This window comes from Setaria viridis, chromosome 5 (genome assembly GCF_005286985.2).
Source record: "Setaria viridis chromosome 5, Setaria_viridis_v4.0, whole genome shotgun sequence".
In the NCBI taxonomy this organism is placed as follows: domain Eukaryota; kingdom Viridiplantae; phylum Streptophyta; class Magnoliopsida; order Poales; family Poaceae; genus Setaria; species Setaria viridis.
Window position 1 is genome coordinate 8,174,236 of NC_048267.2, and position 71,536 is coordinate 8,245,771.

The 71,536-nt window shown below is 46.1% G+C and overlaps 3 protein-coding genes and 4 pseudogenes across 3 annotated transcripts; 5 read left to right on the top strand and 2 right to left on the bottom strand.

Annotated features, from left to right (window-relative positions):
• Positions 1-788: 788 nt before the first annotated feature.
• On the bottom strand, positions 789-1,083 carry LOC117858654 (NADH dehydrogenase [ubiquinone] 1 beta subcomplex subunit 7-like; annotated as a pseudogene).
• Positions 1,084-1,964: 881 nt separating this feature from the next.
• On the top strand, positions 1,965-7,508 carry LOC117858651 (probable LRR receptor-like serine/threonine-protein kinase At3g47570). Its single transcript, XM_034741757.2, has 3 exons — positions 1,965-2,039; positions 5,468-6,590; positions 6,734-7,508. The coding sequence occupies exons 1-3, from the start codon at positions 1,965-1,967 to the stop codon at positions 7,153-7,155; spliced, it is 1,620 nt and encodes a 539-aa protein (XP_034597648.2). The 3' UTR covers positions 7,156-7,508.
• A 27,859-nt stretch (positions 7,509-35,367) lies between these two features.
• Positions 35,368-39,116, top strand: LOC117854572 (uncharacterized). Its single transcript, XM_034736800.2, has 2 exons — positions 35,368-38,212; positions 38,357-39,116. Exons 1-2 carry the CDS (start codon positions 35,368-35,370, stop codon positions 38,776-38,778), a joined length of 3,267 nt encoding a protein of 1,088 aa, XP_034592691.2. The 3' UTR covers positions 38,779-39,116.
• A 6,681-nt stretch (positions 39,117-45,797) lies between these two features.
• Positions 45,798-46,092, bottom strand: LOC117854573 (NADH dehydrogenase [ubiquinone] 1 beta subcomplex subunit 7-like; annotated as a pseudogene).
• Positions 46,093-54,240: 8,148 nt separating this feature from the next.
• On the top strand, positions 54,241-58,265 carry LOC117857524 (uncharacterized). The gene is made up of 2 exons (XM_034740232.2): positions 54,241-57,085; positions 57,229-58,265. Exons 1-2 carry the CDS (start codon positions 54,328-54,330, stop codon positions 57,648-57,650), a joined length of 3,180 nt encoding a protein of 1,059 aa, XP_034596123.1. The 5' UTR covers positions 54,241-54,327; the 3' UTR covers positions 57,651-58,265.
• A 242-nt stretch (positions 58,266-58,507) lies between these two features.
• On the top strand, positions 58,508-59,375 carry LOC140222769 (uncharacterized; annotated as a pseudogene).
• A 5,253-nt stretch (positions 59,376-64,628) lies between these two features.
• On the top strand, positions 64,629-66,836 carry LOC117856191 (probable LRR receptor-like serine/threonine-protein kinase At3g47570; annotated as a pseudogene).
• The last annotated feature ends 4,700 nt before the right edge of the window (positions 66,837-71,536 follow it).

A 71,536-nucleotide genomic window follows, 5' to 3' on the forward strand; every position in this document is an offset into this window, starting at 1 on the left:
CGGAGGTCGGGACCTCACATCCCCCGCTCAATGATGTCCATCCCCTTCAGATCCAGAACTAAAGCCTCCACATCTAGCAATTGGGGGCTCGATTTTGCACTTGATTGGAACGATTTGGAGTGGATTATAGAAGGGAAGTGGATGGAAACGAGAAGAAGAGGAAAACACATTCCTGCTCATGGTGGCCAGAGGCGCGGTGGCCTAGCGCTCGAAGCAGGAATGAGGCTAGGCACGGGAAGGACGAACGTTTGCCTGGGCGACGGTGAGGATGGCAAGATGCGTAGCGCCTGGACGATGGCGAAGATAGGGCACGATGCGGGTGGCGCCGACGGACGAAGTGGCATCGACTAGCTAGATGACGATGAGTACGGGGGAAATCGAATGAATGGATAGAGCGGAGGTTGAGTGGTGATTTTTTTTATTTCCATGTGTGGGTCCCATGTAATAAACAGATGGCATCAAACCACCCACAAATATCTTCTACTACTGTACTAGGATAACGCATCAACATATGGTGAAGTGAAATCAACATATTAGGAACAAGCGAATAATAAAGTGAGAGTAAGTAAGGACTTGAGCAACGTACATGTATTTCTGCTAGTAAGGAAAAAAATTGTTAGCTGCCGTAGTAAGCACCAAGCAACGTAGGAGATCTACTGGATGGAATAGATTAAATAATAAAGGGAAGGGAGAATTGTTCCTTCTTTTTGGCAGATCCGACGTGTCTGCATGCAACAAGTTAAGGTCAACGTGTTGTGCTAAATCAACCGGATCAGACCGGGGCCGGATCAGGCGAGCTTGGCTGTGGCCGGGATGAGGCCAATAAGGGCGTCGCCCTTGACCTTGGCCTCCTGCGCCTCGCGGATCTTCTACATCTGGAGCATCTGCTCCATGATGAGCTCGTACTGGCACTTCTTGTAGGCGTGGCGCTCGGGCTCGCACTTCCAGCGGAGGTAGAACTCGGAGGTGCACGCACTGGTCGTGGTAGGCGAGCGGCACCCAGGCCTCCGCCATCTCCACCTGCGTGACGATCTGGGGCTTCGAGGAGCCGAACTGAATGCCGGCCATTGCCGCCGCCTCCATTTGTCACTTTGTTGCCCTCTCTCTTGCCGGCGAGGTCGTTCCGTTGATAGATGGGTGCTGCGGGTTTGGTGCGGCGTGGGTGGGTGGGGTGCATCAAGGACGTGAGGAACCCTCTCGGAGAGAGAGATTGCTGACCTACTAGGTAAACGGTGTGATGATCCTTTGATATAGACCTTGCTCCGCCGGAGTAAATTCGACAGATGCCAAGCTGGCGGCGGGCATTGAGTCGAAGTCCACTAGCATGCTCCTGAAGTGGAGCTGGATCGGATTGGTGAGGAAGTCCTTCATGCTCTTGGGGAAAACAATGTCGGGGCGGGATGCCATCGAGCTCGCTAGGGAGGATCTTACAATCATCCCTACCTAGCGCACCAACTGTTGGATTTATAAGCCCGGTAGTCCACCAGGGGGTTACCCAAGTAGTTGATTTGTAGGTGAGGGCAATTGCAAAATCAAGAACTCGAAGGTGATCGCGAAAACACGAAGGGACACGAAGGTTTTAGATAGGTTCGGGCCTCCGGAGAGTAATACCCTATGTCCTGTATGCTGATTTGTATTGCTTGAGATTGATATGATTGTTGGGATACCCTCGGGGGTGCCCTTGGCCGCTTTATATAGGCTGACGACCAAGAGTTACAAGTCGGTTTGAATCTAATCTACTCGGTAGTTACATGGAAAGTAATATGAGTCAGACTACAATACGCGTTCCATGATATCCAGGCATATTTGAATTGTCTTGTTGCTTTGACGTGCACTCCAAGTAACTTTATGTCCTCGATCCGCACGCCTTGGTCAGGTGGGCCCTACTTGTCAGGTCTGACCAGTATCTTGAGGTACCCATATCTCTCACCTTGGTGCTCCGGCGATTAGGGTCAGTGGCGAGGATGGGGATTGGAAGAGGAGATCGAGGGGACTTTATGGAGATGCTCACCGGCGACGAGGCGGACAGATTCTGGCAAGTATTTGGCTGGCGGTGGAAGAACACGACAGCTGGCTCAAGTCTTCGTGAGTGATGGTACTCCAGCGGTGGAGCGACGACGACGACTGGTGGCAGAGCTGCTCCTCGATGTCACGGAGCTCCCTAAGGCTCTAGCTTGCTCCGATGGTCGACGGGCACAACGAATCGGCCAGAGAAGGACATCAGTGGCTCCTAGCTCTGGCGGATGTGGGGGATGGCAGCGCTCGTGCAAGCTAGGAAGAGCGGCGGTGTGAGGCAGGGCAATAGCAGGGGCACGATCTCAACTTTTATATGTACGTGGGTCCGCGCCTGCCTTGGCACGCATGCCGAGGTTCGGCGGTGGCGATGCCCAAGTGCAGCTACGCTTGGCCTCGACCCGCTGGTGGTCGATATGCCTAGCGGGCCTAGCCGAGCCATCAACTGGGCCGGGTCAGTGCAGGTTAGTTTGAGAGGGTCGGGCCCCAAAGACTTGGCCCCATCGATTAAGATTTTTCTTTTTTTCAGAAATGATTTCTCGTGAAAGAAAAATCCAGAAAAATTCTAGATAATTAATTTAAACAATGAAAAAACTCTAAAAATCCAAAAATTTCAGGAAAAGTCATCTCTAGTTTGGGACATGAGGAGTCCAAATAAAATACTTGGAGCTCGTGAAAAGGATTCTAGAACCTTCCAAAAATTGGATTTAGCTTTAGAAAAAAATGAGAATAAATCTTAGAAAAATCTGAAAATTCTCATAAGAACCTAATCAGCATCTAAACGCATTCCAAAACTTTTGCACTTATGAAATACCAAGATGCATTGGTGTGAATGCAACCCATACACAATCATTATATTTAATTCAGAAAAACACTCAATTATTTTCCTATACTAAATTTCCTGTCAAGAAAATAAATGTTGAAATTTTTTTAAAATTGTGAAAAAATTATTGTTTAATTATTCTTTTTAATCACATCCTGAAATTTCAAAATTTTTAAGGTGAGGCAGATACCCTCAGGTTTACAGAATTTGACATCCATGTGCAAATTGGATCTATCCTTCCATGATCTGCAAGGTGAAGTGCCAAAAGTTTTTTTTTGGCAAATGCAACTTACATGTCGATTTATGGAAATGATCAGCTTTGTGGTGGAAATACCTCAACTTCATTTAGCTCCATGCTCCATGTCCAGTGCAAAAAAGAAAAAAAAGGAAATTTGTCGAAAACCCTTGTGATCACCCTAACATCAATCAGTGCAGTTGTATTCTCAGTTTCAGTACTTACTGTAATTGTGTTGATCTGTAAGAAGCTTAGGAAAAGGCACGAAAGTCAACTCATATCCACAACTGAGGAACTGTATGAAAGAGTTTCTTATCATGCTTTGTCAAATGGGACCAATGGATTTTGAGAGGACAATTTACTTGGACAAGGAAGCTATGGCATGGTTTATAAATGTACTTTACATGACCAGGGCACTACAGTAGGCTACTGTAAAGGTGTTTAACACACAACAATCTGGGACTTCTAGAAGTTTTGTCGCTGAATGCGAGGCACTCAGAAGGGTGCGTCCTCGTTGTCTCGTAAAGATCATCACTTGTTGCTCAAGCATCAATCACCAGGGTCAAGAGTTCAAGGCACTAGTTTTTGAGCTCATGCCAAATGGTAGCCTAAATGGTTGGCTTCACCCAGAGTCTGACACACTTACCCCGACAAATAATCTTAGCCTTGAACAAAGGCTACACATTGCTGTCGATATCCTGGATGCTTTGGACTATCTTCATAATCACTGTCAGCCATCAATCATTCATTGCGACTCAAGCCAAGCAACATCTTTCTTGCGGAGGACATGAGTGAGTGCCCGAGTTGGAGGTTTTGGCATACGAAGAATCCTTCCAGAAAGTGCTAGTAAAACCCTGCAAAATTTGAATAGCACAACTGGAATAAGAGGCATCATTGGTTATGTTGCACCAGGTAATGAAAGAGATATTTTTGGTATTTGTAAAATATTCTTAGTTCTTACGTATACATGACCTGCTGACCTTTGGTTTTTTTCCCCAATCAGAGTACGGTGAAGGTTCTTCTGTCTCAACTCAAGGTGATGTTTATAGCCTCGGCATATTGCTGCTTGAGATGTTTACTGGAAGAAACCCAACAGATGAGATATTCAATGATTCTTTGGATTTGCACAAGTTTTCAGAGAATGCTCTTCCAGAGAGAATATGGGATATAGTTGATCCGACAATACGGATGCACACAGATGCCTATAACAGCACTATAAGAAGTGGAATTAAGAATTGCTTGGTTTCTGTTGTTTCTCTTGGAATATCATGCTCGGAGAAACAACCTAGGGAGCGGATCCCGATTCTGGATGCAGCCATTGAGATGCACGCTATTAGAGATTCGTATCTCAAGTTTGCCAGATCTCTTTTGGTGGAGCATGGAGTAGTAGCAACAACTCACAGTGATTTTCCACAACAGTGAATACATAGGACTGAAAATGCGCAAGATGTCTGCAGGTGATCAGTTTACCTGAAATAACTGAAGATGTATGAAGCTTCAGCTTTATAATTTGTCCATGCATTTGTTTGCATCAGATATATGGAAGTATAAAATAAGTTTAGAAAATGTTTCAAAATAGATTAGATCCAGAGGTTTTAGTTGTTGTTTGTATGACACATTTTTGTAGAGAATTCAGTAATATGTATGATTCATAATACAATCAATGCTCTGCAAATTTCAGATAGCACAATTGGAATAAAAAGCTCATTCCTTGATTATGTTGCTCTAGGTAACTCAACTTATTGTGGCCGGTTATACATGGTCTGGAATGGGCATCCGCTGATGGATTGAAACCTTGAACTGCTTCCGTGTGTTTTTTGTCATCTATATATTATGGTTAGTCAACGGCATGCAGTACACCCATGCATATGATTGCAGTAGGATGACATGGCGCGACCAGAACCCTTCTTTTGCCAGTTTTAGATTCTTATACACGGCCAACTGACGCAGCAGGGAGTTGCATGCTAAGCAGTTCAGCGTAGGTGGTGAGTTCTCAACTCTGATATGGCTTATGGAAGAACACTGTCACGGTGTCACCTAGCCGGTTGGAGGCCAACCTCTTACTAGGGACAGCAATGGCCCTGTCCGGCCACTGTTTCGTGGCTGGTATTATTACCCCTATGCAGTGAATATGACATGTGGATCTATGTGTATATTATGTCGTCAAAAGAACATTATATGAACCGTTGATCCACCTTTGATTCTATTAATGTGTCATGGTCAATTGATGTCAAACTCTATTATCTTCAAGTCTTATTGTATTGATAAAATCACGATGCTGCTACTGCCATTTTGATGTTTATAAAAGGGTATTGAGAACCTGGTGGGTATCCATTCGATGCGCAGGGTTGGGGGTGGGGAAAAATGAGTGTAAAGGACAGGGATGCAGTATTTAGAAAGAAGGAAGCAAAAAAGGAAGCATACCTCAATCTCTGAAGAACATAAAAGGTCTTGCATTACTTAACCTAACAATGAATAAGCTATCTGGTAGTATTCCTGATGCCCTTGCTAGCATTGGCAACCTGCAACAACTGTATCTAGCACACAACAACTTGTCAGGTTCCATCCCCAAAGTTCTACAGAATTTGACATTGTTGGCAAAACTGGATTTGTCCTTCAATGATCTGCAAGGCGAAGTGCCAAAAGGGGGTCCTTTTGCAAATGCAACTCACTTGTCAATTGATGGAAATGATGAGCTTTGTGGCGGAAACCCTCAACTTCAGTTAGCTCCGTGCTCCACAGCTGCTGCGGGGAAGAACCGAAGGCGAATGTCCAGATCACTTATGGTCACCGTAGCGTCAATCTGTGCACTTCTATTCTTAGGTTTAGTAGTTTTTCTTATCCATTTGATCCACAAGAGGCTCAGACAAGGAAAGGAAAATCAACTCATTCCCACAGCAATTGATGAACAGCACGAAAGGGTTTCATATCAAGCATTAGCAAATGGGACTAACCATTTTTCGGAGGTTAATCTGCTCGGACAAGGAAGCTATGGTGCAGTTTATAAGTGCACTTTACAAGACAAGGGAATTACCGCAGCTGTAAAGGTATTCAATGTGTGGCAATCTGGGTCTACTAGAAGTTTTGTGGCTGAATGTGAGGCACTGCGAAGGGTGCGCCACCGATGTCTCATAAAGATCATCACCTGTTGCTTAAGCATTGATCACCAAGGCCAAGAATTCAAGGCACTGGTTTTTGAGTTCATGCCCAATGGTAACCTAAATGGTTGGCTGCATCCAGCATCCAAAATACAGAGTCTGAGCAATACGCTCAGCTTAGCTCAGAGACTGGACATTGCGGTAGATATCATGGATGCTCTGGATTATCTTCACAATCAGTGTCAACCGCCTATTATCCATTGTGATCTCAAACCAAGTAACATCCTCCTTGCCGAAGATATGAGTGCTCGGGTTGGAGATTTTGGCATATCAAAAATCCTTCCTGATGACACTAGCAAAACTCTGCTGAATTCAGTTAGCTTCACTGGACTAAGAGGTTCCATTGGATATGTCGCTCCAGGTAACAGAAACTAACACTATTATTGCTATGTTTAGTTTTTAACTTCCATTTTGCCAAGTCCAGTTATCTCGGCATGCACGTTGATAAGTAGCTTGCCATGAATCCACTGACCAAATAGTGTCTGAAATCTGAATTGACTGCAGAGTACGGCGAGGGTCGCGCTGTCTCAACTCTTGGAGATGTTTACAGCCTCGGCATACTGTTGCTTGAGATGTTCACCGGGGTGAGCCCTACTGACGACATGTTCAAAGACTCCTTGGACCTTCATAAGTTCGCCGAGGCCGCTCTCCCCGACAGAGCCTTGGAGGTAGCCGACCCGGCAATCTGGCTTCATGAAGAAGCAAAGGGGAAAGACCCTGCCACGGTGAGAAGCAGAAGCGAGGTGTGCTTGGCTTCAGTGATCGGGCTTGGCGTGTCCTGCTCAAAGCAGCTGCCAAGGGAGCGGACGGCGATGCGGGATGCTGCCGCTGAGATGCGTGCGATCAGAGATGCCTTCCTGGTTCAATGTGCAACAGAGACTTGGCCTGCAGTCGGCACCACCGGCCTTGGAAGTGCAGACAGTTGAATGGTGGACGGAGCTACGGTCTCTTGACGCACCAAGGAGCACCGGACTAGCAACTCTGCACCTAACAGAGTGGAGAAAGCGCCCCTTAATGAAAAGAAAAACAGCCGGTGCAAGGCTTTATACAAAGAATGTGACAGCCACTGCGTGTATCCGAGAGCCTTATCTAATCTACCGAGGATTGTTGTGTATGGATGCGTATAGATTATGCACGGACTCCTCTGTCCCAAAATAAACGCACATCTTGCTTCTTGAGGAGTCAAACTTCTAAGTTTGACTAAAATTTATAAAAAAAATGTACTACTATTTATAATGCATAATAAATATCATTAGATTGAGCATTGGGTATACTTTCCTAATACATTTATTTGAAGATGCAAATATTGTTACTATTTTCTATATTCTTAGTCAAACTTAAAAATCCGTCATGAGGATTAGTCACTATATAAGTAGGGACTAGCAAGCATCAAAACCCCATTCACTGCCCATCGATCGCTCAAATAAAAGAAACCATTGCATATGGTGGCGATGCGCTCGCGGGCCTTTCTCCAACCTTTCTGCTCTCGCGGGCCTTGAACTCGCATGGAACAGTTTTAGTGAAAGCGTGCCTCCAGCTTTGGGAAGATTGCGAAGCCTTATTTACCCGTCCTTAAGTGGCAATAAGTTAGGATCGAATGATAAGGACGGATTGGAATCCATCACCATGCTAGCAAACTGCAGCCAGCTTCAGCAACTGGCTTTTGATAATAATTCATTCATCGGTGAACTTCCTAGCTCAATAGCAAATCTATCGACAACACACCAATTACTCTATATAGGAAACAATTGGATTTCGGGATTTATTCCATCCAGCATAGGTAATTTGCTTGGTCTAGAACTGCTTACGTTGGCAAATACTTTCATATCTGGAGTGATTCCAGATAGCATTGGTCGCATAGAAGACATGTCCGTGTTAGGCATTTACTACGCTAGCTTGTCAGGCATCGTACCTTCATCACAAGGAAACCTTACACAATTGAAAACTGTCTATGCATACGATAGCAACTTGGAGGGTCCAATTCCAGCAAGCTTGGGGAACTTAAAGAATCTTTTTGTTCTTGATCTCTCAACGAAAGTGTGTAATCTGTTAAGATTTCATGTTGAAGCAGAGCATAAACCTATCTCAAGATTGCGAAGCTACCATAGAGCAGATCAGTCTGAGGGCTGGGCTATGCCCTATCAACACCTCCCTTCTTGCCCTTTCGGTAAGATTACCCCAAACTAGAGTCTGTAATTAATTAGCCAAGACTAGAACCACATAGTTCTTGTGGTTGTACTGTTTTCCTGGGTGACCACTCCATGTTCCAATTAAGCATGATGATCTTGTATTAATAAAAGGTATATCATAAATAAAACAAGTCTAATCATTGAGTTCATTAAAACCATCACAACCCAAGTTATTGCAACTATGCATATCTACCCAAAAAAGGGTAAAACCCAGGTTGACAAACCCAGGCTGAGAAGAAATGATCATAAAAACTAGGTAAACCTTAATAGGGTCCATCAATTTTAAATGAAGAGCAATGCAAAAGTGATTAAATATAGTTATTGGGACAAAAGCACATGGACACATTTGCCTTTCTCCAAAGAATAGCTGCTCAAATTATCTTCAGCTCTTGTTCCTCAAAGCTCTCGAACAACGTTCCTTATACTCGCATCAATCATCGGCATAAGCATACAAAGCAAACAACAATCACAACTAAGAACAATACATCAATCATAGGAAAGCTTTAAAAGAGCGCACTAAAGGATAAGGCTCAAATCTGAAATGCTGGGAACAAAACTATGGTTGAAATGACAAAGCTATCGAGAGATTTGAATTATAAAAGAAAGAGAAAAGCCTATGCGCTTCATATATTTTAATAAAGAAAATAATGTAAAGATATTTTAGAGAAATATCCTTAGCAAGTTATATTTATATATGAAAAGATAATGTAGAACTTAGTCAAATTTTATTTATAAACATTCAAGTACAATTTATGCAAATTAAAAATTTAATTTGAAAATAAAGTATATGTAAACATCTAAGCGCATAGCTTCATGATTCGGGTTGAACTAACCAAATATAATTCAAAAACATATTTATATTTATATTAAGTAAAATTAACATATAATTATGAAAACTCGAGATATAACTTATGTAGCTTTTATTTAGAAAACAAATTGAATAAACATTAATCAATTTAAGTTTAATTATGAACCACCGTGGTGCATCTCTAATTCACTTTTAATTGAAAGAGTTATTTAAATAAGCATTAACTAAATTAATATTTATTATGAAAAGTGGTTATAACACTAAGTAGCTTTTAATTAAAGAAGACATGTTTAACATGCATTAATTAGATTAATATTAAATTTATTTTAAAAACATGCATGATGGAAAGATCAGTACTAACATGTAATTTGTGTTATCACGAACCTAACTCAACAAGAACGGATATAAACGGAGCTGTCACGAGGAGTCTATGGGTTAAAAAAGGTTGCAGGGCCTAATCGTGATTAACGGAAGGTTGTTGGGGCTAGCAAGGAAGATTTGCAAGACACTGGAATAGAGCTCGTTATTAGGTCAAAGCATAGGGTTAGATCTGTTAAAGTGCTTAGGTTGGACTTGGTTGCACGGATCCAATCTAATCAGGAACATGGATGAAAAAAACAAGACACAAGGAAAAACTAACTATATATAGAGCTTTCTAGGGGCCTATGCGCAAAAGCACCATAGCTCAGCATCCATGGTGGACGGACTCCTTGACGGCAAAATCCTCGTGCCGGATTTTATAAGCCTGGTAGTCCACCAAGGGGTTTCCCAAGTGGTTGATTTGTAGGTGAGGGTGATTGTGAAACCAAGAACTCGAAGGTGATTGCGAGAACACGAAGGGACACAAAGGTTTTAGACATGTTCGGGTCTCCGAAGAGTAATACCCTACGTCCTATATGCTGGTTTGTATTGCTTGAGATTGATCTGATTATTGCGATACCCTCGGGGGTGCCCTTGGCCACCTTATATAGGTTGACGACCAAGAGTTAAAAGTCGGTTTGAATCTAATCTACTCGGTAGTTACATGGAAAGTAATCTGAGTTGGACTACAATACGCGTTCCATGATATCCGAGCAGATTTGAACTGTCTTGTTGCCTTGACTTGCACTCCAAGTAACTTTATGTCCTCAGCCCACACGCCCTGGTCGAGCGGGCCCTATTTGTCAGGTTCGGCCAGTATCCTGGTCGGCCGGGGCCCATGGGGTACCCATATCCCTCAAGCCCCCGAGCGTTGTGTAGGCAAACAGAAACTTGAGGTCACCAAAACGAAACTTGAAATGAAGTCAGCTGAAGCTGTGAAGGCGTCATTGTGACGGAGAGGCTGCGCAGTGCTTAAAAGAAGGAAATCTGAGCAAACGTAGAGCCAACGCGTAGAGCGAAGACGAGTGCCGAGTTGATGGATGCTGGCATCTAGTAGGTCAGAGCGAAGGTTACGGAGGGTGTCGCAAGACATACTCCGTAGGAGTAGCCCCCGAGCATTGAAACGATTAAGATAATTGGTACATTGGTCAAAGTACAAAAAATTATCCCCTGATGTAGATCCTAGTGCTCGAACACAAGGATGGGTGCAGCCATGGAGGCCCGCCCACCAGAAGTAGGCACCCAGATCCAAGGACGAGGACTGGCAGGACCGCGTAGCCACGCTGACCTGAAATAGGCATCCAACCCCCGAGGACGAGGACTAGCGGAGGCGCGGAGGCATGCCGACCTGAAGTAGGCGCCCAGCCCCCGAGGATGAGGACTGGCGGAGCCATGAAGGCACGCCGACTTGAAATAGGCGCCAAGTGTAACAACTCTACCTAAATTAAGTGCTTTTAAATATAAACCAGTGGCTAATCACTAAGTTAAAGAAGTAAAATGACCATTTTAACCCTAAGAAGCTCTTTTTGGAGTTTGAAATAAAACTTGGAATTTTATATGCAAACTTAAAATTTTGCCCAGATAAGAGTTGTAAAACTTTCAATTTCAAACAACTTTTGTTAAAGGAACTTTGACTAATTCGGAGTGGGAGGAAGTTAAAAACAGCAATCAAAACCAGAGTACTAATGAACCCTATAAACCTCCAAAGTCCTTGTTTTCAAATTTTCCCTCCAACTTTGCAAGCCTTTATCTCACGATTTCTTATCTAAACTCAAGTCAGGCTCTTAATAAAAGTTGTAGTCCCTCGAGTGTGTTCCAACTTTGTTACACTGACCCAGGTCAAAATCGGGCCATAACCTATTCAAAATATTGGTCAAAGTGAGGTAAAACAGTCAACTCATCCCCTGAGCCCCACAACGCTAAGTCTGAAAAACTGCTCAGAGTGCACCTCTTGGCGAGGGCGTTCCTCCAAATTGTTGAACTAAACTCAAGAAATACCCTAAATAAAAGTTGAAGTCCTCAGTTTGGAGAGCAACTCCTTCAATAACACTTTGGTCTAATTCAACTTGGAAGCTGCCCTAAATTCAACTCAAACATAGCTAAGTTCCTGAAATTCCACCTCTCCGCCCAAAATTGGCTGAGTCTGGATTTCCAGATTTTTAGCAAATTTTGGCACGAGATATCTTCAAATCCTTTCACAATCTAAACCAGCGCCTTAAACCAAGTTTGAACTACGTCCAGAGTTGAACATGTTTGTTTAAAGGAGTTTTGGAAGTTGTGTTGCAAGCTCTTAAGTTAGGATCTCCCAAAGCCGGTCGGGCTTGCTACTTGAAGGGGGCCTCGACGCCCGCGCGCCAGAGCACGTTCGCCCGCACGCCACGCGCCGCGTGGCCACCGGCCACCGGCAGCTCGCCGGCGCCCTATCACCGGCGAGACAACGACAGGGCGAGGGCCACGGCGCCCAACCCGCGCCTGCGACAGGACGGGGCGAACGCCGGGCTGGCCAACTGCCGGCCGCGCGCATGTCCTTTTCCCCCTGCCGCGGCTCTGCTCCGCCAATCGCGCTCCGCCCGTCTGCCGGAGAAGCCGCCACACCAACGACGTCCCGCGCCTCCGCCCGCTCGCCCAACCCCCACGGTAGCCCTCCGCTTCGCCCGCCCGACAGACCGGAAGCCTCAGACACGCATCGCCCAAGGCCAATCCCCGCCGGAGACCACCCGGAGCTCCGCCTCCTCGACCCAATGGCGCCACTGGCCAATGGCCGCCTCGCCCGCGCACCCGCCGCACCCAGCCTTATCCTTCCTCCACCGGAGCCCCGCCTCGACCCTCCGCTCCATCGCTGCCATATAAAAAGGTCCCCCTCACCGGCAACGCCACCCTTTGCCACCGCCCACAATCGCGCCACCGCTTCCTCCTCTACGCCACCGCTAAGCTTCCGTGGAGCTCACCCCTCCGTGCCACCCCGCACTCCGGCGACTTCACCGCCCGCTTCGCCACCCCTCCGCGCAGTCTCCGAGCAGCTCGTGGCCTCCCTGACGTCGCCGGTGCGCCGGAACGCCGCCTGCATCGACGCCAGCCAAGCTCTATCGCCGCCGCCGCGTTCCGATCCCCGCCAGCCATCTTTGTCGCCCCAACCCCACCAAACCGAGCTTAGGTGAGCCCCCGCACCCCTCCGGCCACTTGTTGCCCCATCCTCGCCGGCGAACCGCCGGGGATTTCCTCGCCGCCGCCGCGCGCACCCAGGGGACCACATTGCATCGTCCCTGTTCTTTCCAGGGGCCTGGGCGCAAAACTCAGGGACCCCTGCGTAGTTAAACCTTAAACCCAGGGGCTAGCTTGCAAGTTTGCCACGGCTTTTCTTTTAAATAATAGGCAGAAATATGGTTGAACTTTGTAAATGCCCAGTAAATCGTAGAAAAATCATAAAAATGCCAAACCACTTTTGATAGGATCCTTGCTCTGTCTAGTTCCTAAGAAAAATAAGTTTGCTCATGTTACTATTGTAAATAATATCCTATGCTTTTAATCATGTTGTAGGCCTTTTAAATCCTAATAAATAGAAGAAAAGTGGGAAAAATGTGGAACCAACTCTATGATGCTTGTTTCTATGTGTAGAAGCTCAGAAAAATGGTTAGGGCTCTGGTCTAGCACTTTAAGTCACTGTTTTGACTTTAAATTGGGAATCTGAATATAAATCTTCCTTTTTGCATAAGTTTGGATGTAGAGCTCAGAAAAATGTGAAACTAGTTGGGTTAATTTTGTTTTGCTGTGAAGTTTGCAGGAAAAATATAAATTGTTGTGAAAAATAGAAATAAAAACACCTTCCTTGCTAAGCATGTTTAATTAAGAAAAGAAATAGAGTTAATAGTAACCTTCTCCAAAAATTATGAAAAATTCACCAAAGCTCCTATAACATACCCTTAACACACTGGTTAAGTTTCACCCTCTGTTGCACAGTAACTTTGAAGATGGAAAAAGTTAAGCTCAGTTTACCTTTAATAATAAAATGCATGTAACTTCTTTTTAAGTCATCCTTTGGCTCGCAAACTTTTACAGTAACCTAGTGATGGCTTAAGTGAGGTGCTGTAATTTTATCAATGCCTTTAACTACTGTTTGGATATGAAGTCATTTTGGTTAATTAATCAACCTAAAGGAATAAAATGAGAGCGCAAATTCTAATACGATTAATAAGTGGACACTGAAAGAGGTACATAAATACATTCAGAAGTAAGTAATTATTCCAATGCACCCAAACCACCCAACACGACCTTTCACACTCTTTATGCAACTCTAAATGCAATAAAGCTATATATGTACACAATCGCCATTCAACGCGAACTCAAGTTTAAAACAACCACTTTTGTTTGAAGTTAAAAGAAAGTAAACCTCGCCAAAGTGTTTGTGGCCGTTGTGACTCTTGTCTTAAGCCATGCCTTGTGTCGTTGAATAAACGCGCGAGTCCAACTAAATTTTTGCATGTGCATGTCGTATAGAAGCAAATATCGCCGACGGAACCTACGAGCTCAACTCGGCACCGGAGGAAGACCCCGCTGTGGAGCTTCACCACTTGGAAGGCGAGCCCGGACTGGAGCAAGATCCCGAGGACCCGCTAACTTTTCTTGAAGGCAAGCCCCGGAGCATAAATTCCTATCTTTGAATACTTGCAATATTATTGAACACTTTGATTGCGCATTTACGTTTCTAGGAGTTGTACTGAAACCTTAGATGCATGAACTTAGTACCTTGTTTGAATACTAGTTGCTAAAGTCGAGTAGTTGCAATGCTTAATAGGTTCCGTTAAAAGTCGAGTGATTTCCAGTCACTCGCGAGTTATAGGAGTTGAATGTTTACTTATGTTGCAACTATAAGGACGACGGATGGGGTCGGGCTTATGTTCGATACTTGGTGGTTTTCCCCGTTTGTCTAAAGGAAATTGATCTAAGGTCGAAACGTGTCGGCGTTCGTGATCAAGTGTTTGAAAGTACTAATCTCATACCTAGTATGGGATGGGGAAGCCTAGTACCTGATTGAACTGGGGTGTGGCATACTCCCCCGGTTATCCTTGGAACGTCGTTCCCATGGTGCATCATGTGGGTGCAAGTGCGGTCGTAGTACGGCAGAGGCCGGGATTATGGAGCATTGCATGCCAAAGGTAGTTGGCCCTGACACGTGCCTAAGGGATCGATGGGGATGGCTAACAAATGAAGCAACCCTTCATGGTGCGTGGATGTTGTGAGATTAGGTTCGCCATGCATGGTTAATAAATTCGAATCGATTCGTCTGCCTCTCATAGTTTGGGACTACTTGATCGCTATTCTGCACTGAGTAACGATGAAACATGATTACGAGATTAAGTTGATGCTTGTTATTTAACTGCTTGGAAATCATGCTTGTTTAGCATAAGTTGCTAATCTAGAATGGTTAAAGAACGTAGAACTGGAGCTAAAATATTGAAAGTAAGGACCGATTGTAGACGCTTGTGGCAAAGAAATCCCAGAGCCAGAAAGCCTTGCATGTCTAGGTCTTGGTAAAGCTTTTCACTCGACGGGTCAGTCTTGCTGAGTATTAGTTGCTCAGCCTTGTTGTGGCTTAATCTTTTCAAGTGATGTCAATAGTTTGGTTGCGGGCACCACTTGGCCTACCCAGCTCCCTCCGGGCTGGACAGTCGAGTGGGATCCCTCCTCGGACGGCGAGGGAAGGGATTTTTGATGTCATGATCGGCTCCGTCGTGATGTCATGTATCGACGTTTAGCTTCCGCTTGTTTTATCCGACTTTTCGAACCTTGCAACTTGTTTGAATTTTCAGAAACTCTGATGTAATAATTTGTGAGACTAAGTAATGTGATGGAATGTTGCAATCTCTGTGCTACTCACCTTCGTGTGAGCGATGCTTCTCAATCCTGTTTAGGTGGTTCATCGGATGAAATCCGACGGTCGACCAGGTTAACTTGCTTAAAGTGCATAATCACGTGTCAGGCGACTTCAATGCATTTTAGTCAGGTTAATTTGGGTGGTTCCGCCACAGCTGGCATCAGAGCTCGAGGACCGGCAAAGCCACGAACGCACACTGACCAGAGTTAGGCGTCCAGCCCCCGAGCATGAGCACGAGGACTGGTGGAAGCACGTCGAGTTGCCTCCCGCCCTGAGCCGAGGCAGAGAGGTTGGCTGGGCGATGGGAGGCACGCGGAGTCATCTACGGCACCTAGCCACCGAGCCTGGGAGCCAGACGAGTTGCAGAAGCATGCCAAGTTGCCTCTCGCCCCGAGCTAGCAAGGTTGGCCGGGCGATGGGAGGCACGCCGAGTCATCTGCGGTGCCCAGCCCCCGAGCCTTTGAGCCGGCCGAGCCACAGAAGCACGCCAAGCCGCCTCCCGCCCCGAGTTAGAGAGGTCAGCCGGGCGATGGGAGGCACGCCGAGTTGTCTGCGGCACCCAGCCCCCGAGCCTAGGAGCTGGACGAGCCACAAAAGCATGCCAAGTCGCTTCCTGTCCCGAGCTAGAGAGGTCGGCCGGGTGACGGGAGGCACGCCGAGTAGTTTTTTGAGCTGTAAAAGGACAATACAATTATTATGTAGCATAATGTAGATTATTTAATCATTGAACAACTCGAAAGTTTAATACGCTGTAGAAGTAAACTCTTGCTCATCCTGCTCTTGTAGGCCAAGTAAATTCCCCAGGTAGTTAGCTTATTACGTTCAAGCACCTAGCCCTACTAACCACTGCTCATGGAGAGGACAGTTTATCTCAGGCTATAGCGCTGGGGCTGACCTACTGCACGCCACCCACCACCGCCATCTGCCACTTTGTTCCCCTCTCTCTCACTGGCGAGGTCATTCCGTCGATAGATGGGCGCTGCGGGTTTGGTGCGGCGTGGGTGGGTGGGGTGCAGCAAGGACGTGAGGAACCCTCTCAGAGAGAGAGATTTCCGACCTACTGGGTAAGCGGTGTGATGATCCTTGGATAGAGAACTTGCTCCGCCAGAGTAAATCTGACAGATGCCGAGCTGGCGGCGGGCACCAAGTCGAAGTCCACTGACATGCTCCTAAAGCGAAGCTGGATCGGGTTGGTGAGAAAGTCCTTCATGCTCTTAGGGAAAACAATGCCGGGCGGGATGCCATCCAGCTCGCTAGGGAGGATGTCACAATCATCCCTACCTGGCGCACCAACTGTCGGATTTATATGCCCGGTAGTCCACCAGGGGGTTACCCAAGTTGTTGATTTGTAGGTGAGGGTGATTGCAAAACCAAGAACTCTAAGGTGATCGTCAAAACACGAAGGGACACGAAGGTTTTAGATAGGTTCGGACCTCCGAAGAGTAATACCCTACGTCCTGTATGCTGGTTTGTATTGCTTGAGATTGATATGATTGTTGGGATACCCTTGGGGGTGCCCTTGGCCGCTTTATATAGGCTGACGATCAAGAGTTACAAGTCAGTTTGAATCTAATCTACTCGATAGTTACATGGCAAGTAATCTGAGTAGGACTACAATACGCGTTCCATGATATCCGGGCATCTTTGAATTGTCTTGTTGCTTTGACGTGCACTCCAAGTAACTTCATGTCCTCAGCCCGCACACCTTGGTCGGGTGGGCCCTACTTGTCAGGTATGACCAGTATCCTGAGGTACCCATATCTCTCACCTCGGTGCTCCGGTGATTAGGGTCGGCAACGCGGATGGGGATTGGAAGAGGAGATCGAGGGGACTTTATGGAGATGCTCACCGGCGGCGAGGTGGACGGATTCTGGCCAGAATTTGGCTGGCGGTGGAAGAACACGGCAACTGGCTCAGGTCTTCGCGAGTGATGGTACTCCGGCGGTGAAGCGGCGACGAAGAATGGTGGCAGAGCTGCTCCTCGATGTCACAGAGCTCCCTAAGGCTCTAGCTTGCTTGGATAGTCGACGGGCATAGCGAATCGGCCAGAGAAGGCTAGCAGTGGCTCCTAGCTCCGGCGGATGTGGGGGATGGCGGCGCTCGTGCAAGCAGGGAAGAGCGGCGGTGTGAGGCAGGGTAGTAGCAGGGGCACTGTCTCGACTTTTATTGGTGCGTGGGTCCACGCCTGCCTTGGCACGCACGCCGAGGTTCAGCGGTGGCAACGCCCAAGTGCAGCTACGCTTGGCCTCGACCCGCTAGTGGCCGATGGGCCTAGCGGGCCTAGCCGAGCCATCAGCTGGGCCGAGTCGGTGCAGGTTGGCTGGAGAGGGTTGGGCTACAAAGACTTGGTCCGATTAGGATTTTCCTTTTTTAGAAAGGATTTCTCATGAAAGAAAAATCTAGAAAAATTCTAGATAATTAATTTAAACAACGAAAAAAACTCTAAAAATCTAAAATTCCAGGAAAAATCCTAGAGATAGTTTGGGACATGAGGAGTCCAAATACAATACTTGGAGCTCATGAAAAGAATTCTAGAACCTTCCAAAAATTGGATTTAGTTGTAGAAAAAATGAGAATAAATCCCAAGAAATCTGGAAATTCTCATAAGAACCTAATCGGCATCTAAACGCATTCCAAAATATTTGCACTTATGAAATACCAAGATGCATCGGTATGAATGCAACACATACGCAGAACCATTATATTTAATTCAGAAAAACACTCAATTATTTTCCTATACTAAATTTCTTGTCAAGAAAATAAATGTTGGAAAAATTTTAAAATTATGAGAAAAACATTGTTTAATTATTATTTTTAATATGAAATTTCAAAAATTTTATGTGTGGCAGATACCCTCAGGCAAATTGGATGTATCCTTCAATGATCTGCAAGGTGAAGTGCCAATAGGGCTTTTTTTTTGCAAATGCAACTTACATGTCGATTTATGGAAATGATCAGCTTTGTGGTGGAATACCTCAACTTCATTGAGCTGCATTCTCCATGTCCAGTGCAAAAAAGAAAAAAAGGAAATTTGTCGAAAACCCTTGTGATCACCCTAACATCAATCAGTGCAGTTGTATTCTCAGTTTCAGTACTTGCTGTAATTGTGTTGATCTGTAAGAAGCTTAGGAAAAGCCATGAAAGTCAACTCATATCCACAACTGAGGAACGGTATGAAAGAGTTTCTTATCATGCTTTGTCAAATGGGACCAATGGATTTTCAGAGGACAATTTACTTGGACAAGGAAGCTATGGCATGGTTTATAAATGTACTTTACATGACCAGGGTACTACTGTAGCTGTAAAGGTGTTTAACATACAACAATCTCGGACTTTTAGAAGTTTTGTCGCTGAATGCGAGGCACTCAGAAGGGTGCGTCACCATTGTCTCGTAAAGATCATCACTTGTTGCTCAAGCATCAATCACCGGGGTCAAGAGTTCAACGCACTAGTTTTTGAGCTCATGTCAAATGGTAGCCTAAATGGTTGGCTTCACGCAGAGTCTGACACACTTACCCCGACAAATACTTTGAGCCTTGAACAAAGGCTACACATTGCTGTCGATATCATGGATGCTTTGGACTATCTTGATAATCACTGTCAGCCATCAATCATTCATTGCGATCTCAAGCCAAGCAACATCTTTCTTGCGGAAGACATGAGTGAGTGCCCGAGTTGGAGGTTTTGGCATATCAAGAATCCTTCCAGAAAGTGCTAGTAAAACCCTGTAAAATTCGAATAGCACAACTGGAATAAGAGGCACCATTGGTTATGTTGCACCAGGTAATGAAAGAGATGTTTTTGGTATTTGAAAAATGTTCTTAGTTCTTATGTATACATGAGCTGCTGACCTTTGGCCTTTTTTTCCCAATCAGAGTATGGTGAAGGTTCTTCTGTCTCCACTAAAGGTGACGTTTATAGCCTCGGCATATTGCTGCTTGAGATGTTTACTGGAAGGAGCCCAACGGATGAGATATTCAATGATTCTTTGGATTTGCACAAGTTTTCAGAGAATGCTCTTCCAGAGAGAATATGGGATATAGTTGATCCGACAATATGGATGCACACAGATGCCTATAACAGCACTATAAGAAGTGGAATTAAGAATTGCTTGCTTTCTGTTGTTTCTCTCGGAATATCATGCTCGAAGAAACAACCTAGGGAGCGGATCCCGATTCAGGATGCAGCCATGGAGATGCACGCTATTAGAGATTCGTATCTCAAGTTTGCCAGATCTCTTTTGGTGGAGCATGGAGTAGTAGCAACAACTCACAGTGATTTCCCACAACAGTGAATACATAGGACTGAAAATGGGCAAGATGTCTGCTGGTGATCAGTTTACCTGAAATAACTGAAGATGTATGAAGCTTCAGCTTTATAATTCGTCCTTGCATGTGTTTGCATCAGATATATGGAAGTATAAAATAAGTTTAGAAAATGTTTCAAAATAGATTAGATCAAGAGGTTTCTCTTGTCGTCTGTATGACACATTTTTTGTAGAGAATTCAGTAATATGTATGATTCATAATACAATCAATGCTCTGCAAATTTCAGATAGCACAATTGGAATAAAAAGCTCATTCATTGATTATGTTGCTCTAGGTGACTCAACTTATTGTGATGTTCACTGTAGATTTCTCCATGGTCCAAACGACCTTTGTGATCAGTTATGTTTATGCATTTTGTAGACTTGTTAAGTCTTTCCCTAACTTGCTGACATATCAGCCGGAGCAGAGCACTCTAGGCGGCGCTTGCCGCTTGGTGGCTGCGGTGGCGACAGGCGGCATCCATACCTGCTCTGTCGGAGGCTGAGGGGCATAATTACGTCTTGGAGTCGCCACCGCGCGACCTTCGGAGCTCGCCCATGCCTCGTCGGTACGAGCTCAGTCGCGCGGTGAATGGCGCGTGCATCTGGGGTCCGTCAGCTGCAGGTGCAGATGGGTAGAGAGCTTAGAGGCGCTAGGTCTTCAGAAGATGTTGAGTGGGCTGGATGGGGCTTTGCGGCTCTGAATGGCGACGCGGGCAGGGACGACGACGCTGGACGCGTGGGGGAGGAGACGACCTGAACCAGGGGCATTTCTGATAATAGTCGGATCGCGATCAATAATCGCAATCCAAATTAGGGGGCTATTTACAAATAATAGGGGGGTATTCCGTAAATATTTGGTTCGCGATCATTAATCGTGATCCAAATGAGGGGTTAATTGAAAATATGATGGGGTATCTTTAGAAATTCCGGACCGCGATCCCATCCTCCGCCGCGGCTCGCCGGAGCGCCGCCAGACGCCGGCTGTCCCTTGGGGTACCTCTTCTTCCTTCCGCCTGTCGGAGCCCTAAGACGCGGTCGGTGTTTTATCTGACAAGGAACCCTGAAGTCCGAACTAACTGAAGGAGACAGACATGATGCTGACCTGGAAGAAGACGGCCTCGCCATGGCCGGATGCGGCGCGGTGGAAGGACAGTGTGGTGGCGGAGCGGATGTTGTCCGACGTGAACTCGCCAGCGGCGTGGTCCACCACATTCCGTCGACGGGCGGTGCACTTGCTGTCGCCTGTCGGCTACTTCCAGGCAGTAGCTGAGCTTCAGAGTTCAGACAGGGTGCTTGTGCTTGCAACAAGTTCAGAACGATGTCATTGCTTTGATGCAGAGGATGGAGCAAACCGGTTGCAAATTGGATTCTGATACATATAACTTAATATTGAACCTTTATGTCGATTGGAAATATGAGAAGGGGTGCACCAAATATGGGATGAGATGGAGAGGAGTGGATCAGGCCCAGATCAACGATCATTTACTATTATGGTTCATGGTCTTCATTCCCAAGGAAAGCTTGATGAGGCTCAACAATGAAGTCAAGAGGGTTGATCCCTGAACCAAGGACCAAGATACTGGTGAAAGCTATACATATGAAGAAAGATGGGGCTGTCACAGAAGATCAGTCTGCAAATATGACAGGGAAGAATCTAAAACTGGATCCACGATCTAGACTATTCCATGTTCATAAATAGTTTGCTGTCAGATCTTACTTCTATAACCTGAACAGAGGATTGCTGGGCACGTATTATGTGTCAAAAGAATCTCTTCTACCAGTGTCCAGATCACAATAAATCATCAGCAAAGTGTGTTGGCATTATGTATCCCAGAAAGTTTTGCTCAGACTTTCAATGCCAGGGTATGTTTTTTATGTCTGATATGGATCAATTATATTGCAAGTACTGTATTACACCCTCGTATTATGAAGGTTATGTGAAATATGACAGATGTTTGTTTATTCATTTGTTATGCATGGCTGTTTCTACTGTCTAGTTGTTGGCTTGTTGCCAACATATGCAGCAGCAGGTAGCTTCAGCCGCTCAGAAGCCCAAATGAAGGATGGCCCAGGCAGAATAGCTATGTCTAGACCCAGAAAGCTTAGGACATGTCTTGCCAGCCTGCAGTTTTGTACTCGTAGCACCAACCATCTCCGGGTTCTGGCCGGTTATATACATGGTCTGGAATGGGCATCCGCTGATCTCGATTGAAACCTTGAGCTGCTTCCGTGTTTGTCTTTTACCATCTATATAGTATGGTTAGTCAACGGCATGCAGTACACCCATGCATATCTCATTGTATGTGAATATATGACACCGAAGCACATGTATATCGGCATTGTAGAGAGAGATGAGAGAGAGAAGCTGCTTTTTGGAGATAAATATTCAAATTACTGGTGTATGAGTGGGATATAATTATTCTATCAAACTGTTTATTCAACATCTAAAAAGATTCCATGTTTAGTCATCTATATCGGTATTGTAAAGAGAAAGACTAGTGTTCAGCTAGTTGGAAGGATGAGAGAGAGAGGAGAGAGTTCGGATGAGAGAGAGACTAGTGTTCAGCTGGTTGGAAGGATGAGAGAGACAGGAGAGTTTGGATGATAGAGAGATTAGTGTTCACCTGGTTGGAAGGATGAGAGGGAGATGAGAGAGTTCAGATGAGGAGGTGGAGAGTTCGGAAGAGAGAGAGGGGTGAGAGTTCGGAAGAGAGAGAGGTGAGAGCTCGGATGAGAGAGAAAGCAGCTTAGAAGGATGAGTGAGAGAAAGCGGTATTCAGTTGGATGGTGGAGACTTCATATATTACTAACTAGCAAGGTGTCCGTGCGTTGCTACGGCGAAACGGCGTTGCTTAGCACGCGATGTTTTTTACTATATCGTGTAGTGCACCATATTTTTTATCGTGTTGTGTAACTTTCTTATTTTAGTAGTATTAGACTTTTCATTTATAAGGGGCCACGTGAGTGTGACCATATCCTAACCATGCGGAGACCGCTTGCCATCCAACTTGTTATCGCTTTCTCTATCTTGAGATTGGTATGCTTCTACAGAAATTCTGCACAAAGAAGGCCCCACTTCGCCGCGTTCCCGCCGCCCGGTTAGTCCCGCGCCTACCCTCTCCCTCTCCGATCCTCGCTGTCGGCTCCTCGGGGTCCAGGTCGGGCCCGTGATGTAGCGGCTTGTTATCCTTCCACCATTGGAAGCGGGCAGTGATCGCTGCTCTGTGAACCCAGCCTCACGCCGTTCCTACCACTTCAGGTCTAGTGAAGCCTGAGCTTTCACTTGGGCCAAACAGGCCACTACCAACTTGGAATGGGCAGGGCCAGCAAGGGCACACAATAGACCCAAGCCCTCCGCACCCAAACATCCACACCACCTTAATGCCTCCACTTGGGTTACAAGCCCGCGCAACCAAGCTCGGTGAGGATGACTCGTGAGGATGAACATTTAAGTTGGTGCGGCGCTGCTTCAGATGGCGAGGTGGTACTAATCTAAGGAATAGGAAAATTTCACGTGGGTCCCACACCGCACCCAGCCCTATCCTTATCCTTTCTCATCTCTGTATCGTCCGTCCGGTCCTTATCCTCTTCATCTCATCTCTCTCTCCCTATCTCTCTCTCAAACTCTCTATCTCGCCTACCCTCTCTTTCTCTGGAGAAGGCGGTGCACGGCCGGCCCTAGTGACGGCCTGGGGGCGCGGGGTGCCGATAGCGACCGAGGGTTGTAGGGCTGCGGCGAGGAGCCTCCCAGCCGTGGATGTGACGGCCTAGCCATGGGCGCCGGGCACGCGGCTCTGGCGCGACCGGCTGGGGCGGGCGGGGAGAGGCGAACAGCAGTGCTACGACGTCACGGAGAGGCGGACGTCGGGCATGGGCGGGTGAAAGGGGAGACGGGGAAAGAAAGCTAGACCCACCTGTCAATGCGTTAATCTTACCTATTATTAAACATCAGGGCTACCTCTCGTTGATAGAAGTTGGACCAAACCAAAAAAAGTGGGCAGAAGTGTTCCTCACTTTAATAATAAGAATAATAAAGTATAGATAATGGATCCAAACAACATTTAGAATTTAATTTTAAAAAAAACTTTCTCGGTACATCCAAACAAGAAAATTCAATTGAATTAAATTCTACTAAATCCATTTCTTATGGAATCTAATAGCTAGAATATGATGCATGGGATGAGTTTCAACTCTAGGGATCCAAACAGGCCCTTAGTTATTTCTTATGTAGCTCAAATCAGATGCAAGGTATGTCCTAACTAAAAAACGTAAGTTACTTTGTGTTATCTTGTGAATCAGTGATTAATTACTTTCAATCTTATGTAAAAAGAACTACGAGTTAAATTCTTTGTCAGATTTATACTGACAAGTTACAAGCACATGCCTCTGCAGTAACATGCGAGCCCTAGACTAGTGGGCAAACCAAAAACAACATGATTCGTCAACTGATCGAATGTTAATGACTATTTTGCTAGGAGAATGAACATGATTCATACAAAAAAGGGGAGCTACTAACTTGGTCAAGGTCTCCGTCCTCTAGCGTGGGGAAGGGGCCATCTTGCTCTACTCCACGTCTGCGTGGTTGCTAGGTGGGCGCGACGGCGTCGGCTACGGAGTGCGGACGGCGCGTAGATGTGTCATTGTTGATCAGGACATGCGCTTCTATCACCGTCTGTGGTTGGCGTCCGCGGCCGAGCGGGTCAAGGTCTCCGTCCTCTAGCGTGGGGAAACAGGATCTCTTCAATCAGTGCTTCTACAGAAACGGTGCACGGTCACCACGGACCAACGACATACCATGAGAAAAGCGGAGCTAAATGTTGCAGTAGCAGAGTAACCGGAGACTGGAGAGCACTTGCTGCTAAAAGCTGCCTCTTATTTTGTATCGTCTTAACAGAAACTTTAAGTCAACCTCCATTCGATTCCAATATAAACTAGCAAGTTGGCCCGCGATGATAGCGCGGCTAGATTTGATACAGTATGACTTTTTTAAATGCTATGTTAGCTTAGTATATTTCTTTGTCCCTCTTGATTTGTTTTTCATCCTCTTGAAATCACTGAGTATACTTAGGTGCCTTACTCTACACATTGAGTATCAAGCCATATGTGTATATTTGTTTTTTTTTTTGCAAATGAACTCCGATGTATGCACGCCTAATTAAAATTGCTCACTTGTAACAAAATAACAAGAGTAGTTGATTCTGATCTTATGTTGCAGTTTTTGCCAACTTTTCCTAGTATTATTGTGTTGAGTAGAAAGCCTGTGTAGAGAAAGATACAAAACAAACAATCGTGTCAACTACTCCCCATACTTGCCCAAATGATTTTGAAAAATAAAAACAACCGCGCTCTAAGTCCTACGGCGGTGATATTCCTCCTTACTTTCCTCCTCTCGTTTTCCTTGCACAATCGAGGATGACAAATACCACAAACCACTTAGGCTGGATCATGTTTCATCATCACATTCCTCAAATCTTGATCACGTTGTTGTCTTCATTATGCTAGCAGTACACATCTCTCCGCCTCTTCTATTCCACAAAACCATAATTGTTCACCGGCTCCAGCATTGTTGTTGCTCTCCACCAATCGAGGAAGCTCTTGTCCTTGGCATCACCTTATCCACTGACCAGCTGAAGTTATCTGTACATCCTAAGGTCTCATAAGATTTTTGCTGGATTTGCATTAATACTAATATTGCCACCAATCTAGTCTCAACCTTGCCTTGTGTTCTCCGTGGTCATGTTTTATTCTAACTTGCAAGCCCTACAACTACATATGATGGTTCTTCTATATACATAATATATCGCATCTCCTAAGACATATATCGCGGGCCGGCGGCGCGCGGGGGAGCGGCGCCAGCAGAGCGGAGGCGACCGGCGGTGGGCAGAGGTGGGTGGGTGCGGGTGCGGGCGGAGGCGGAGGAGCACGTGGGCAGAGGCGGGTGGGCGCGGGCGGAGGCGGAGGCCGGCGTGGGCGCGTGCGGAGGCCGATGGGTGGAGGCGTGCAGCGGTGGCGGGCAGAGGCGGGCGGGCGCAGGCGAGTGGCAGCTGGGCTGGCGGCGTGGGCGCAGGCGGAGACCGGCGGCGGTTGGGCGGCGCGGGCGGGCGGCCGGCGAGCGTGGTACTTCTTTGTTTTTTTCCAAATTTTTTAGTCCCGGTTAGTGGTTGGTAACACCAACTAGGACTAAAAGGGGCCTTTAGTTCTGGGTGGATGACCCGGGACTAAAGACCCCCTCTTTTGTCTCAAAAAATTTATCTCGGACGGTTTTTAGAGAGATGTGAGCCTATCCAATCGGGACTAAAGGTGAGTTTTCCACCAGTGAATGCAGAGCAGGCTCATCCTAAATGGTGACACCATGCTGATCATGCAATTTATCATTATTTTATCGCCCTCATCCGTGTTTGTCTTTTACCGTCTATATAGTATGGTTAGTCAACGGCATGCAGTACATCCATGCATATGATTGCAGTAGGATAACATAGCGCGACCAGAACCCTTCTTTTGCCAGTTTTAGATTCGTATACACGGCCAACTGACGCAGCAGAGAGTTGCATGCTAAGCAGTTCAGCGTAGGTGGTGAGTTCTCAACTCTGATATGGCTTATGGAAGAACACTGTCACGGTGTCACCTAGCCGGTTGGAGGCCAACCTCTTACTAGGGACAGCAATGGCCCTGTCCGGCCACTGTTTCGTGGCTGGTATTATTACCCATATGCAGTGAATATGACATGTGGATCTATGTGTATATTATGTCGTCGAAAGAACATTATATGAACCGTTGAGCCACCTTTGATTCTATTAATGTGTCATGGTCAATTGATGTCAAACTCTATTATCTTCAAGTCTTATTGTATTGATAAAATCACGATGCTGCTACTGCCATTTTGATGTTTATAAAAGGGTATTGAGAACCTGGTGGGTATCCATTCGATGCGCAGGGGTGGGGGTGGGGAAAAATGAGTGTAAAGGACAGGGATACAGTATTTAGAAAGATGGGGCTGCCACAGAAGATAGTCTCCAAGTATGGCAGGGAAGAATCTAAAACTGAATCCTTGATCAAGACTGTCCCATATTCATGAATAGTTCACTGACAGATCTTGCTTCCATATTCTGAACAGCTGATGCTGGGCACATAGGAGGTTAACCGGTTAGCGGATCGAAGAAAAAAAAAATCTTGCCTGTCAGTGTCCACAATGGCCTCATCTTGGGTTAAAGACAATCATCCCTAAAGAAGCATATTGCGGGATAAGGTTATCTGTGATTGGTGGGTGCAGATCCATACTCATCCTAGAAACAAGCCAGGGCTGAATGCACCGCTCATTTTAGGTGCTTGGATGTTGTGGTCACACCGAAATGATCATGTGTTTAATGGAGTTTCCTACAGTGACCAGCGCGCAGGCTGTCCTCGTATTTGAGGAAAAAAAAATCAATGGGCGAAATGTTTTCACCCAGGTAATTGTTGCATTGTATGAATAGGCTTAGATACCTGATTAGAGTATGAATGTGTGTGTACTGTGACACAAGAAGATTTATCATATTCATGTATGAATTAGTGTTAAATCTTCTATATAAATATCTTCTCTTATCTCATTGTATGTGTGTATATGACACAGAAGCACATGTATATTAGCATTGTAGAGAGAGATGAGAGAGAAGCTTATCTACTTTTTGGAGATAAATATTCAAATTAGAGGGATATAATTATTCTATCAAATTGTTTATTCAACATCTAAAAAGATTCCATGTTTAGTCATCTATATCCGCATTGTAGAGAGAGAGACTAGTGTTCAGCTGGTTGGAAGGATGAGAGAGAGAGGAGAGAGTTCGGATGAGAGAGAGACTAGTGTTCAGCTAGTTGGAAGGATGAGAGAGAGAGGAGAGTTTGGATGATAGAGAGATTAGTGTTCACCTAGTTGGAAGGATGAGAGGGAGATGAGAGAGTTCGGATGAGGAGGTGGAGAGTTTGGAAGAGAGAGAGGTGAGAGTTCGGATGAGAGAGAAAGCAGCTTAGAAGGATGAGAGAGAGAAAGCGATATTCAGCTGGATGGTGGAGACTTCATATATTACTAACTAGCAAGGTGTCCGTGCGTTGCTACGGCGAAACGACGTTGCTTAGCGCGTGATGTTTTTTATCGTGTCGTGTAGCACACCATGTTTTTTATCGTGTCGTGTAGCACACCATATTTTTTATCGTGTTGTGTAACTTTTTTATTTTAGTTGTATTAGACTTTTCATACATAAGGGGCCACGTGAGTGTGTCCATATCCCAACCGTGCGGAGACCGCTTGCCATCGAACTTGTTATCTCTTTCTCTATCTTGAGATTGGTGGGTTTCTACAGCAATTATGCATAAAGAAGGCCCCACTTCGCCCCAATCCTGTTAGTCCCGCGCCTACCCTCTCCCTCTCGCCACGGCTCCTCGAGGTCCAGGTCAGGCCCTTGATGTAGCGGCCTGTTATCCTTCCACCGTTGGAAGCGAGCAGTGATCGCTGCTCTGTGAATCTAGCCTCACGCCGTTCCTACCACTTCAGGTCCAGTGAAGCCCGAGCTTTCGCTTTGGCCGAACAGACCACTACCAACTTGGAATGGGCAGGGTCAGCAAGGGCACACAATTGACCCAAGCCTAGAGTCCGCACCCAAACATCCACACCACCTTAATGCCCCCACTTGGGTTACAAGCCCATGCAACCAAGCTCGGTGAGGATGGCTTGTGAGGATGAACATTTAAGCTGGTGCGGCGCTGCTTCAGATGGCGAGGTGGTACTAATCTAAGGAATAGGAAAATTTCACGTGGGTCCCACATCGCACCCACTCTATCCTTATCCTTTCTCATCTCTCTACCGTCCTTCTGGTCCTTATCCTCTTCATCTCATCTCTCTCTCCCTCTCTCTCAAACTCTCTATCTCTCCTATCCCCTCTTTCTCTGGAGAAGGCGGTGCACGGCCGGCCCCAGCGGCAGCCTAGGGGCACGGGGTGCCGGGGGCGGCCGAGGGTCGCGGGGCTGCGGCGAGGAGCCTCTTGGCCGTGGATGCGACGGCCTAGCCATGGGCGCTGGGCCGCGTCGCACCGAGCGCTGCTGCCACCGAGCGGGCCGCACGCATCGCCCGCACACCAGGCGGCGCGGCCGGCCGAGGTCGGGGAGGCGGCTTGGGCGCGGCTGGCTGTGGTGGGCAGGGAGAGGCGGACGGCGGCGCAACGGCGACGTGGAGAGGCGGACGTCGGGCACGGACGGGTAAAAGGGGAGACAGGGAAAGAAAGCTGGACCCACCTATCAATGCAGCCGGGGCCGGGTGGCGCGGCTAGGGCTGGGGAGGCGGCTCTGGCACGGCCGGCCGTGGTGGGTGGGGAGAGGCGGACATCGGCACAACGGCGGCGCGGAGAGGCTTTTGCCGGGCACAGGCGGGTGAAAGGGAGACGGGGAAAGAAAGCTAGACCTACGTGTCAATGCGTTAATCTTACCTATTATTAAACATCAGGACCACCCCTCGTTGATAGAAGTTGGACCAAACCAAAAAAAGTGGGCAGAAGTGTTCTCACTTTAATAATAAATAATAAAGTATAGATAATGCATCCAAATAACATTTGGAATTTAATTCTAAGAAAAACTTTCTTAGTACATCCAAACAAGAAAATTCAATTGAATCAAATTCTACGGAATCCATTTCTTATGGAATCTAATTGCTAGAATATGATTCATGGAATGAGTTTCTAACTCTAGGGATCCAAACAGACCCTTAGTTATTTCTTATGTAGCTCAAGATACGTCCTAACTAAAAAACGTAAGTATCTTGTGAATCAGTGATTAATTACTTCCAATCTTATGTAAAAAGAACTACGAGTTAAATTCTTTGTCAGATTTATACTGACAAGTTACAAGCACATGCCTCTGCAGTAACAGACGAGCCCTAGACTAGTGGGCAAACCAAAAACAACATAATTCGTCAACTGATCGAATGCTAATGACTACTTTGCTTGGAGAATGAACATGATTCATACCAAAAAGGGGAGCTACTAACTTGGTCAAGGTCTCCGTCCTCTAGCGTGGGGAAGGGGCCATCTTGCTCCACTCCACGTCTGCGTGGTTGCTCGGCGGGCGCGCCGGCGTCGGCTGCGGAGTGCGGACGGCGCGTAGATATGTCATTGTTGATCAGGACATGCACTTCTATCACCGTCTGTGGTTGGCGTCCGCGGCCGAGCGGGTCAAGGTCTCCGTCCTCTAGCGTGGGGAAACAGGATCTCTTCAATCAGTGCTTCTACAGAAACGGTGCACGGTCACCACGGACCAACGACATACCATGAGAAAAGCAGAGCTAAATGTTGCAGTAGCAGAGTAACCGGAGACTGCAGAGCACTTGCTGCTAAAAGCTGCCTCTTATTTTGTATCGTCTTGACAGAAGACTTTTAAGTCAACCCCCATTCGATTCCAATATAAACTAGCAAGTTGGCCCGCGATAATAGCGCGGCTAGATTTGATGCAGTATAATTTTTTTAAATGCTATGTCAGCTTAGTATATTTCTTTCTCCCTCTTGATTTGTTTTTCATCCTCTTGAAATCACTGAGTATACTTAGGTGCCTTGAGTATCAAGCCATATGTGTATATTTGTTTTTTTTTTGCAAATGAACTCCGATTGCACATGTGCATATGCACGCCTAATTAAAATTGCTCACTTGTAACAAAATAAGAACAACTTGAGTAGTTGATTCTGATCTTATGTTGCAGTTTTTGCCAACTTTTCCTAGTATTATTGTGTTGAGTAGAAAGCCTGTGTAGAGAAAGATACAAAACAAACAATCGTGTCAACTACTTCCCGTGCTTGCTCAAATGATTTTGAAAAATAAAAACAATCTAAGTCCTAGGACGGTGATATTCCTCCTTACTTTCCTCCTCTCGTTTTCCCTGCACAATCGAGGATGACAAATACCACAAACCACTTAGGCTTGATCATGTTTCATCGTCACATTCCTCAAATCTTGATCACGTTGTTGTCTTCATTATGCTAGCAGTACACATCTCTCCGCCTCTTCTATTCCACAAAACCATAATTGTTCCCCAGCTCCAGCATTGTTGTTGCTCTCCACCAATCGAGGAAGCTCTTGTCCTTGACATCACCTTATCCACTGACCAGCTGAAGTTATCTGTACATCCTAAGGTCTCATAAGATTTTTGCTGGATTTGCATTAATACTAATATTGCCACCAATCTAGTCTCAACCTTGCCTTGTGTTCTCCGTGGTCATGTTTTATTCTAACTTGCAAGCCCTACAACTACATATGATGGTTCTTCTATATACATAATATATCGCATCTCCTAAGACATATATCGCGGGCCGGCGGCGCGCGGGGGAGCGGCGCCGGCAGAGCGGAGGCGACCGGCAGTGGGCGGAGGCGGGTGGGCACGGGTGCGGTCAGAGGCGGAGGAGCGTGCAGGCGGAGGCGGAGGTCGGTGCGGGCACGTGCGGAGGCGGATGGGTGGAGGTGTGCAGCGGCGGCGGGCAGAGGCGGGCGGGCGCGGGTGAGTGGCAGCTGGGCCGGCGGCGCGGGCGGAGGCGGAGACCGGCGGCGGTCAGGTGGCGCAGGTGGCCAGCCAGCGAGCGTGGCGCTTTTTTTATTTTTTTTTTCCAAATTTTTTAGTCCCGGTTCGTGGTTGGTAACACCAACCAGGACTAAAGGGGCCTTTAGTTCTGGGTGGATGACCCGGGACTAAAGACCCCCTCTTTTGTCTCGAAAAATTTATTCCGGACGGCTTTTAGAGAGATGTGAGCCTATCCAACCGGGACTAAAGGTGAGTTTTTCCACCAGTGAATGCTGAGGAGGCTCATCCTAAATGGTGACACCATGCTGATCATGCAATTTATCATTATTTTATCGCCCTCATGCATGCTGTGCATGATAGATATTGGTATTGGGCAGCTTAGATTCCTCAACGCATCATGCTGCTCAGCCATGGAGGTCAAGCCATCACTATTATCCATATCACAACGCCTCTGCCTTCTCTTGTTGTCCTCCCCCTTCCTTCTACCTTGCACCTTCTTGTTTTCCTGATCGTATTGCCAGTTTGTTGCAGCCATTTATGGGCACCTCTTTCGTCCATTGTCCAAGGTTGTTGCCCGCTGCCTCAGTTCTTCTCTGACCAAAGCGGTCGTATCGCGCTGGTCGGTAGGAAGCCATCGTCTCGCAAAAGCATAGTCGTCGTCGCCAAACCACATCTAGCCGATGCCGAACCATACTTTTGCCATCTTGTTTGCCAACTTGCCGCTATGGAAGCCTCCATGCATCGCTCATCGAGTCTATCCTATCTCTATCAGCTCCTGTGGTATCCTGTTTTGTTTTTGCCTCAACCACGAAGCCATAGGTTGCTGGTGCTAAATTGCAGGGCCAGCAACAGGTATTTCCTCTCCCTGGCCTTGCGGCCATGCTATGTATTTTTCTCTCTCAAAAAAAATTCCAATGATTTAATCCTAATGTTCCGATCATGTGTGATTGGTTTATTAATTAAAGTTAGAGTTATACTTGAGTATATTATATAAAAATTATACATACATACGTACGTACGTACGTACATACATATATATATATATATAAAAGTTACCATACAAAGTACAACTTCCAAAATAAGGTGGAGAGGTTCGGATGGAATTTTGATTCAACGTACTCTATTCTAGATATTAGAGTTGTACCAGCAAAATACCAGTACGTTGCTACAGTAAAAGATCAATTGTATTTTTCAAATTAATGATATTTTTTATTTTGATCACTAAATTTTTATTCCATTTATTGGACATCCACACGTTTAATAGAAAACTAAATTTTTTTTGACTAATTATCTCCTTCAACTCAAATACCCATTAAATTAAAATATTTCTTATTCAAGCAAGAGAGTTAAATCAGCCTCCAATGCCCACCGACGGGGGGCTCTTTAATCCCGGTGGGTAATATCAACCGGGACTAAAGAACCCCTTAAGTCCCGATTGTAAAAGCTAGTGGCCCTCGGGAATCTGGTGGGACGTTTTGTCATGGTTGCAACTATCAACCGGGATTAAAGGGGGCCTTTAGTCCCGATTGGTGTTTCCAACTTGGACAAAACGCCCCCACCCCCCTCCACACACACACACACAATGCGCGTGCCCCACTTTCTCTCCTCCCTCTTCTTAATTCCACCGCCCAGGCCTCCTCTCTTTAATTCCAACACCCACATGCCTCCTCTCCTCCTCCCTTCGGCCCCTACCTCCTCTCCTCCCTCTCTCCCTCTCCTCCCTCTCCTTCTCCTCCGCCGGATCCGGCAGGCCCCCACTCCCTCTCCCCCGGCTCCTCCCTCTCCCTTGGCCGAGGCGGGCGGTAGGCACAGGTCGGGCGGCGGGTCGGAGCTAAGGCGTCGTGGGTGGCCGGGGCTGAGGCCGAGGCCGAGGCCAGGGAGGATGATAGGTGGTTATGAGGATGATACCTGCAGACAATACTTTTAATCCCTCAATTCTTACAGAGAATTGCAATATGAACTGCGCTTTCATTTATGCCACACCGTTCAGCTATAAAAAACGGTGCAAATCGACCAAAATAAATGAATAAATCACACGGTTTAGACTGGTGGCATCTGTATGTTTGATGAGTTTAGAATCCAAGGTCTGTTTGCTTATCCAACAGGAGGAAAAAACTTTACTTACTAAATCAGCTTTGCATGCCAGGCTGCAATTGGTAGAATTGGGTAATTTGTGAACATAATTGAATCAAAGTTTTGTCTCAGACTAGTAATAGAAAATGGTAATGCTCCATAGCTAGAACACGTTCCTACACTAGTTTAAAAAACTAGTCCATCAACCCGTGCTCCCGCACGGGCTAATGTTTTTAGAAGCTATTGTATTTAAAAATTATTTAGAAATTAAACTCCTAGCTAATAATCAAAATTGATTACCTACTACTCTGTTATTTTTTTCAATACGTCAACATAATACTTATATAGATATGTACCTATCTTTGTCCAATTGTGATTGATTTTTAATTAATAATTACTCTATGCACTTTTTCATCCCTATTCATACTTTTTTCATTTTGTATCCCACCTCCAATCCTCCATACATCATGTTTAGCATACAAATCAATATTTTTCATCGATTCCTCACATACATGTATAATTGGTCTAAATGGTGACACTCATCATGTGTATATACTTTAACTTAGCATTTTTATATTAATAATGACATAAATAGGTAATTTAGAATCATATATTAGTTTATTTTTGACATTTATGTATGATGCACATGAAGATAATTAGATTAAGATTTAGATGTTTAATTTAGGTTATTTTTAATAACAACTTATGTGGGTAATATAGATAAAATTTTCGAATGACATTTTAAGTTATGCTTTATAATGATATGTATTAGTAAATTGGATGAAGATTATGGGATTACTTTAGATTATTTTTTATAATAGCTGAGCTTGGTAATTTAGATATAGGTTTAGAGCTCATTCTTGAATATTTTCACAATGATAGTGAGGGGTAACTTTTTAGAAAATATAATAGATCAATGGCTATGATTATTAGAGTTTACTGGATTCGTGTTTGATGTTTTGGATTTTTATGAGTTTTTTTCTAGCTTGTCTCATGGGAACTAATGCGGAGTCTCCAATGGAAAAAAAATGGGACTACATTGCTAAAAAATATTACCATAAGCTACCTCTCGTTTGTTAAATATTCAAACACAATAGATATATACTTATTATCTTCATCCAATTGTGATAGATTTTAGTTAGTAATTACTCTATAATATTTTCATCCACATTTATAATCTTTAAATTTTCACTTTACATCGCAGGTATGCGCTTGAATTTGTTTAATGAACCCTAAGTTTGTGATACAATTTTAACATAGAAATCTATATTCTCATCACTTCCTCTATATCTTTATAAATGGTAACACATCATGTATATAGACCTTAATTATTATATCATATACCAATAGTGCAAGATATAGACGATTTAGAATCATATATTGCTGTATATTTTGATTAAGATTATTTGATTCAAACGTAGGGTTATCATGTTATTTTTAATAATGGCATGTATGGGTAATATAGATGCAAATTTAACAGGTTTAAGTTTTTAAGTAATAGCGGTGGGCAATTTGGTTGCAAATTAGGGGGTTATTTTAAATATTATTTATAATGGCATAAGTGGGTAATTTTGATGAAGATTAGGGGATTACTTTAGTTTATTTTATATAATGGCAGAGGTGGGTAATTTATATATAGATTTAGGGGGTTACTTTAGGCTATTTTCATAATGACATAGATGGGTAATTTTTTAGAAAACATAATAGATTTAATGCCTATGATGATTTGAATCTATCGATTGATGGTCGGATATTTTGCTTTTTTGTGAGAATTTTTAGAATTTCTCTCTTTTTCTAGAGTGTCCACCTAAGAATCCTAGGTGGCTTCACCTGAAGGCTTCAAAAGAAGCCTTCAATTAGTAATAGTAAGATTCCCTGAAATTGGCAACAATGGTCAAGCCCAAACCATACTTTGCAACTTGGAAGGCCGCTGGCCGATGTCAAAGTCAAAAACAGAAGCAGACAGCGACGTCTCACCAGATCACGAATCAGATGCGATGCATGTGCATGTTCAGCAAGACATGGAAAAGCAAGCTCTGTCTGGCAGCAAGCTCTTCATCAATACGCTCCAGCCCAGCTCTACCATGGCATTGGCAATGCGCGTCATGAGCTTGCTTCCTGCCACCATCGCCGTGATGATCGCAGCGGCCTCCTGGGGAGCGCACGGCGGTGCCAGCGACGAGGCCAGCGCGCTGCTTGCTTTCAAGGCTGAGCTCGCCGGCAGCGGCTCCGGCATGCTTGCATCCTGGAATGGCACCGCTGGCGTATGCGGCTGGGAGGGCGTCGCGTGCACCGGCGGCCAGGTGGTGGCACTGAGCCTGCCCTCCTATGGGCTCGCCGGAGCCCTCTCCCCGGCCATTGGGAACCTCACTTTCCTGCGGACCCTGAACCTGAGTTCCAACTGGTTCCAGGGGGAGGTCCCAGCAAGCATCGGCCGCCTAGCGCGTCTGCAGACGCTTGATCTGAGGTACAATGCGTTCTCTGGTACGCTTCCTTCCAACCTCAGTTCCTGTGTCAGCTTACGGCTCTTGAGGCTCAGCAGTAACCGGTTCCATGGGCGTATCCCTGTTGAGCTTGGAGACAAGCTAACAAGTCTTCAGATATTCTCACTGCACAACAACAGCTTGACGGGTGCCATACCAGGATCACTAGGTAACCTGTCATCCCTGAACTACCTTTATCTGTCAGAAAACCACCTCGAGGGTCCGATCCCACATGAACTTGGCAGCATGGGCGGCCTGCACGTCCTTGGACTCGATGAGAACAGACTCTCCGGTGTGCTTCCACACTCCCTGTACAATCTGTCCTCACTGAAAGAGTTGGGGGTAGGAGACAACATGCTGTCTGGAACCATCCCTGCTGATATCGGCGATAGGTTCCCCGGTATGGAAGCTCTTGACTTTTATAGCAACCGATTCAGTGGAGCTATCCCACCTTCGCTCGCCAACCTCTCTGCTCTCACAACACTAAACCTTAGAGGAAATGATTTTATTGGATATGTGCCTTCTGCTTTGGGGAAGTTGCAAAGTCTTACTGACCTGTTCTTGAGTGACAACAGGCTAGAAGCAAACGACAGTCAAGGGTGGGAATTCATCACTTCACTGGCAAACAGCTCCCAGCTTCAGTTTCTTGTTCTCCGCAACAACTCTTTCAGCGGGCAACTGCCTAATTCAGTCGCAAACCTGTCATCAACTCTGCAACGTCTTTATTTGGGAAACAATTCGATTTCTGGGAATATTCCAATAAACATCGGAAATTTGGTTGGTCTTACATTACTTGATATGGCAAATACTTTTGTATCTGGACAGATTCCAGAGAGCATTGGTCAGCTAAGAAACTTGGTTGATTTAGGCCTTTACAACACTAGCTTGTCAGGCCTGATACCTTCATCACTAGGAAATCTTACACAGTTGAATAGGCTTTATGCATACTATGGAAACTTAGAGGGGCCAATTCCATCAAACTTGGGGAACTTAAAGAATGTGTTTGCCTTTGATCTCTCAACAAATCGACTCAATGGTTCAATTCCTATAGAGGTTTTAAAACTTCCTCAACTTTCCTGGTACTTAGACTTATCATATAATTCATTATCGGGGCCACTTCCAACTGAGGTTGGTACCATGGTGAATCTTAACGAACTGATTCTGTCTGGAAACAAGTTGTCAGGCACCATACCAGCTAGTGTTGGGAACTGTATATCATTGGTACGACTGCTGCTCGATAACAACTTATTAGAAGGAAGCATACCTCAATCTCTGAAGAACTTAAAAGGTCTTGAATTACTGAACCTAACAATGAATAAGCTATCTGGTAGTATTCCTGATGCCCTTGCTAGCATTGGCAACCTGCAACAACTGTATCTTGCACACAACAACTTGTCAGGTTCCATCCCCAAAGTTCTACAGAATTTGACATTGTTGGCAAAACTGGATTTGTCCTTCAATGATCTGCAAGGCGAAGTGCCAAAAGGGGGTCCTTTTGCAAATGCAACTCGCTTGTCAATTGATGGAAATGATGAGCTTTGTGGCGGAAACCCTCAACTTCATTTAGCTCCGTGCTCCACAGCTGCTGCAGGGAAGAACCGAAGGCGAATGTCAAGATCACTTATGGTTTCCGTAGCGTCAATCTGCGCACTTCTATTCTTAGGTTTAGTAGTTTTTCTTATCCATTTGATCCACAAGAGGCTGAGTCAAGGAAAGGAAAATCAACTCATTCCCACAGTAATTGATGAACAGCATGAAAGGGTTTCATATCAAGCATTAGCAAATGGGACTGACCATTTTTCGGAGGTTAATCTGCTCGGACAAGGAAGCTATGGTGCAGTTTATAAGTGCACTTTACATGACAAGGGAATTGCCGCAGCTGTAAAGGTATTCAATGTGTGGCAATCTGGGTCTACTAGAAGTTTTGTGGCTGAATGTGAGGCACTGCGAAGGGTGCGCCACCGATGTCTCATAAAGATCATCACCTGTTGCTTAAGCATTGATCACCAAGGCCAAGAATTCAAGGCACTGGTTTTTGAGTTCATGCCCAATGGTAACCTAAATGATTGGCTGCATCCAGCATCAAAAATACAGAGTCTGAGCAATACGCTCAGCTTGGCTCATAGACTGGACATTGCGGTAGATATCATGGATGCTCTGGATTATCTTCACAATCAGTGTCAACCGCCTATTATCCATTGTGATCTCAAACCAAGTAACATCCTCCTTGCCGAAGATATGAGTGCTCGGGTTGGAGATTTCGGCATATCAAAAATCCTTCCTGATGACACTAGCAAAACTATGCTGAATTCGGTTAGCTTCACTGGACTAAGAGGTTCCATTGGATATGTCGCTCCAGGTAACAGAAACTAACACTGATATTGCTATGTTCAGTTTTTAACTTCCATTTTGCCAAGTCCAGTTATCTCGGCATGAATCGTTCGTAAGTAGCTTGCCATGAATCCACTGACCAAATAGTGTCTGAAATCTGAATTGACTGCAGAGTACGGCGAGGGTCGCGCCGTCTCAACTCTTGGAGATGTTTACAGCCTCGGCATACTGTTGCTTGAGATATTCACCGGGATGAGCCCTACTGACGACATATTCAAAGGCTCCTTGGACCTTCATAAGTTCGCCGAGGCCGCTCTTCCCGACAGAGCCTTGGAGGTAGCCGACCCGGCAATCTGGCTTCATGAAGAAGCAAAGGGGGAAGACCCGGCCACGGTGAGAAGCAGAAGCGAGAGGTGCTTGGCTTCAGTGGTCGGGCTTGGCGTGTCCTGCTCAAAGCAGCTGCCAAGGGAGCGGACGGCGATGCGGGATGCTGCCGCTGAGATGCGTGCGATCAGAGATGCCTTCCTGGTTCAATGTGCAACAGAGACTTGGCCTGCAGTCGGCACCACCGGCCTTGGAAGTGCAGACAGTTGAATGGTGGACGGAGCTACGGTCTCTTGACGCACCAAGGAGCACCGGACTAGCAACTCTGCAACTAACAGAGTGGAAAAAGCGCCCCTTAATGAAAAGAAAAACAGCCGGTGCAAGGCTTTATACAAAGAATGTGACAGCCACTGCGTGTATCCGAGAGCCTTATCTAATCTACCGAGGATTGTTGTGTATGGATGCGTATAGATTATGCACGGACTCCTCTGTCCTAAAATAAACGCACATCTTGCTTCTTTAGCAGTCAAACTTCTAAGTTTAACTAAAATTTATAAAAAAAATGTACTACTATTTATAATGTATAATAAATATCATTAGATTGAGCATTGGGTATACTTTCCTAATACATTTATTTGAAGATGCAAATGTTGATACTATTTTCTATATTCTTAGTCAAATTTAAAAATATTTGACTCATCGAGAAGCGAGATGTGTGTTTATTTTGGGACGAAAGGAGTACCCGTCACCGGGATCAGTCACGATATAAGATTAGTCACGATATAAGTAGGGATTAGCAAGCACCAAAACCCCATTCACTGCCCATCGATCGCTCAAATAAAAGAAACCATTGCATATGGTAGCGATGCGCTCGCGGACCTTTCTCCAACCTTTCTGCTCTCGCGGGTCTTGAACTTGCATGGAACAGTTTTAGTAAAGCTGCCTCCAACTTTAGGGAGGTTGCCAAGGTTCATTTACCTGTCCTTAAGTGGCAATAAGTTAGGATCGAATGATAAGGACGGATTGGAATTCATCACCATGCTGGCAAACTTCAGCCAGCTTCATCAACTGGCTTTTGACAATAATTCATTCATCGGCGAACTTCCTAGCTCAATTGCAAATCTATCGACAACACACCAATTACTCTATATACGATACAATTGGATTTCGGGATTTATTCCATCCAGCATAGGTAATTTGCTTGGTCTAGAACTGCTTACGTTGGCAAATACTTTCATATCCGGAATGATTGCAGATAGCATTGGTCGCCTAGAAGACATGTCCGTGTTAGGCATTTACTACGCTAGCTTGTCAGGTATCATACCTTCGTCACAAGGAAAGCTTACACAGTTGAAAACTCTCTATGCGTACGATAGCAACTTGGAGGGTTCATTTCCAGCAAGCTGGGGGAACTTAAAGAATCTTTTTGTTCTTAATCTCTCAACGAAAGTGTGTAACCCGCTAAAGGTTCATGTCAAAGCAGAGCATAAATCTCTTTCAAAACTGCAAAACTATCATAAAGCAGATCAGTCTGAGGGCCAGCCTATGCCCGCCTCCCTTCTTGCCCTTTTGGTAAGATTACCCCAAACTAGAGTCTATAATTAATTAGCTAAGACTAGAGCCACGCAGTTCTTGTGGTTGTACTGTTTTCCTGAGTGGTCGCTCCATGTTCCAATTAAGCATGATGATCTTGTATTAATAAAAGGTATATCATAAATAAAACAAGTTTAATCATTGAGTTCATTAAAACCATCACAATCCAAGGTATTGCAACTAAGCATATCTACCTAAAAAAAGGTAAAACCTAGGTTGACAAGGAATGATCATAAAAACTAGGTAAACTTTAATAGGACCCATCAATATTAAATGTAGAGTAATGCAAAAGTGATTAAATATAGTTTTTGGGATAAAAGTATAAGGACACACGTGCCTTTCTCCAAAGAATAGCTGCTCAGATTATCTTCAGCTCTTGTTCCTCAAAGCTCTCGAACAATGTTCCTTCTACTTGCATCAATCATCGGCACAAGCATACCAAGCAAACAACAATCACAACTAAGAACAATACATCAATCAATGGAAAGCTTTAAAAGAGCGTACAAAAGGATAAGGCTTGAATCTAAGGTCACGCGAATGCAAGAAACGCTGGGAACGAAACTATGGTTGAAAAGACAAAGTTATCGAGAGATTTGAATTATAAAAGAAAGAGAAAAGCCTATGTGCTTCATATATTTTAATAAAATAATGTAAAGATATTTTAGAGTAACATCCTTAGCATGTTCTAGTTATGTATGAAAAGACAATGTAGACCTTAGTCAAATTTTATTTATAAACATTCAAGTACAATTTATGCAAATTAAAAATTTAATTTGAAAATAAAGTATATGTAAACATCTAAGCGCATAGCTTTATAATTTAGGTTGAACTAACCAAATATAATTCGAAAACACATTTATATTTATATTAAATCAAATTAACATATAATTATGAAAAATCGAGATATAACTTATGTAGCTTTTATTTAGAAAACAAATTGAATAAACATTTTAATTAAAGAATACATGTTTAACATGCATTAATTAGATTAATATTAAATTTATTTTAAAAACATGCATGATGGAAAGATCGGCACTAACGTGTAATTTGTGTTATCACGAACCTAACTCAACAAGAACAGATATAAACGGAGCTGTAACGAGGAGTCTATGGGTTAAACAAGGTTGAACGGAAGGTTATTGGGGCTAGCAAGGAAGATTTGCAAGACACTGGAATAGAGCTCACCATTAGGTCAAAGCATAGGGTTAGATATGTTAAAGTGCTCAAGTTAGACTTGGTTGCACGGATCCAATCTAATCAGGGACATGGATGAAAAAAAACAAGACACAAGGAAAAACTAACTATTTGTAGAGCTTTATAGGGGCCTATGCGCAAAAGCACCACAACTCAGCATCCATGGCGGACGGGCTCCTGGATGGCAAAACCCTCGTGTCGGATTTATAAGCCTGGTAGTCCACCAAGGGGTTCCCCAAGTGGTTGATTTGTAGGTGAGGGTGATTGTGAAACCAAGAACTCGAAGGTGATCGCGAGAACACGAAGGGACACGAAGGTTTTAGACAAGTTCGGACCTTCGGAGAGTAATACCCTATGTCCTATATGCTGGTTTGTATTGCTTGAGATTGATCTAATTGTTGCGATACCCTCGGGGGTACCCTTGGCCGCCTTATATAGGCTGACGACCAAGAGTTAAAAGTCGGTTTGAATCTAATCTACTCGGTAGTTACATGGAAAGTAATCTGAGTTGGACTACAATATGTGTTCCATGATATCTGTTCAGATTTGAACTATCTTGTTGCCTTGACTTGCACTCCAAGTAACTTCATGTCCTCGGCCCGCACGCCCTGATCGGGCAGGCCCTACTTGTTAGGTCCGACCAGTATCCTGGCCGGTCGGGGCCCATGGGGTACCCATATCCCTCAAGCCCCCAAGCATTGTGTAGGCAAACAGGAACTTGATGTCATCAAAGTGAAACTTGAAATGAAATCGGGTGAAGCTACGAAGGCGTCATGGCGACGGAGAGCTCAAAAAAAGAAAATATGAGCAAACGAAGAGCCAACGCGTAGAGCGAGGATGAGTGCCGAGTTGATGGATGCTGGCATCCAGCAGGTCGAAGCGAAGGTTACGGAGGGCGTCGCAAGACGCACTCTGTAGGAGTAGCCCCGGAGCATTGAAACAATTAAGATAATCAATACAATGGTAAAAGAGGAAAAAATTGTCCCCTGAAGCAGATCCTTGTGCCCGAACACAAGGATGGACGCAGCCACGGAGGCCCGCCAACCAGAAGTAGGCACCCAGACTCAAGGACGAGGACTGGTGGGACTGTGGAGCCATGCCGACCTAAAATAGGCATATAACCCCTAAGGACGAGGACTAGCGGAGCCGCGGAGGCATGCTAACCTGAAATAGGCACCCAGCCCCCGAGGATGAGGACTGGCGGAGCCATGAAGGCACGCCGACTTGAAATAGGTGCCAAGCCCCCGAGGATGAGGACCAGCAGAGCCACGAAGGCACTCTGACCAGAATTAGGCGTCCAGCCCCCGGGCATGAGTGCGAGGATTGGCGGAAGCACATCGAGTTGCCTCCCTTCCCGGGCTCAGGCAGAGAGATTGGTCGGGTGACGGGAGGCACACCAAGTCATCAATGGTGCCCAGCCGCCGAGCCTAGGAGCCGGACGAGTTGCAGAAGCATGGCAAGTCACCTCCCGCCCCGAGCCAGAGAGGTCGGCCGGGCGACAGGAGGCACGCCGAGTCATCTACGGTGCCCAGCCCCCGAGACTTGGAGCCGGCTGAGCCACAGAAGCATGCCAAGCCGCCTCCCGCCCTGAGCCAGAGAGGTCGTTTGGGCGACGAGAGGCACGTCGAGTCGTCTGCGGCGCCTAGCCCTCGAGCTTGGGAGCCAGACGAGCCACAGAAGCATGCCAAGTCGCCTCCTGTCCCGTGCTAGAGAGGTCGGCCGGGTGATGGGAGGCACGCTGAGTAGTTTTTGAGCTGTAAAAGAACAATACAATCATTATGTAGCATAATGTAGATCATTTAATCATTGAACAACTCGGAAGTTTAATTCGCTGTAGAAGTAAACTCTTGCGCATCCTGCTCTTGTAGGCCAAGTAATTTCCCTAGGTAGTTATCTTGTTACGTTTAAGCACCTAGCCCTACTGACCACTGTTCACGGAGAGGATGGTTTATCTTAGGCTATAGCGCTGGGGCTGACCCGATGCTCGCATATAGGAACGCGCAGGATGAGTCAAGGTTTCACGGATTGAGGCGTGTGCTACCCGAGTACTTTAGCAACCGTTAACAGGGATGGACAAGTCGCAAAGCAACCGGAACTGTGCAGAAAAGTACCAGCATGAGTTGGGCACCCATGGGGTGTAGCCCCCGGTCGCCCGTGTAGTGGACGGACCAAGCTGTATAAGCAGTTAGGGTGCGACCAAGGTGGTCGGCGAAAGTCACGGAGATATAGGAGAGCCGAGGCGGTCAGCGAAAGTCACGACAACATGGAGGAGCCGAGGCTTATGTAGGTATATGGAAGCGGTAAAATATTTTATTGTAAATAATACTTAGCTTGATTCGTGGTCGAGTCAAAGAACCCGCGTGTCATCTTCGCGTTTAGTCTTAGAAGCCCCTGAGCGTGGTCGGCGGACAGTTGTTGGTGAAGCAAACTAGTCGGGCTCCATGCCCAACTAATTCGTGTCGAGTTCGAGTTGTTGGAGTTGTCAGCAGCAGGTTTGTGGTTGCGATTGTGGTATGCTGTTGCCAAGTCGATGCAGCCATCGGGTCGTGTCCGGCTGGCCGCTACGCTCACAGTACAACATGTCTGGGTTGTGCTGCCAAACCAAGGGTGCATGTACATCTTTTCGAACCTCGTAAGGAAGCCCTCACGTATTAAGGAAATCTATACCTAATATTAAAGCTCTCGCAGCGTGCGCCTATGCCACGTGCGGTGCGGACGGGTGTGCCAGCTGCGGCTGCGAGCTCCTCACTGCGGCAGGGACCAGGTCGAGCAGCGACAGTGATGACGAAGAGGAGTAGTCCGTGTCTGCGTGCCGTGCCATCATCGCCGGGCAAGGTGTGGCGGCGGCGGAGGGGGAGAGTGAGTACATCGACGTGCAGCGGTGGCCGTGGGGCAGGTGGGCGGCAGAGATCCGCGACCCGCACCACACCGTGCGCAAGTGGCTCGACACCTTTGACACAGCTAAGGATGCCACACACACCTACAACATCACCGATGTTGAGTTTCGAGGCCACTGCACCAAGATCAACTTCCCCGACGACACGGCCCCTGCGCCCGCACCTTCCTGGGTGCCGACCTCGACATACTACCGCCACGACCACCTGCCGCTGCCGCTGCCCGAGAGCCTACACGAGACCTGCGGGGCGAACGCATCCTCGTCGGTGGATGTGGCTCTTGCGGTAGCGGCGTCGGCCGAGCAGCACGGCACGAGGCTGGTGCCAAAGGAGCAGGACATCTGGGACAGGCTGAACGAGTTCATGATGATGGATGACAGTAGCTTTTGGTCACCCATGCTATGATCGTCACATTCTCCTCCATTCTCCTCTTGTTTTCACTTTCGTTGCTTAGCGGATAATGGTGGTCAGCTGGCCTCTGGTCTGTCGTCAATCACCAGCCATCCATCGCTTTTATATGGTTTTACACTAGCTTTTGGGCTTTGACCACGCCCTCCACACCCATACGAAACGACTAGGTAGAGTGATGTTGATCTACTGCTTGCTGCGCGCTAGGGCGGGCAGCTACTCACTCGGGCTAGATGCCCTACCCACCACCTGGACCTAAGAGGTGAAGGAGAGAGGAGGGAGGGGGAAGGAAACAAGGAACCGAGTGCCTCTTTGCAGTCAACCAAGTAGAGCCATATGCCAGCGAAGGCATGGCGCCAGCGGGGGGTGGGGGGGGCGCAGCGGCAGTCGGCAGGCAACACAAACAGGGGGTGGAGGTCGGGACCTCACATCCCCCTCTCAATGATGTCCATCCCCTTCAGATCCAGAACTAAAGCCTCCACATCTAGCAATTGGGGGCTCGATTTTGCACTTGATTGGAACGATTTGGAGTGGATTATAGAAGGGAAGTGGATGGAAACGAGAAGAAGAGGAAAACACACTCCTGCTCATGGCGGCCAGAGGCGCGGTGGCCTAGCGCTCGAAGCAGGAATGAGGCTAGGCACGGGAAGGACGAGCGTTTGCCTGGGCGACGACGAGGATGGCAAGATGCATAGCGCCTGGACGATGGCGAAGATAGGGCACGATGCGGGTGGCGCCGACGGACGAAGTGGCATCGACTAGCTAGATGACGATGAGTACGGGGGAATCGAATGAATGGATAGAGCGGAGGTTGAGCGGTGATTTTTTTTATTTCCATGTGTGGGTCCATGTAATAAACAGATGGCATCAAACCACCCACAAATATCTTCTACTACTGTACTGGGATAACGCATCAACATATGGTGAAGCGAAATCAACATATTAGGAATAAGCGAATAATAATGTGAGAGTAAGTAAGGACTTGTAGCAACGTACATGTATTTCTGCTCGTAAGAAAAAAAATTGTTAGCTGCCGTAGTAAGCACCAAGCAACGTAGGAGATCTACTGGATGGAATAGATTAAATAATAAAGGGAAGGGAGAATTGTTCCTTTTTTTTTTGGCAGATCCGATGTGTCTGCATGCAACAAGTTGAGGTCGACGTGTTGTGCTAAATCAACCGGATCAGACCGGGGCCGGATCAGGCGAGCTTGGCTGTGGCCGGGATGAGGCCAATAAGGGTGTCGCCCTTGACCTTGGCCTCCTGCGCCTCGCGGATCTTCTACATCTGGAGCATCTGCTCCATGATGAGCTCGTACTGGCACTTCTTGTAGGCGTGGCGCTCGGGCTCGCACTTCCAGCGGAGGTAGAACTCGGAGGTGCACGCACTGGTCGTGGTAGGCGAGCGGCACCCAGGCCTCCGCCATCTCCACCTGCGTGACGATCTGGGGCTTCGAGGAGCCGAACTGAATGCCGGCCATTGCCACCGCCTCCATCTGTCACTTTCTTGGCCTCTCTCTTGCCGGCGAGGTCGTTCCGTTGATAGATGGGTGCTGCGGGTTTGGTGCGGCGTGGGTGGGTGGGGTGCAGCAAGGACGTGAGGAACCCTCTCGGAGAGAGAGATTGCTGACCTACTGGGTAAATGGTGTGATGATCCTTTGATATAGACCTTGCTCCGCCGGAGTAAATTCGACAGATGCCAAGCTAGCGGCGGGCATTGAGTCAAAGTCCATCGGCATGCTCCTGAAGTGGAGCTGGATCGGATTGGCGAGGAAGTCCTTCATGCTCTTGGGGAAAACAATGTCGGGGCGGGATGCCATCGAGCTCGCTAGGGAGGATCTTACAATCATCCCTACCTAGCGCGCCAACTGTTGGATTTATAAGCCCGGTAGTCCACCAGGGGTTACCCAAGTAGTTGATTTATAGGTGAGGGCAATTGCAAAATCAAGAACTCGAAGGTGATCGCGAAAACACGAAGGGACACGAAGGTTTTAGATAGGTTCGGGCCTCCGGAGAGTAATACACTATGTCCTGCATGCTGATTTGTATTGCTTGAGATTGATATGATTGTTGGGATACCCTCGGGGGTGCCCTTGGCCGCTTTATATAGGCTGACGACCAAGAGTTACAAGTCGGTTTGAATCTAATCTACTCGGTAGTTACATGGAAAGTAATATGAGTCAGACTACAATACGCGTTCCATGATATCCAGGCAGATTTGAATTGTCTTGTTGCTTTGACGTGCACTCCAAGTAACTTCATGTCCTCGACCCGCACGCCTTGGTCGGGTGGGCCCTACTTGTCAGGTCTGACCAGTATCTTGAGGTACCCATATCTCTCACCTTGGTGCTCTGGCGATTAGGGTCAGTGGCGAGGATGGGGATTGGAAGAGGAGATCGAGGGGACTTTATGGAGATGCTCACCGGCGACGAGGCGGACGGATTCTGGCTAGTATTTGGCTGGCGGTGGAAGAACACGACAGCTGGCTCAAGTCTTCGTGAGTGATGGTACTCCGGCGGTGGAGCGACGACGACGACTAGTGGCAGAGCTGCTCCTCGATGTCACGGAGCTCCCTAAGGCTCTAGCTTGCTCCGATGGTCGACGGGCACAGCGAATCGGCCAGAGAAGGACGGCAGTGGCTCCTAGCTCTGGCGGATGTGGGGGATGGCAGCGCTCGTGCAAGCTAGGAAGAGCGGCGGTGTGAGGCAGGGCAATAGCAGGGGCACGATCTCGACTTTTATATGTGCGTGGGTCCGCGCCTGCCTTGGCACGCATGCCGAGGTTCGGCGGTGGCGATGCCCAAGTGCAGCTACGCTTGGCCTCGACCCGCTGGTGGTCGATGGGCCTAGCGGGCCTAGCCGAGCCATCAACTGGGCCGGGTCAGTGCAGGTTAGTTGGAGAGGGTCGGGCCCCAAAGACTTGGCTCGATCGATTAGGATTTTTCTTTTTTTCAGAAATGATTTCTCGTGAAAGAAAAATCCAGAAAAATTCTAGATAATTAATTTAAACAATGAAAAAACTCTAAAAATCCAAAAATTTCAGGAAAAATCACCTCTAGTTGGGGACATGAGGAGTCCAAATAAAATACTTGGAGCTCGTGAAAAGGATTCTAGAACCTTCCAAAAATTGGATTTAGCTTTAGAAAAAAATGAGAATAAATCTTAGAAAAATCTGAAAATTCTCATAAGAACCTAATCAGCATCTAAACGCAATCCAAAACCTTTGCACTTATGAAATACCAAGATGCATTGGTGTGAATGCAACCCATACACAATCATTATATTTAATTCAGAAAAACCCTAAATTGTTTTCCTATACTAAATTTCCTGTCAAGAAAATAAATGTTGGAAAAATTTTAAAATTGTGAAAAAATTATTGTTTTATTATTCTTTTTAATCACATTCTGAAATTTCAAAAATTTTAAGGTGAGGCAGATACCCTCAGGTTTACAGAATTTGACATCCATGTGCAAATTGGATCTATCCTTCCATGATCTGCAAGGTGAAGTGCCAAAAGTTTTTTTTTTGGCAAATGCAACTTACATGTTGATTTATGGAAATGATCAGCTTTGTGGTGGAAATACCTCAACTTCATTTAGCTCCATGCTCCATGTCCAGTGCAAAAAAGAAAAAAAAGTAAATTTGTCGAAAACCCTTGTGATCACCCTAACATCAATCAGTGCAGTTGTATTCTCAGTTTCAGTACTTACTGTAATTGTGTTGATCTGTAAGAAGCTTAGGAAAAGGCACGAAAGTCAACTCATATCCACAACTGAGGAACGGTATGAAAGAGTTTCTTATCATGCTTTGTCAAATGGGACCAATGGATTTTCAGAGGACAATTTACTTGGACAAGGAAGCTATGGCATGGTTTATAAATGTACTTTACATGACCAGGGCACTACAGTAGGCTACTGTAAAGGTGTTTAACACACAACAATCTGGGACTTCTAGAAGTTTTGTCGCTGAATGCGAGGCACTCAGAAGGGTGCGTCCTCGTTGTCTCGTAAAGATCATCACTTGTTGCTCAAGCATCAATCACCAGGGTCAAGAGTTTAAGGCACTAGTTTTTGAGCTCATGCCAAATGGTAGCCTAAATGGTTGGCTTCACCCAGAGTCTGACACACTTACCCCGACAAATACTCTTAGCCTTGAACAAAGGCTACACATTGCTGTCGATATCCTGGATGCTTTGGACTATCTTCATAATCACTGTCAGCCATCAATCATTCATTGCGATCTCAAGCCAAGCAACATCTTTCTTGCGGAGGACATGAGTGAGTGCCCGAGTTGGAGGTTTTGGCATACGAAGAATCCTTCCAGAAAGTGCTAGTAAAACCCTGCAAAATTCGAATAGCACAACTGGAATAAGAGGCACCATTGGTTATGTTGCACCAGGTAATGAAAGAGATATTTTTGGTATTTGTAAAATGTTCTTGGTTCTTACGTATACATGACCTGCTGACCTTTGGTTTTTTTCCCCAATCAGAGTACGGTGAAGGTTCTTCTGTCTCAACTCAAGGTGATGTTTATAGCCTCGGCATATTGCTGCTTGAGATGTTTACTGGAAGGAACCCAACAGATGAGATATTCAATGATTCTTTGGATTTGCACAAGTTTTCAGAGAATGCTCTTCCAGAGAGAATATGGGATATAGTTGATCCGACAATACGGATGCACACAGATGCCTATAACAGCACTATAAGAAGTGGAATTAAGAATTGCTTGGTTTCTGTTGTTTCTCTTGGAATATCATGCTCGGAGAAACAACCTAGGGAGCGGATCCCGATTCTGGATGCAGCCATTGAGATGCACGCTATTAGAGATTCGTATCTCAAGTTTGCCAGATCTCTTTTGGTGGAGCATGGAGTAGTAGCAACAACTCACAGTGATTTTCCACAACAGTGAATACATAGGACTGAAAATGCGCAAGATGTCTGCAGGTGATCAGTTTACCTGAAATAACTGAAGATGTATGAAGCTTCAGCTTTATAATTTGTCCATGCATTTGTTTGCATCAGATATATGGAAGTATAAAATAAGTTTAGAAAATGTTTCAAAATTGATTAGATCCAGAGGTTTTAGTTGTCGTTTGTATGACACATTTTTGTAGAGAATTCAGTAATACGTATGATTCATAATACAATCAATGCTCTGCAAATTTCAGATAGCACAATTGGAATAAAAAGCTCATTCCTTGATTATGTTGCTCTAGGTAACTCAACTTATTGTGATGTTCAGTGTAGATTTCTCCATGGTCCAAACGACCTTTGTGATCAGTTATGTTTATGCATTTTGTAGAATTGTAAAGTCTTTCCCTAACCTGCTGACATATTAGCCGGAGCAGAGCACTTTGCCGTTCTGTACCACTCGCCTCTAGGAGGCGCTTGCCGCTTGGTGGCTGCCGTGGCGACCGGCGGCATCCGTACCTGCTATGTCGGAGATGGGTGGAGCTGCTCTGCTCTGCCGGTACGAGCTCACTCACGCGGTGAATGGCGCGCGCCTCTAAGGTCCCGTCAGCTGCAGGTGCAGATGGGTGGAGAGCGTAGCAGCGCTAGGTCTTCAGAAGATGTTGGGTGGGCTGGATGGGGCTTTGCGGCTCTGAATGCTGAGGCGGGCAGGGACGACGGAGCTGGACGCGTGGGGGAGGAGACGATGGGCATTTCTGATAATAGTTGGATCGCGATCCAAATTAGGGGGCTATTTACAAATAATAGGAGGTATTCCGTAAATATTCGGATCGCGATCATTAATCGCGATCCAAACGAGGGGTTAATTGAAATTATGATGGGGTGTCTTTTGAAATTCCGGATCGCGATCCCATCCTCCGCCGCGGCTCGCCGGAGCGCCGCCAGACGCCGGCCATCCCTTGGGGTACCTCTTCTTCCTTCCGCCTGTCGGAGCCCTAAGACGCGGTCGGTGTTTGATCTGACAAGGAACCTTGAAGTCCGGACTAACTGAAGAAGACAGACATGATGCTGACCTGGAAGACGACGGCCTCGCCATGGCCGGATGCGGCGCGGTGGAAGGACAGTGTGGTGGAGGAGCGGATGTTGTCCGACGTGAACTCACCAGCGGCGTGGTCCACCACATTCCGTCGACGGGCGGCGCACTTGCTGTCGCCTGTCGGCTACTTCCAGGCCGTAGCTGAGCTTCAGAGTTCAGACAGGGTGCTTGTGCTTGCAACAAGTTCAGAACGATGTCATTGCTTTGATGCAGAGGATGGAGCAAACCGGTTGCAAATTGGATTCTGATACATATAACTTAATAATGAACCTTTATGTCGATTGGAAATATGAGAAGGGGTGCACCAAATATGGGATGAGATGGAGAGGAGTGGATCAGGCCCAGATCAACGATCATTTACTATTATGGTTCATGGTCTTCATTCCCAAGGAAAGCTTGATGAGGCTCAACAATGAAGTCAAGAGGGTTGATCCCTGAACCAGGGACCAAGATACTGGTGAAAGCTATACATATGAAGAAAGATGGGGCTGTCACAGAAGATCAGTCTGCAAATATGACAGGGAAGAATCTAAAACTGGATCCACGATCTAGACTATTCCATGTTCATAAATAGTTTGCTGTCAGATCATACTTCTATAACCTGAACAGAGGATTGCTGGGCAAGTATTATGTGTCAACAGAATCTCTTCTACCAGTGTTCAGATCACAATGGCCACACCTTGGGCTACAATAAATCATCAGCAAAGTGTATTGGCATTTGGTATCCCAGAAAGTTTTGCTCAGACTTTCAATGCCAGGGTATGCTTTTTATGTCTGATACGGATCAATTGCAAGTACTGTATTACACCGCTCGTATTATGAAGGTTATGTGAAATATGACAGATGTTTGTTTATTCATCTGTTATGCATGGCTGTGTCTACTGTCTAGTTGTTGGCTTGTTGCCAACATATGCAGCAGCAGGTAGCTTCAGCCGCTCAGAAGCCCAAATGAAGGATGGCCCAGGCAGAATAGCTAGTCTAGACCCAGAAAGCTTAGGACATGTCTTGCCAGCCTGCAGTTTTGTACTCGTAGCGCCAACCATCTCCGGGTTCTAGCCGGTTATACATGGTCTGGAATGGGCATCCGCTGATGGATTGAAACCTTGAACTGCTTCCGTGTTTGTCTTTTACCATCTATATAGTATGGTTAGTCAACGGCATGCAGTACACCCATGCATATGATTGCAGTAGGATGACATGGCGCGACCAGAACCCTTCTTTTGCCAGTTTTAGATTCTTATACACGGCCAACTGACGCAGCAGGGAGTTCTCAACTCTGATATGGTTGATGGAAAAACACTATCACGGTGTCACCTAGCCGGTTGGAGGCCAACCTCTTACTAGGGACAGCAATGGCCCTGTCCACTGTTTCGTGGCTGGTATTATTACCCCTATGCAGTGAATATGACATGTGGATCTATGTGTATATTATGTCGCCAAAAGAACATTATATGAACCGTTGAGCCACCTTTGATTCTATTAATGTGTCATGGTCAATTGATGTCAAACTCTATTATCTTCAAGTCTTATTGTATTGATAAAATCACGATGCTGCTACTGCCATTTTGATGTTTATAAAAGGGTATTGAGAACCTGGTGGGTATCCATTGGATGCGCAGGGTTGGGGGTGGGGAAAAATGAGTGTAAAGGACAGGGTTGCAGTATTTAGAAAGATGGGGCTGCCACAGAAAATAGTCTCCAAGTATGGCAGGGAAGAATCTAAAACTGAATCCTTGATCAAGACTGTCCCATATTCATAAATAGTTCACTGACAGATCTTGCTTCCATATTCTGAACAGCTGATGCTGGGCACATAGGAGGTTAACCGGTCAGCGGATCAAAGAAAATCCACAATGGCCTCATCTTGGGTTAGAGACAATCATCGGTAAAGAATCATATTGCCGGATAAGGATATCTGTGATTGGTGGGTGCAGATCCATGCTCATTCAAGAAACACATGATTCTTTACGGATGATCATCTCTCAGCACACCCTGCTGATAAGGTTATCTGAGATTGGTGGGTGCAGATCCTAGAAACAAGCTAGGGCTGAATGCGCCGCTGTACTTGGATGTTGTGGTGACACCGTAATGATTGTGTGTTTAATGGAGTTTCCCATAGTGACTAGCGTGCAGGCCGTCCTCGTATTTGAGAAAAAAATCAATGGGCGAAATGTTTTCACCTAGGTAATTGTTGCATTGTATGAATAGGCTTAGATACCTGGTTAAAGTATGGTGCGTGTACTGTGACACAATAAGATTTATCATATCTATCTATGAATTAGTGTTAAATCTCCTACATAAATATCTTCTCTTATCTCACTTTATGTATATATATGACACAGAAGCACATGTATATCGGCATTGTAGAGATAGAGATGAGAGAGAAGCTTATCTGCTTTTTGGAGATAAATATTCAAATTACTAGTGTATGAGAGGGATAGAATTATTCTATCATATTGTTTATTCAACATCTAAAAAGATTCCATGTTTAGCCATCTATATCGGCGTTGTAGAGAGAGAGACTAGTGTTCATCTGGTTGGAAGGATGAGAGAGAGAGAGGAGAGAGTTTGGATGAGATAGAGAGATAGTGTTCAGCTGGTTGGAAGGATGAGAGAGAGAGAGAGGAGAGTTTGGATGATAGAGAGATTAGTGTTCACTTGGTTGGAAGGATGAGAGGGAGATGAGAGAGTTCGGATGAGGAGGTAGAGAGTTCGGAAGAGAGAGAGAGGTGAGAGTTCGGATGAGAGGTGTGAGAGAGGTGAGAGTTCGGATGAGAGATAAAGTAGCTTATAAGGAAGAGAGAGAGAAAGCGGTATTCAGCTGGATGGTGGAGACTTCATATATTACTAATAATGCATCCAAACAGCATTTGAAATTTAATTCTAAGAAAAACTTTCTCGGTACATCAAAACAAGAAAAATCAATTGAATCAAATTCTACGGAATCCATTTCCTATGAAATCTAATTGCTAGAATATGATTCATGGAATGAGTTCCAATTCTAGAGATCCAAACGGGCCCTAAGAGAATTGTAGTGATCAACTCCCAAGTTGCAATATATTCTAGGAAATAGGTGGTTATGAGGATGATACCTGCAGACAATACTTTTAATCCCTCAATTCTTACAGAGAATTGCACAATCAACTGCATTTTCATTTGTGCCACGCTGCTCAGCTATAAAAAACGGGGCAAATCGACCAAAATAAATGAATAAACCACATGGTTTAGACTGGTGGCATATGTATGTCTGATGAGTTTAGAATCCCAACAGACCTCTGTTTGCTTATCCAACAGGAGGGAAAAAGTTTACTTACTAAATCAGCTTTGCATGTCAGGCTGCAATTGTTAGAGAGTAGAATTGGGTAATTTGTGAACATAATTGAATCAAAGTTTTGTCTCAGACTAGTAATAGAAAATGGTGATGCTCCATAGCTAGAACAACACGTTCCTACACTAGTTTAAAAATTCCCCTGAAATTGGGAACAATGGTCAAGCCCAAACCATACTTGGAACTTGGAAGGCCGCTGGCGGATGTCAAAGTCAAAAACAGAAGCAGACAGCGACGTCTCACCAGATCACGAATCAGATGCGATGCATATACATGTTGCAGGCATTAGCACGCATCCCTTAGGATTAAACAATTCAGCAAGTAGCTCCCCTGCTGACCAAGAAAAGCAAGCTCTGTCTCGCAGCAAGCTCTTCAATACGCTCCAGCCCAGCTCTACCATGGCATTGGCAATGCGCGTCATGAGCTTGCTTCCTGCCACCATCGCCGTGATGATCGCAGCGGCCTCCTGGGGAGCGCACGGCGGTGCCAGCGACGAGGCCAGCGCGCTGCTTGCTTTCAAGGCTGAGCTCGCCGGCAGCGGCTCCGGCATGCTTGCATCCTGGAATGGCACCGCTGGCGTCTGCAGCTGGGAGGGCGTGGCGTGCACCAGCGGCCAGGTGGTGGCACTGAGCCTGCCCTCTTATGGGTTCGCCGGAGCCCTCTCCCCGGCCATTGGGAACCTCACTTTCCTGCGGACCCTGAACCTGAGTTCCAACTGGTTCCAGGGGGAGGTCCCAGCAAGCATCGGCCGCCTAGCGCGTCTGCAGACGCTTGATCTGAGCTACAATGCGTTCTCTGGTACGCTTCCTTCCAACCTCAGTTCCTGTGTCAGCTTACTGCTGTTAGATCTCAGCAGTAACCGGTTCCATGGGCGTATCCCTGTTGAGCTTGGAGACAAGCTAACAAGTCTTCAGAAGTTCTCACTGGGCAACAACAGCTTGACGGGTGCCATGCCAGGATTACTAGGTAACCTGTCATCGCTGAACTACCTTGATCTGAGAAAAAACCACCTCGAGGGTCCGATCCCACATGAACTCGGCAGCATGGGCGGCCTGCAGGTCCTTTTACTCCATGACAACAGACTCTCCGGTGTGCTTCCACACTCCCTGTACAATCTGTCCTCACTGAAAAAGTTGGGGGTAGGAGACAACATGCTGTCTGGAACCATCCCTGCTGATATCGGCGATAGGTTCCCCGGTATGGAAGCTCTTGACTTTTCTAGCAACCGATTCAGTGGAGCTATCCCACCTTCGCTCGGCAACCTCTCTGCTCTCACAAAACTAATCCTTCAAGAAAATGGTTTTATTGGATATGTGCCTTCTGCTTTGGGAAAGTTGCAAAGTCTTACTGCCCTTTTCTTGGGTGTTAACAGGCTAGGAGCAAACGACAGTCAAGGGTGGGAATTCATCACTTCACTGGCAAACAGCTCCCAGCTTCAGGTTCTTGTTCTCGGCAACAACTCTTTCAGCGGGCAACTGCCTAATTCAGTCACAAACCTGTCATCAACTCTGCAAGGTCTTTATTTGGGAGACAATATGATTTCTGGGAATATTCCAATAAACATCGGAAATTTGGTTGGTCTTACAGTATTTGTGATGGGAAATACTTCTGTATCTGGACAGATTCCAGAGAGCATTGGTCAGCTAAGAAACTTGGGTGTGTTAGGCCTTTACAACACTAGCTTGTCAGGCCTCATACCTTCGTCACTAGGAAATCTTACACAGTTGAATAGGCTTTATGCATACTATGGAAACTTAGAGGGGCCAATTCCATCAAACTTGGGGAACTTAAAGAATGTGTTTGTCTTTGATCTCTCAACAAATCGACTCAATGGTTCAATTCCTATAGAGGTTTTAAAACTTCCTCAACTTTCCTGGTACTTAGACTTATCATATAATTCATTATCCGGGCCACTTCCAATTGAGGTTGGTACCATGGTGAATCTTAACGAACTGATTCTGTCTGGAAATAAGTTGTCAGGCACCATACCAGCTAGTGTTGGGAACTGTATATCGTTGGTACGGCTGCTGCTCGATAACAACTTATTAGAAGGAAGCATACCTCAATCTCTGAAGAACATAAAAGGTCTTGCATTACTGAACCTAACAATGAATAAGCTATCTGGTAGTATTCCTGATGCCCTTGCTAGCATTGGCCACCTGCAACAACTGTATCTTGCACACAACAACTTGTCAGGTTCCATCCCCAAAGTTCTACAGAATTTGACATTGTTGGCAAAACTGGATTTGTCCTTCAATGATCTGCAAGGCGAAGTGCCAAAAGGGGGTCCTTTTGCAAATGCAACTCACTTGTCAATTGATGGAAATGATGAGCTTTGTGGCGGAAACCCTCAACTTCATTTAGCTCCGTGCTCCACAGCAGCTGCGGGGAAGAACAGAAGGCGAATGTCAAGATCACTTATGGTCACCATAGCGTCAATCTGCGCACTTCTATTCTTAGGTTTAGTAGTTTGTCTTATCCATTTGATCCACAAGAGGCTCAGACAAGGAAACGAAAATCAACTCATTCCCACAGTAATTGATGAACAGCACGAAAGGGTTTCATATCAAGCATTAGCAAATGGGACTGACCATTTTTCGCAGGTTAATCTGCTCGGACAAGGAAGCTATGGTGCAGTTTATAAGTGCACTTTACAAGACAAGGGAATTACCGCAGCTGTAAAGGTATTCAACGTGTGGCAATCTGGGTCTACTAGAAGTTTTGTGGCTGAATGTGAGGCACTGCGAAGGGTGCGCCACCGATGTCTCATAAAGATCATCACCTGTTGCTTAAGCATTGATCACCAAGGCCAAGAATTCAAGGCACTGGTTTTTGAGTTCATGCCCAATGGTAACCTAAATGGTTGGCTGCATCCAGCATCCAAAATACAGAGTCTGAGCAATACGCTCAGCTTAGCTCAGAGACTGGACATTGCGGTAGATATCATGGATGCTCTGGATTATCTTCACAATCAGTGTCAACCGCCTATTATCCATTGTGATCTCAAACCAAGTAACATCCTCCTTGCCGAAGATATGAGTGCTCGGGTTGGAGATTTTGGCATATCAAAAATCCTTCCTGATGACACTAGCAAAACTCTGCTGAATTCAGTTAGCTTCACTGGACTAAGAGGTTCCATTGGATATGTCGCTCCAGGTAACAGAAACTAACACTATTATTGCTATGTTTAGTTTTTAACTTCCATTTTGCCAAGTCCAGTTATCTCGGCATGCACGTTGATAAGTAGCTTGCCATGAATCCACTGACCAAATAGTGTCTGAAATCTGAATTGACTGCAGAGTACGGCGAGGGTCGCGCTGTCTCAACTCTTGGAGATGTTTACAGCCTCGGCATACTGTTGCTTGAGATGTTCACCGGGGTGAGCCCTACTGACGACATGTTCAAAGACTCCTTGGACCTTCATAAGTTCGCCGAGGCCGCTCTTCCCGACAGAGCCTTGGAGGTAGCCGACCCGGCAATCTGGCTTCATGAAGAAGCAAAGGGGGAAGACCCGGCCACGGTGAGAAGCAGAAGCGAGAGGTGCTTGGCTTCAGTGGTCGGGCTTGGCGTGTCCTGCTCAAAGCAGCTGCCAAGGGAGCGGACGGCGATGCGGGATGCTGCCGCTGAGATGCGTGCGATCAGAGATGCCTTCCTGGTTCAATGTGCAACAGAGACTTGGCCTGCAGTCGGCACCAGCGGCCTTGGAAGCACAGACACTTGAATGGTGGACGGAGCTACGGTCTCTTGACGCACCAAGGAGCCACCGGACTAGCTGCTCTGCAACTAACATAGTGGAGAAAAGAAAAACAGCTGGTGCAAGGCTTTATACGGAGGGGTGTTTGGATCCCCGGGCTAAATTTTAGTTCCTGTCACATTGTCCATCGAATATTTCGATACTAATTAGGAGTATTAAATATAGACTATTTACAAAACCCATTACATAGATGGAGGTTAAACGGCGAGACGAATCTATTAAGCCTAATTAGTCCATGATTTGACAATGTGCTGCTATAGTAACCATTTGCTAACGATGGATTAATTAGGCTTAATAAATTCGTCTCACCGTTTAACCTCCATCTGTGTAATTAGTTTTATAATTAACTCATATTTAATCCTCCTAATTAGTCTCCGAATATTCGATGTGACACGGACTAAACTTTAGCTCCAGGATCCAAACATCCCCCAAAGAATGTGACAGCCACTGCGTGTATCCGAGAGCCTTATCTAATCTACCAATGATTGTTGTGTATGGATGCATATAGATTATGCACGAACTCCCTCCGTCCCAAAAAAATGTACTACTATTTATAATGTATAATAAGTATCATTAGATTAAGTATTGAGTATACTTTCCTAATATATTTATTTGAAGATACAAATGCTGATACTATTTTCTATATTCTTAGTCAAACTTAAAAACGTTGACTCCTCGAAAAGTGAGATGTGTGTTTATTTTGGGACGGAGGGAGTACCCGTCACGAGGATTAGTCACGATACAAGTAGGGATTAGCAAGCACCAAAACCTCATTCACTGCCCTTCGATTGCTCAAATAAAAGCAACCATTGCATATGGTGGCGATGCGCTTGCGGGCCTTTCTCCAACCTTCATTCTCCAACCTCTCTGCTCTCGCGGGCCTTGAACTCGCATGGAACAGTTTTAGTGGAAACGTACCCCAACTTTGAAGAGATTGCAAAGCCTCATTTTACCTATCCTTAAGTGGCAATAAGCTAGGATCGAATGATAAGGACGGATTGGAATTCATCACCATGCTGGCAAACTGCAGCCAGCTCCAGCAACTGGCTTTTGACAATAGTTCATTCATCGGGGAACTTCCTACTCAATTGCAAATCTATCGACAACACTCCAATTGCTCTGTATATGAAACAATTGGATTTCGGGATTTATTCCATCCAGCATCGGTAATTTGGTTGGTCTAGAACTGCTTACGTTGGCAAATACTTTCATATCCGGAGTGATTCCAGATAGCATTGGTCGCCTAAAAGACACGTCCGTGTTAGGCGTTTACTACACTAGCTTGTCAGGCATCATACCTTGATCACAAGGAAATCTTACACAGTTGAAAGCTCTCTGTGCGTACGATATAGCAACTTGGAGGGTCCAATTCCAGCAAGCTTGGGGAACTTAAAGAATCTTTTTATCCTTGATCTCGGTTTCAGGTCGAAGCAGAGCATAAACCTTTCTCAAGACTACGAAGTTACCATAGAGCATATCAGTATGAGGGCTAGGCTATACCCTATCAACACCTCCCCTCTTACCCTTTCGGTAAGATTACCTCAAACTATAGTCTTTAATTAATTAGCCAAGACCAGAGCCATATAGTTCCAAGTTTAATCATTGAGTTTATTAAAACCATCATAACCCAAGGTATTGCAACTAAGCATATCTACCCAACAAACAGGTAAAACCCAGGTTGACAAGGAATGATCATAAAGAGATTAGGTAAACCTTAATAGGACCCATCAATATTAGATGTAGAGCAATGCAAAAGTGATTAAATATAGTTATTGAGATAAAAGCACAAGGACACACTTGCCTTTCTCCAAAGAATAGCTGCTCAGATTATCTTCAGCTCTTGTTCCTTAAAGCTCTCGAACAACGTTCCTTCTACTTGCATCAATCATCGGCACAAGCATACAAAGCAAACAACAATCATAACTAAGAACAATACATCAATCATAGTAAAGCTTTAAAAGAGCGTACTAAAGGATAAGGCTTGAATCTAAGGTCATGCTAACACAAGAAACGCTGGGAACGAAACTATGGTTGAAAAGACAAAGCTATCGAGAGATTTGAATTATAAAAGAAAGAGAAAAGCCTATGTGCTTCATATATTTTAATAAAGAAAAGAATGTAAATATATTTTAGAGAAACATCCTTAGAAGGTTATATTTATATATGAAAAGACGATGTAGAACTTAGTCAAATTTTATTTATAAATATTCAAGTAAACATTTAATTTGAAAATAAAGTATATGTAAACATCAAGGCGCATAGCTTTATGATTCAGGTTGAACTGACCAAATATAATTCAAAAACACATTTATATTTATATTAGTCAAATTAACATATAATTATGAAAACCCAAGATGTAACTTATGTAGCTTTTATTTAGAAAACAAATTGAATAAACATTAATCAATTTAAGTTTAATTATGAACCACCGTGGTGCATCTCTAATTCGCTTTTAATTGAAAGAGTTATTTAAATAAGCATTAAGAACTAAATTAACATTTATTATGAAAAGCGGTTATAACACTAAGTAGCTTTTAATTAAAGAAGACATGTTTAACATGCATTAATCAGATTAATATTAAATTTATTTTAAAACATGCATGATGGAAAGATCACTACTAACATGTAATTTGTGTTATCACGAACCTAAGAATGGATATAAACGGAGCTGTAACGAGGAGTCCATGGGTTAAACAAGGATGCAGGGCCTAATCGCGATTAATGAAAGGTTATTGGGGCTAGCGAGGAAGATTTGCAAGACATTGGAATAGAGCTCACCATTAGGTCAAAGCATAGGGTTACATCTGTTAAAGTACGCAGGTTGGACTTGGTTGCACGGATCCAATATAATCAGGGACATGGATGAAAATAAATAAGACACAAGGAAAAACTAACTATTTAAAGAGCTTCCAGGGGCCTATGCACAAAAGCACCATAGCTCAGCATCCGGACGGGCTCCTAGACGGCAAAATCATCATGTCAGATTTATAAGCCCAGCAATCCACCAGAGGGTTACCCAAGTGGTTGATTTGTAGGTGAGGGTGATTGCGAAACCAAGAACTCAAAGGTGATGGCGAGAACACGAAACGACACGAAGGTTTTAGATAGGTTCGGATCTCCAGAGAGTAATATCCTACGTTCTGTATACTGGTGTGTATTGCTTGAGATTGATCTGATTGTTGGGATGCCTTATAATGAATCTAATCTACTCGATAGTTACATAGAAAGTAATATGAGTCGGACAACAATACGCGTTCCATGATATTCGGGCAGATTGCCTTGACTTACACTCCAAGTAACTTCATGCCCTTGGCCCGCACGCCCTGGTCGGGCGGGCCCTACTTGTCAGGTCCATCTAGTATCCTAGTTGATGGGGGCTCATGGGGTACCCATATCCCTCAAGCTCCCGAGCGATGTGTAGGCGAACAGGAACTTGAGGTCATCACAGCGAAACTTGAAATGAAGTCGGCTGAAGCTGCGAAGGCGTCATGGCGACGGAGAGACTGTGCAGTGCTCAAAAGAAGAAAATTTGAGCAAACACAGAGCCAACGCATAGAGTGAAGACGAGTGCTGAGTTGATGGATGCTGGCATCTAGCAGGTTGGAGTGAAGGTTATGGAGGGTGTCGCAAGACGCACTCCGTAGGAGTAGTCCCCAAGCATTGAAGCGATTAAGATAATCAGTACAATGGTCAAAGAAGAAAAAATTGTCTTCTGAAGCAGATCCTAGTGCCCGAACACAAGGATGGGCGCAGCCACATAGGCCCGCCGACCAGAAATAGGCACCCAGACCCAAGGATGAGGACTGGTGGGACCGTGGAGCCACGGCGACCTAAAATAGGCACCCAACCCCCAAGAATGAGGAGTAGCAGAGCTGCGGAGGCATGCCGACCTGAAGTAGGTGCCCAGCCCCCGAGGACGAGGACTAGCGGAGCCATGGAGGCATACCGACTTGAAATAGGCGCCCAGCCCCCAGGGACGAGGACTGGCAGGGCCACGGAGGCACGCCGACAACAATTAGGCGCCCAACCCTGAGCATGAGTATGAGGACTGGCGGAAGCACGTCGAGTCGCCTCCCGCCCTGAGCTGAGGCAGAGAGGTAGGCTGGGCGATGGGAGGCACACCGAGTCATCTGCGGCCACCAGCCGCCGAGTCTGGGAGCCGGACGAGTCACAGAAGCATGCCAAGTCACCTCATGCCCTGAGCCAGAGAGGTCAGCCGGGTGACGGGAGGCACGCCGTGTCGTCTGCGGTGCCCAGCACCCAAGCCTGGGAGCCGGCTGAGCCACAGAAGCACGCCAAGTCGCCTCCCGCCCTGAGCTAGAGAGGTTGGCCGGGTGATGGGAGGCACGTCGAGTCGTCTGTGGCGCCCAATCCCTGAACCTGGGAGCCGGACGAGCCACAGAAGCATGCCAAGTCGCCTCCCGCCCCGAGCCAGAGAGGTTGGCCAGGTGTTGGGAGGCATGCCGAGTAGTTTTTGAGCTGTAAAAGGACAATACAATCATTATGTAGCATAGTGTAGATCATTCAATAATTTAACAACTCAGAAGTTTAATTCGATATAGAAGTAAACTCTTGCGCATCCTGCTATTGTAGGTCAAGTAATTTCCCCGGGTAGTTAGCCTGTTACGTTTAAGCACCTAGCTTTGCTGACCACTGCTCACGGAGAGAACAGCTTATCTCAGGCTATAGCGTTGGGGCTGACTCGATGCTCGCATATAGGAGACGCACATGATGAGTCAAGGTTTCACGAATTAAGGCGTGTGCTACTCGAGTACTTTAGCAACCGTTAAGAGGGATGGACAAGCCACAAATCAGCCGAAACTCTACGGAAAAGCACCAGCATGAGCTGGGCACCCATGGAGTGTAGCCCTCGACCGCCCGTGTAGTGGACGGACCAAGCTGTATAAGTAGTCGGGGTGCGATCAAGGTGGTCGGTGAAAGTCACGGAGACATAGGAGAGCCGAGGTGGTCGGCGAAAGTCACAGGGACATGTAAGAGTCGAGGCATATGTAGGTATACGGAAGCCGTAAAATATTTAATTGTAAATAAGACTTACCTTGATTCATGATTGAGTCGGAGAACCCGCATGTCGTCTTCGCGTTTAGGCTTAGAAGCTCCTGAGCGTGGCCGGCGGACAGTTGTTGGTGAAGCAAACTAGTCGGTCTCCATGCCCAACTAATTTGTGTCGAGACTGAGTTGTTGGAGTTGTCAGGGACGCATATGTGGTTGCGATCGTGGTATGCTGCTGCCGAGTCGACGCGGCCGTCGGGTCGTGGTCGGCTGGCCGCCACGCTCGCAGTACAGCGTGCATGGGTTGTGCTGCCAAACCAAGGGTGCATGTACATCTTTCCGAACCTCGTAAGGAAGCCCTCACGTATTAAGGAAATAAGAAAAAAAATTATTAGCTGCCGTAGTAAGCACCGAGCAACGTAGGAGATCTACTGGATAGAATAGATTAAATAATAAAGGGAAGGGAGAATTGTTCCCTTTTTTTCCGTGGCAGATCCGACGTGTCTGCAGGCAACAAGTTGGGGTCCACGTGTCGTGCTAAATCAACCGGAGGCGTGGTGCTTGGCCTCCTGCGCCTCGCAGATCTTCTGCATCTGGAGCATCCGCTCTATGACGAGCTCGTACTGGCACTTCTCGTAGGCGTGGCACTCAGGCTCGCACTTCCACGGGAGGTAGAACTCGGAGGTGCGCGCACTGGTCGTGGCAGGCAAGCAGCACCCGGGACTCCGCCATCTCCACCTGCGTGACGATCTGGGGCTTCAAGGAGCCGAGCTGCACGCCGGCCGCTGCCGCCGCCTCCATTTGTCACTTTCTTTCCCTCTCTCACCGGCGAGGTCATTCTGTCGATAGATGGGTGCTGCGGGTTTGGTGCGGCGTGGGTAGGTGGGGTGTAGCAAGGACGTGGAGAGAGATTGCATACCTACTGGGCAAGCGGCATGATGGTCTTGGATGGAGAACTTGCTCCGTCGGAGTAAATCTGACGGATGCTGAGTTGACGACGGGCGTCGAGTCGAAGTCCACTAGCATGCTCCCAAAGCGGAGCTGAATTGGACTGGCGAGGAATTCCTTCATGCTCTCGGGGAGAACAATGCCGGGGTGGGATGCCATCGAGCTCGCTGGGGAGGATCTCATAATCACCCCTACCTGGCGTCCCAATTGTCGGATTTATAACCCCAGTAGTCCACTAGGGGGTTACCCAAGTGGTTGATTTGTAGGTGAGAGCGATTGCGAAACCAAAAACTCAAAGGTGATCGCGAGAACACAAAGGGACATGAAGGTTTTAGACAGTTTCGGACCTCCGGAAAGTAATACCCTACGTCATGTATGCTGGTTTGTATTGTTTGAGATTGATCTGATTGTTGGGATACCCTCGGGGGTGCCCTTGGCCACTTTGTATAGGCTAACGACCAAGAGTTGCAAGTTGGTTTGAATCTAATCTACTCGGTAGTTAAATGGAAAGTAATCTGAGTCGGACTACAATACGCGTTCCATGATATCCGGGCAGATTTGAACTGTCTTGTTGCCTCGTCGTGCACTCCAAGTAACTTCATATCCTCAACCTGCACACCCTGATCGGGCGGGTCCTACTTGTCAGGTCTGACCAGTATGCTGGGGTACCCATATCCCTCACCTTGGTGCTCCGACAGTTAGGGTCGGCGGCGAGGATGGGGATTGGAAGCGGAGATCGAGGGGACTTTATGGAGATGCTCACCGTTCCATCCGGAATTTGGCTAGCGGCGGAAGAACATGGCAGCTAGCTCGGGTCTTTGCAAGTGACGGTACTTCGGTGGTGGAGCGGCAACGAAGATTGGTGGCAGAGCTGCTCCTCGATGTCACGAAGCTCCCTGAGGCTCCAACTTGCTCCGATAGTTGACGGGCACAGCGAATCGGCAAGAGAAGGCCGGCGGCGGCTCCTGGCTTCGGCGGATGTGGGGTATGGCGGTGCTCTCGCAAGCTGGGAAGAGCGGCGGAGTGTGGCAGGGCAGCACCAGAGGCACTATCTCGACTTTATAGGCACGTGGGTCCGCGCCTGCCTTGGCGCACACGCTGAGGTTCGGTGGTGGCGATGCCTCAAGCTGCTGGTGGCCGATGGGCCTAGCGGGCTTGGCTGAGCCATCAGCTGGGCCGGGTCGGTGCGGGTTGGATGGAGAGGTTCGGCCCCCAAAGGCTTGGCCCGATCGATTAGGATTTTCCTTTTTTTCAGAAATGATTTCTCGTGAATGAAAAATCTAGAAAAATTCTAGATAATTCATTTAAACAACAAAAAAACTCTAAAAATCCAAAAATTCTAGGAAAAATCCTAGAGATAGTTTGGGGAGGACAGGAGGAGTCCAAATAAAATACTTGGAGGGCGTGAAAAGGATTCTAGAGCCTTTCAAAAATTGGATTTAGCTCTGGAAAAAAATGAGAATAAATCTCAGAAAAATATGGAAATTCTCATAAGAACCTAATTGGCATCTAAACGCATTTCAAAACCTTTGCACTCATGAAATACCAAGATGCATCGGCATGAATGCAACACATACATAGAACCATTGTATTTAATTCAGAAAACACAATCTTTTTCCTATACTAAATTTCCTGTCAAGAAAATAAATATTGGAAAATTTTAAATTATCAGAAAATCATTGTTTAATTATTCTTTTTAATCACATCCTGAAATTTCAAAAAATTTAGGGTCCAAAATTCTTTTTACGGAATTTGACATTCATGTCCAAATTGGATCTATCCTTCAATGATCTGCAAAGTGAAGTGCCTAAAGGGTTTTTCTTGCAAATGCAACTTACATGGCGATTTATGGAAATGATCAGCTTTGTGGTGGAATACCTCAACTTCATTTAGCTCCATGCTCCATGTCCTGTGCAAAAAAGAAATAAAGAAATTTGTCGAAAACCCTTGGGATCACCCTAACATCAATCAGTGCAGTTGTATTCTCAGTTTCAGTACTTGATGTAATTGTGTTGATCCGTAAGAAGCTTAGGAAGAGGCATGAAAGTCAACTCATATCCACAACTGAGGAACTGTATGTAAGAGTTTCTTATCATGCTTTGTCAAATGGGACCAATGGATTTTCAGAGGACAATTTACTTGGACAAGGAAGCTATGGCATGGTTTTATAAATGTACTTTACATGACCAGGGCACTACAGTAGCTGTAAAGGTGTTTAACACACAACAATCTGGGACTTCTAGAAGTTTTGTCACTGAATGGGAGGCACTCAGAAGGGTGCGTCACCGTTGTCTCGTAAAGATCATCACTTGTTGCTCAAGCATCAATCACCAGGGTCAAGAGTTCAAGGCACTAGTTTTTGAGCTCATGCCAAATGGTAGCCTAAATGGTTGGCTTCACCCAGAGTCAGAGTCTGACACACTTACCCAGACAAATACTCTTAGCCTTGAACAAAGGCTACACATTGCTGTCGATATCATGGATGCTTTGGACTATCTTCATAATCACTGTCAGCCATCAATCATTCATTGCGATCTCAAGCCAAGCAACATCTTTCTTGCGGAAGACATGAGTGAGTGCCCGAGTTGGAGGTTTTGGCATATCAAGAATCCTTCCAGAAAGTGCTAGTAAAACCCTGCAAAATTGGAATAGCGCAACTGGAATAAGAGGCACCATTGGTTATGTTGCACCAGGTAATGAAAGAGATGTTTTTGGTATTTGTAAAATGTTCTTAGTTCTTACGTATACAAGACCTGCTGACCTTTTTTTTTTCCCAATCAGAGTATGGTGAAGGTTCTTCTGTCTCAACTCAAGGTGACGTTTATAGCCTCGGCATATTGCTGCTTGAGATGTTTACTGGAAGGAGCCCAACGGATGAGATATTCAATGATTCTTTGCATTTGCACAAGTTTTCAGAGAATGCTCTTCCAGAGAGAATATGGGATATAGTTGACAATATGGATGCACACAGATGCCTATAACAGCACTATAAGAAGTGGAATTAAGAATTGCTTGCTTTCTGTCGTTTGTCTTGGAATATCATGCTCGAAGAAACAACCTAGGGAGCGGATCCCGATTCAGGATGCAGCCATTGAGATGCACTCTATTAGAGATTCGTATCTCAAGTTTGCCAGGTCTCTTTTGGTGGAGCATGGAGTAGTAGCAACAACTCACAGTGATTTCCCACAACAGTGAATATACATAGGACTGAAAATGGGCAAGATGTCTGCAGGTGATCAGTTTACCTGAAATAACTGAAGATGTATGAAGCTTCAGCTTTATAATTCGTCCATGCATTTGTTTGCATCAGATATATGGAAGTATAAAATAAGTTTAGAAAATGTTTCAAAATAGATTAGATCCAGAGGTTTTACTTGTCGTCTGTATGACACATTTTTTGTAGAGAATTCAGTAATATGTATGATTCATAATACAATCCGTGCTCTGCAAATTTCAGATAGCACAATTGTGCGTGTACTGTGACACAAGAAGGTTTATCATTTCCATGTATGAAGTAGTGTTAAAACTGCTACATAAATATCTTCTCTTATCTCATTGTATGTGTATATATGACACAGAAGCACATGTATATTGGCATTGTAGAGAGAGATGAGAGAGAGAAGCTTATCTGCTATTTGGAGATAAATATTCAAATTACTGGTGTATGAGAGGGATATAATTATTCTATCAAATTGTTTACTCAACATCTAAAAAGATTCCATGTTTAGTCATCTATATCGGCATTGTAGAGAGAGACTAGTGTTCAGCTGGTTGGAAGGATGAGAGAGAGAGGAGAGAGTTCGGATGAGAGAGAGACTAGTGTTCAGTTGGTTGGAAGGATGAGAGAGAGAGGAGAGTTTGGATGATAGAGAGGTTAGTGTTCACCTGGTTGGAAGGATGAGAGGGAGATGAGAGAGTTCGGATGAGGAGGTGGAGAGTTCGAAAGAGAGAGAGGTGAGAGTTTGGATGAGAGAGAAAGCAGCTTAGAAGGATGAGAGTGAGAAAGCGGTATTCAGCTAGATGGTGGAGACTTCATATATTACTAACTAGCAAGGTGTCCGTGCGTTGCTACGGAGAAATGACGTTGCTTAGCGCGTAATGTTTTTTATCGTGTCGTGTAGCGGACCATATTTTTTATCATATTGTGTAACTTTTTTATTTTAGTTGTATTAGACTGGCCACGTGAGTGTGTCCATATCCCTACCGTGCGGAGATCGCTTGCCATCGAACTTGTTATCACTTTCTCTATCTTGAGATTGGTAGGCTTCTACAGCAATTCTGCACAAAGAAGGCCCCACTTCGCCCCGATCCCGTTAGTCCCGCGCCTACCCTCTCCCTCTCCGATCCTTGCCACCAGCTCCTCCTGGTCCATGTTGGGCCCGTGATGTAGCGGCCTGTTATCCTTCCACCGTTGGAAGCGAGCAGTGATCGCTGCTCTGTGAACCCAACCTCACGCCGTTCCTACCACTTCAGGTCCAGTGAAGCCTGAGCTTTCGCTTGGGCCAAACAGGCCACTACCAACTTGGAACGAGCAGGGCCAGCAAAGGCACACAATAGATCCAAGCCCAGAGTCCGCACCCAAACATCCACACCACCTTAATACCCCCACTTGGGTTACAAGCCCGCGCAACCAAGCTTGGTGAGGATGGCTCGTGAGGACGAACATTTAAGCTGGTGCGGCGCTGCTTCAGATGGTGAGGTGGTACTAATCTAAGGAATAGGAAAATTTCACATGGGTCTCACACCGTACCCACCCCTATCCTTATCCTTTCTCATCTCTCTACTATCCGTTCAGTCCTTATCCTCTTCGTCTCATCTTTCTCTCCCTCTCCCTCTCAAACTCTCTATCTCTCCTATCCTATCCCCTCTATCTCTGGAGAAGGTGGTGCACGGCCGGCCCCAGCAGCGGCCTGGGGGCGCGGGGTGTCGGTGGCGGCCGAGGGTCGTGGGGTTGTGGTGAGGAGCCTCCTGGCCATGGATGCGATGGCCTAGCCACGGGCACCGGGCCGCGTTGCACCGCATGCTGCTGCTGCCGAGTAGGCCGCACGCACTGCCCGCGCACCAGGTAGCACGGGCGGCCGGGGCCGGGGAGGCGACTCTGGCGTGGCCGGCTATGGTGGGAAGGGAGAGGCAGATGGTGGCGCAACGGCGGCATGGAGAGGCGGACGTCGGGCACGGACGGGTGAAAGGGGAGATGGGGAAAGAAAGCTGGTCCCACCTGCCAATGCAGCCGGGGTCGGGGTGGCGCGGGCAGCCGAGGCCGAGGCCGGGCGGCACGACCGGGGCCAGGGAGGTGGCTCTGGCGTGGCCGGCTGTGGTGGGCGGGGAGACTCGGACAGCGGCGCAACGGCGGGCACGAAGAGGTGGACGTCGGGCACGGACGGGTGAAAGGGGAGACGGGGAAAGAAAACTAGACCCTCCTGTCAATGCGTTAATCTTACCTATTATTAAACATCAGGGCGACCTCTCGTTGAAAAACAAAAAAAATGGACACAAGTGTTCCTCACTTTAATAATAATAATAAAGTATAGATAATGTATCAAATAGCATTTGTAATTTAATTCTAAGAAAAACTTTCTCAGTACCAAACAAGAAAATTCAATTGAATCAAATTCTACGGAATCCATTTCTTATGGAATCTAATTGCTAGAATATGATTCATGGAATAAGTTTCAACTCTAGGGATCCAAACATACCCGTAGTTATTTCTTATGCCGCTCAAATCAGACGCAAGGTACGTCCTAACTAAAAAACGTAAGTTACTTTATGTTATCTTGTGAATCAGTGATTAATTACTTCCAATCTTATGTAAAAAGAACTACGAGTTAAATTCTTTGTCAGATTTATACTGACAAGTTACAAGCACATGCCTCTGCAGTAACAGGCGAGCCCTAGACTAGTGGGCAAACCAAAAACAACATGATTCGTCAACTGATCGAATGCTAATGACTATTTTGCTAGGAGAATGAACATGATTCATACAAAAAAGGGGAGTTAGTAAAAGGGGAGCTACTAACTTGGTCAAGGTCTCCGTCCTCTGGCGTGGGGAAGGGGCCATCTTGCTCCACTCCACGTCTGCGTGGTTGCTCGGCGGGCGCGACGGCGTCGGGTGCGGAGTGCTGACGGCGCGTAGATATGTCATTGTTGATCAGGACATGCACTTCTATCACCATCTGTGGTTGGCGTCCGCGGCCGAGCGGGTCAAGATCTCCGTCCTCTAGCGTGGGGAAACAGGATCTCTTCAATCAGTGCTTCTACAGAAACGGTGCACGGTCACCACGGACCAACGACATACCATGAGAAAAGCAGAGCTAAATGTTGCAGTAGCAGAGTAACCGGAGACTGCAGAGCACTTGCTGCTAAAAGCTGCCTCTTATTTTGTATCGTCTTAACAGAAGACTTTAAGTCAGCCGCCATTCGATTCCAATATAAACTTGCAAGTTGGCCCGCGATAATAGCGCAGCTAGATTTGATACATGTGCATATGCACGCCTAATTAAAATTGCTCACTTGTAACAAAATAATAACAACTTGAGTAGTTGATTATGATCTTATGTTGCAGTTTTTGCCAACTTTTCCTAGTATTATTGTGTTGAGTAGAAAGCCTGTGTAGAAAAAGATACAAAACAAACAATCATGTCAACTACTCCCATATGCTTGCTCAAATGATTTTGAAAAAAAAAAAACAACCGCGCTCTAAGTCCTAGGGCGGTGATATTCCTCCTTACTTTCCTCCTCTCGTTTTCCTTGCACAATCCAGGATGACAAATACCACAAACCACTTAGGCTCGATCATGTTTCATCATCACATTCCTCAAATCTTGATCACGTTGTTGTCTTCGTTATGCTAGCAGTACACATCTCTCCGCCTCATAAGATTACTAAGGTCTCATAAGATTTTTGATGGATTTGCATTAATATTAATATTGCCACCAATCTAGTCTCAACCTTGCTTGTGTTCTCCATGGTCATGTTTTATTCTAACTTGCAAGACCTACAAGCGCATATGATGGTTCTTCTATATACATAATATATCGCATCTCCTAAGACATATATCGCGGGCCGGTGGCGCGCGGGGGAGCGGCGCCGGTGGAGCGGAGGCGACCGGCGGTGGGCAGAGGCGGGTGGGTGCGGGCGCAGGCGGAGGTGGGTGGGCATGCGGGGGAGCGGCGCTGGCGGAGCGAAGGCGGGTGGGCGCGGGCATAGGCGGAGGCGGAGGCCGGCGCGGGCACGTGCGGAGGCGGACGGGTGGAGGCATGCAGCGGCGGGCGGGCACGGGCGAGTGGCGGCTGGGCCGGCGGCGGCCTCGCGGCACGGGTGGAGGCGGAGACCGGCAACGGCCGGGCAGCCCTCCGGCGAGCGTGGGGCTTTTTTTTATTTTTTTTCAAAAATTTTTAGTCCCGGTTGGTAGTTGGTAACACCAATTGGTACAAAAGGGGGCCTTTAGTTCCAGGTGGATTACCCGGGACTAAAGACCCCCTCTTTTGTCTTGAAAAATTTATCCCGGATAACTTAGAGAGATTTGAGCCTATCCAACCGGGACTAAAGGTGAGTTTTCCATCGGTGAATGTCAGAGGCTCATCCTAAATGGTGACACCATGCTGATCATGCAATTTATCATTATTTTATCGCCCTCATGCATGCTGCATGATAGATATTGGTACTGGGCAGCTTAGATTCCTCAGCGCATCATGCTGCTCAGCCATGGAGGTCAAGTCATCGCTATTGTCCATATCACAACGCCTCTGCGTTCTCTTGTTGTCCTCCCCTTCCCTCTACCTTGCACCTTCTTGTTTTGCTGATCCTATTGTCAGTTTGTTGCAGCCATTTATGGGCACCTCTTTCATCCATTGTCCACTGTTGTTGCCCGCTGCCTCAGTTCTTCTCTGACCAAA

Coding starts and splice junctions, on each gene's coding strand:
- LOC117858651 (XM_034741757.2), top strand. CDS start 1,965: ATGGGGATTGGAAGAGGAGATCGAGGGGACTTTATGGAGATGCTCACC. Junction 2,040..5,467: donor AGGCGGACAGATTCTGGCAA/GTATTTGGCTGG, acceptor TGCAGTATTTAG/AAAGAAGGAAGCAAAAAAGG. Junction 6,591..6,733: donor CATTGGATATGTCGCTCCAG/GTAACAGAAACT, acceptor AATTGACTGCAG/AGTACGGCGAGGGTCGCGCT.
- LOC117854572 (XM_034736800.2), top strand. CDS start 35,368: ATGCATGTGCATGTTCAGCAAGACATGGAAAAGCAAGCTCTGTCTGGC. Junction 38,213..38,356: donor CATTGGATATGTCGCTCCAG/GTAACAGAAACT, acceptor AATTGACTGCAG/AGTACGGCGAGGGTCGCGCC.
- LOC117857524 (XM_034740232.2), top strand. CDS start 54,328: ATGGCATTGGCAATGCGCGTCATGAGCTTGCTTCCTGCCACCATCGCC. Junction 57,086..57,228: donor CATTGGATATGTCGCTCCAG/GTAACAGAAACT, acceptor AATTGACTGCAG/AGTACGGCGAGGGTCGCGCT.